At 40.9% G+C, this 72,089-nt stretch overlaps 1 protein-coding gene across 1 annotated transcript; it reads left to right on the plus strand.

Annotated features, from left to right (window-relative positions):
- The first annotated feature begins 25,355 nt into the window (after nt 1–25,355).
- Nucleotides 25,356–28,251, plus strand: BTG1 (BTG anti-proliferation factor 1). Its single transcript, XM_058023117.1, has 2 exons — nt 25,356–25,761; nt 26,971–28,251. Exons 1-2 carry the CDS (start codon nt 25,614–25,616, stop codon nt 27,333–27,335), a joined length of 513 nt encoding a protein of 170 aa, XP_057879100.1. The 5' UTR covers nt 25,356–25,613; the 3' UTR covers nt 27,336–28,251.
- Nucleotides 28,252–72,089: the final 43,838 nt, after the last annotated feature.

A 72,089-nucleotide genomic window follows, 5' to 3' on the forward strand; every position in this document is an offset into this window, starting at 1 on the left:
GAAGGGTCAAAAAATTAATTAATGTTATGCTGAAACAACATTGTTTTGGTACTGTTGAGCATGCAGTCGTTCTTGCCTGCTCCTGCTCTAAAGTAATATACTCAGACAAGTTACAGGAATTGTGTCTCTCTGCTGATGCTTAATAAAACATAGGAATATTTAAAAAATATATTAAATCAGTGCTGGTACTACTTTAAGTATTTTTACCTTTCTTTTTCTTTTTCTTTTTCTTTTTCTTTTTCTTTTTCTTTTTCTTTTTCTTTTTCTTTTTCTTTTTCTTTTTCTTTTTCTTTTTCTTTTTCTTTTTCTTTTTTCCTTTTTTTTATCAAAAGAGATAAAATAGATATCATCTCTCCAGCTCTTGAAAATTATACATACGTCTAAAAAATTCATGTTTTGGATATACGTTTTCAACTGTGGTATTGTTACTAATTATTAAATGTCTCCATGACTAAATAAAATCTGTTGGATGATGTTCTCCTAGGTTTGTGTGGAATGATTTCACAGGGATGCGTGAAGTTTAAAGACAGAAGGATTATCTAAATACAAGCACAGGAGTGAGCCCAGCTACCTCTGCCCTCTTCCTCCTCCCCCCTGCCATCACCTAGAGCAGTTGTAAAGTAAAAAAATCCTAACCCTTTTGATTGGGTTTTATCCATCAGCCTTGTAGTGTCAGTCTGCTTACTGTCAAGCTTGCAAGTGCAAAGGAACTGGTATTGCTCCTTGTCTGGATGACTGGTGTCTCTCAGGATGACAAAGGCCATTGGAGTGGCTGTTCTGGAAGTGTGATAGCAGCAGCATATTTGAGCACAACTCTCCCATAGGATGAATCACTTTATCAGCCTGTTTAGACATGAGTCATGGAGGCTCATGAAAGGGTTCCAATGGCTTATTGTTGTTTTAATAAATTGTCTGTTGTAAATTAATTTATGTTCCTGGTTTGTATCTTTTTTTCTCAGGAAAAATCTTATCTAGGAAATACCCTGCACCAGTGGAAGATTGCAAAGTACCTCTTAGACATTTTTTGCTTGAGGATCTTCAGTGATCATTGATTTACAATAGAAGAAATAAATCTGGGAGACTGCATTGATCTTAGAAGAAATTCACATTTCTTTTTTTGCTACGGATTGATCCATGAAATGTTAAGTGGTCCACAATAGAAAGGAAAAAAAGCAATGCTGATGGGACTGAGATGAGACGAGGAAAAAGGCTCAGGGTGTAGGTGGTGATTTCATGGAGCATGTGTACCATGCTGCCTCTGAACAATGAACAGTATGGGGAAAATTGAACAGAAATATCCCTTTGTTCTCTGATTTGGCCCTTGGGAATTTCTTGAGGCATTGCTCTGTCTGTGGCCCACAACTCTACCCCAAAGGAGTCAGGGAGCTGGGGGCATGGGTGGCTTCAGGACCAGCCCTTCCGCAGGTCTGCTCAGCAGGGAGGGCTTGGCAGTGGCAGCCAGTGCCACCCTGGAAGACCAAAGGGAGCTTGGCAGCTGTCCTGCAGTCCCTCCTCTCCCGTGGTAAATGAATCTTCCTGCTGGGATGCATTCCCTGGAGACCAAGGGCAGGGTTTTTATGCATTTGTTGACTTTTATGCTGCTTATGTGAACACATGCTAGCCCAGGGCACGCTGTGACTAACGCCCAGGGAATGTGGTGTTGGTAAGTGGGTGTTTGCACTGGGCTACTGCCCTTGAAGTGGCAGCTGCCAGCTCTGTTGCCTGGCAGACTATGCAGAAAGGAGCCCCTTGTTTGGGGACCTCAGCTGGTGCTTCCACAGCTCGCTGCCCCCACCCTGAGCTGGTTTGTGATGATAAACCAAACAAGGGCCGAACAGCGCGGCGCATGCGGGCAGGTGTGCACCTGCCCAAGTGCAGCTAGTGTTTATGCAGAAATATGGGCTCACAGGAGGTTTGGGGTGCTTTCAGCCCTTTGAGCCAGCTGTTGTGGGAAACAGACTCTGTGAACACCTGTAGGAACAGAAAGATCTCACACGTGCTGCTGGCTGATAGACATCCTCCAGTGCTCAACAGAGTAAAGATTTCTTTCTGTGAATCTCTCAGTTTTAGCTGGGATGCTCTAATACAGCTTGTCATCTCTTTAATCTGATAGTTTTAAACTGAAGAAACACTTGAAGCTCAAAAAAAGAGTTTAGCTTATATGTTTTTAATTACTTGTTGGCAAACACTTTTTTATTTCCAGGGCCCTGTTACTTAATGAACAATAAATTGAACTGCTGCTTCCTCCTTGTTATTTCAAGAAATACTTTTAAATATGCTACCCATTTGTAGCCATATGTCAGAAATATTTTATTTAAAGGCTTGAACCCAAGAAGTACATTTTTTAGGTTTCCTTTACAAACGGAAGCAAACGCTTTAAATGCGCTTGCATTCTTACTTGCCATCATACAAGTTGCTCTCTATCAACTGCATAAAATGCTGTTTCAGCACACTTGAATCTTACTGCAGTTTGGGGGCTGAAACTTTCTGTCAAATTCGGGAGCTTTCTATTTTTCTTTTTTTTTTTTTTTTTCTTTTTTACTTTTTTTTCAATACTAGGTTCACAGTTAAAGTGCTGGAGTCATCTGCAACTCTGGCAATAGCTGTGTTTCCCTGCTGGCCAGGTCAAAGTGTAAGGTGATAAGAGACCACCAACTTAATATCTAGAGGAGAGAGATTTATTTTGTGCATGGGTCAGGTAAAACATTATTTGCTTAGATGACAGCTACCCCAAGTAGACATACTGCAGTTGGCTGTGCTTTGCCTGGAATAAAACCAGTTGGATCCATAGCTGTGACAGTAAATGAGGATTAAAATGACATCCTGTGGTTTCAGCATCTGCTCTGAAAAGAGATACAGGAGTATATATTCTAAATGTATAATCAAGGAATGGGAAAGATTAACAAGCAATATCTGTCCTCTGTAATCAGCTTTGAAAACAACAGCAACAATTTTTACTTGCTTGATTATTTGATGGGTTCTAGTAAATATTTGAACCAAATAGTAATATGCATCTATAAACAACTGAAAATTCATTACTCCAGATAATCTTAACCTCAAGAAGCAGGCGTGACTAAACACTTCCTCTTGTATCTCCTCAACTTTGATTCACCCACTTTCCACCTGTGTGCCACCTTTCTTCTCTCTGTGTCCTGACATAAATAATATCTTGCTGATGAGGCAAAATTAGGATTTTGTGAAGCTTTGTCTGGCTGACCCGAGCAGGGCTATGCTGGTGTTATCAGCTTTGTCAGATGGTGAGCCACTTAGCACTGTTGCCCTGGTCCAGACACCTGTTTCCTGAGCACTAGTTCTTCCTTAAAAATCCAATTATACTGGGTAAACAAATTCTCATCTAATTTACTGTTTCCATAATGTTACCAAGGTTTTGAGCCTCAGAGCTCTGATACTGCAATTGCCACATGGTTGTGTTTGCAGAAAGAGGCAAAGTCTCCATGCTCACTTAACAAGAGGAAGACTTTCAATTTTTAGGACCATACTTGGGCCAATATAATTACATCAAAGTTATATGCTAGTTCATCAAAGGTGAATCTGCGAGGAAAACATCTATTTTCCCTGGATTTACTGGCCTCATCCATTCTGGATTTGTAGTGCCTTTCAGCAGTTTTCCAACAGTCCTTAGAAATCCCATTCAAAGTCTTGCATACACAACACAGAATTGCATACATTAGGACAATTTAATATATCTTTTGGACTTTATGTAACCTAAATAAAAGTTTCATTTTTTTGTTTTTGTAGATGAATATGCTAAAAAATTATTCTTTACAGTTTTAAAGAATATCAATGTGCAAAAGTAGAGAGTGATGTGCATATCAAAACTTGTTCATGTTCTTTGGGGTTAGCTCATTGTCCATGCTCCAGAAGTGACACAAAAATAGAGGATTATTGTGGGAATTAGAACAGCATTACCACCAGAACAAAATGGTTGGAAAAAAAGATTACTGTGACAAACATAATATTTAATGGCTTCAACTTGGATTCCAAAATCACTATCTGTCATTCAGCAGGAATAGGAAGGGAGGGAAATTTGTATTCAACAAAAGGCAGTATGCTGGTCTTTAATACTCTGCACTTGGAGACCGACCCTGGGCCAATTTTTGGAGTCTTGGTCTCCTACTTTTTCAAAGTCCCTAGATTTTGCATAAACTGTAAACCACAGTTTTCCCATCATTTTTTTATGCAATGCCTGACAAGAAACACAGCAAAAATCCAGCGTGGAATCTTTGAAAGCAGCATACAGACCTTACAGCATGCCCAGTCAAAAAAAATTATTATAGAAGAAAAGTGGGCATGGTTTTGGTTATGTTATGAAACCCTTTGAACTGTTTGGGTAATTTTTGTCCATGTTGAATATTTTCAGGGCTAGTTTCTTCCTGAAGACAGTAATCTTACTGTGTTAAAACACTGACACAGTACCAGATGTATTTAAAGCATGTTCCATTATTAGTACACAAACTGAAACTGAAGTCCTTTACTAAAACCTCAACTAAGTATTTGACATTAAGCATTTTAATCTCCCTTCTGTTGTGTATTGCCATTGACATAAAATACAACAAATGCACTGGACATAGACTACAGAAGTTGAAATTACCTCCCTCTTAAGCAACATTCATGATTTTGCCATAGTATATGGGGTTTCTGCGTGGCTATACATATTTTTAACAAGCTCAATATAAAAATCTTTATTTAAACAGGAACTTACGTTCTGATTCAAAACCAAAAATTAAATCTGATGCCTTCACAAATATGTTTACATTTAAATAAACTTGTGTACTTCACAAGAAGAAAAAACCAACCTGCAAAGCAACATGCAAATTATTACTAAAAAAAATAGCCAACAAATAAATTCCCTTTGGTTTGCAACTTGATTTTGAAATAATTTACAAGTCCTACTAGACAAGCTATAGAGCTCTACACTATTAAATACATTTATTATAAACTGGGTTAGTCTGTCCTTCAGGGCAATGCCACAATAGTTAAGGCAATGCCAAAAAATCACACGCTTGCAGAATATTTACTTGGAAATAAGGAGTGTACTGAAAGCCAATGTCAGTGGCTTCAAGATCCTGTCTCACCAACCCAGGGACTCCAGGTAGTGGGAGGCACAATGTGAGCAGCATTATGCAAGGGATGGGAAAGGCTTAACCTCATATGGCTGCATAGCTCAAAAAGTGTTTAATTTTTTTTTTTTTAAGAGTTTAACTTTTTTGTGTGATCAGGCAATCGGATGCATTACGGGAACAGCTCACTTCCTTTAAATGGAATGACATGGCACAGCAGTTCCCAGGCTGTAATATGTTGATTAGGGTTGTGTGTAAACTGCAATCAGGTGATAGCTGAACTGGTTTGAAAGTATAAAATCAGAGGAGGAATACATTTAAAATGCATGATTAAGAAAGCTGGTATAACCAGGTGTCTAAGCCTCAAGTGCAGTGTGACTTGGAACGATCTAAGAGCTACTGATAAATGTCAGAGTGGAGAAAAGGAGCTGAGTTGGTGCTTCTCTCCTTGGTTGTACAGTGCTGAGCACTGCACATTATAAATAATAGATCTTTCTACAGAGTTAACTTATTCCTTAATCACCATGAGGGTTGTGGTTGATGTGTTTGAATCCCAGTTCAAGCATTTGCAGCTGCTCTGACATGTATTCCTTTATGCCCTTGGAAGACAGCCACTCCTTCCCAAAGAGCAGTCCTTATTTTTTCTCTTTCTATGCTTTCCCTGTGCTTGGCCTCTGAGGGAAGGATTTCAGTGTAGTTTAAAAAAAAATCATTACATTTGTCTTGAAATATTCCTTCTGTCTTGGAAAACAGTCTTTGTAGCAACAGCATTTGAGCACTAAGTAAATCTGCTAGTATTTAGAAAGTTTACCTCTGCATGTGAGAGCAGATATGTGATCATGTGTTATGTCAAGATAGCAAACTGTGACCTAGAAAAAACAAAGGGTCACTTGAAGCTTGTCTTCATGTTATCAGCAGTTGTTTTATTTTGTTTTAAGCTGAGCAATACAAAACTGTTATGAACACATATGCTCGAAAGCAAATATTACTCAATATAAGCTTTTCTTCCTAAAACAGTGTTACATCTTCTCCATGAGACATGTCTGTGCTAGTGTGCAGCTGGCTGACATTTGTGCTTATCTGTGCTGTTGTCATCTTTGATTGTTGGATTAAACTTTGTAAAAGGCAGGAAAGAATATTTTTGTATGCCATTTATATAGGTCAAAAATTATTTATGTACTGGATGTAAGAGAGAGAAAACAATATGAAAATCATTTTGGCAAATACTGTATGAATGCCTAAATTCTTACACAATCATTCAGTAACTTGAAGATCAAAAGATCAAAATAATAGCATGTCATGAAAGTAGTCACGCTTTGTTTCTGAATTAAGTTTTACTGTGGACACAGCTCTTACTTTGGTACCTCTTGACTTCAGGTGAAAGAGAATTTAAAAAAAGTCCATGTAAATAGAGATAGAACTTGTTCTAAGTTCTTTCATTTTGGGCACAGGCATGTTGGTGTCTGCAAATATACCAATGACCTGGGCATATATTTGTTGCATGCAGTATCACTCACTCACCTCAAGTCACACTGTGAAACACCTCCACAAAGCTCAGACAGGAAATAAGCAACTCAAATTTCCAAAGAAATGCTCTGACATTCATGAAGCAAGAGCTGGTATTGTTTTGCATGTGAATGTACGTGTACACATTTTATCTCAGACCATCAAGCCAGAGCTCTGACAACACTGAGGGTAAGAGGAAAGTACAGATGTATTGTTACTGAGAATGCAGCTGAAAAAAAGGCTTAGATTAAAGCTGGTATGGCTGGGAGAATACCTAAAGACACACTTCTGAAGATCTCATTAGCATGACCCAGTTGAGTAGCAATGCATGCAAGGAGTTTGACATTTAGATGTGCAGGCAAGCATGTACAACCTTATTATGATACAAAACTGGCAGTTCAATCCACAATGGTGAGGCTTACTAACACCTACAATTTCCTTTAGGCCATTGATAGCAACTGTCTGTTGTGAGCAGAGTGAAAATAATGTCTTCCTAAAGCTTCAGTGAATACAGTATTGTTCTTTTCTTCCTACTATGAGCAACTGCATTATGTGAATGAGGTGTAAATTCTTAATTTACTTTGTGCAGTGTTTGCAGTTATACAGGTTTTCCTGTGTTTCATCACAGAGTTGGTTTCTCTACATCCTATCTGGAGCTGTTGTTGTTACTTGTTGCCCTAATAAGGTGCTTTCAGCTTGTTTGGAAGCAGGAATAAGACATAATTTTGCTGGAATAAGAAGTAATTTTATTCATGATGTGTCCTCTCAGCAGAAGTGTATGGCAATTATTCCTACTTGCAAACAGCAGTTTTTCACATGATCAGTCTGCTCATGTAATTTCTGGACATCAGTTTCTGAATAAATAACATTCCTCTGTTACAAGAATGCACTTGTACACTTATAGTCAGGGACTTAAGGCTGATCTGTTCCTATCAGTGGGACAAGTGACTGCATTTGGATTCTCTGATGATTCAGAATCTTTCTCAGACTGGAAGTACAGAAGGCATGATGGAATGGCTGATTTGCTCTGGAGACCAGGTCATTCATGTTAGGGGAGCTACAGCAGTTTTTAAATGTCCTTTCTCTGTGCATTACACAAGACTAGTTTTTATATTCTTTCTGGAGTTTCTTCCCAAGAAGATGTGCTCTCTCTCAACCTGAATCAGTGGAAAGGATGAGTTCTCCAGCAAAACTATGTCCATATGATCCTGTGACGTAGGTGCCTCACAGCACAGTGTTGTGCACCCAGGTTTTACAGCCATGAGAAGATGAACTCAGTTCCCTCAGGACAACCGTGGTGTAAACACTACTTTCTGTCTTTCAACACTTTCTCAGTATTTCCTCATCTCCAGAAGTTCCACCTAGAACTGAAGTCAGAATCACGTGGGAGGATGAAGTTATGTGTGATACTGTAGATGAAAATGCATCTGGGGAGGAAAGTAAATACTTCTACACCCCCCTCTCATATTTCCATAGCGTTCCCTTTCCCTTGCAGCCTGTGCTCAGCACCAGGCTGAGCAGCACTTGTAACTAAATAAGTCTTGAAGACTGAGGGCTCTCCTCTCCTCTCCTCTCCTCTCCCCAGCAAATATCTGATCTTTGTGTTGCCTAAGATGCCATGAAGGCAACATGCTAGTAAGCAACTCCCTCCTCCATCTGGCTCCAGCCCTTCTCTCCCTGTTCAGAAATCCCCCATGGCTCAGAAACAATAACTGGTTTTACAATAAACCTTCACTCTTTGTAATGCAAATGGTTCCAAAGGCTACTTTGTTACCATAAAACAATTTGAACAAGCTTTTGAGCCTTTCAGGGTATTCTTACCCTTCTAGCAGTATGAAGCCCTGTTTTCACAATTGCCCTGTCTCATGTCATTAATGAGGGACAAATGGTCAAGGCAGGGCTGTGAGGGGGTAGCTGCTCCCTTGTTTGAAATCGTGTCCTCTCTGTGCCTGCAGCAACTGAACATGTAATGACAGCAACAAAGAGGTGACAGGTCCAGCTTAGAGCAAGCCTGGCCTGGATTTTCATTGTTTTGAGCAGTGCTGTCCTGGCTTACTTTGGAGATGAGTGGGTGTTTTAATGCTTAAGCAAAAGGCACTGCCTGATCTTTACTTTTCCTAGGCTCAGAGCGAGGGATCTTAGTGTTACTGTCCTGCTGATTCTTTAGTGCATAAACTCTACTCACAGTAACAATGGGAAGAGCTGTTAAAGAAAGGGTCTTGAATTTGGCACCCAGAGACACCAGCCTTTTTCAAAAATTGTCATCAAAAGTCCATAATATTTTTCTTCAAAAAGGAAAAACAACTCAGAATGTACTACAGGTACTGTTTGATGATTATCTATTAAATATGGAATATAATTTAAACACTGATGATGAGAGATTGAAACAGTAACACATCAGATTTTCTCTCCCCTTTTGTTCAACTAAGTACAGTTAATAATAGAACTAAGATGCTGTTAAGGACTGGATATGAAACAATTAAATATCAAAAATATTTTTAATAATAGATTATGATTATGTACCCTTGCAAATCAAAATCATTTACATGTGATTCTCAACTTTCTCCAACATGTATTAAACCTAAGTGTAGTTTAGAAAGAGCTGTCTTGTTTTTTAAGTTGTCAGTTGACATCTTGAGCTTTTTTGTGTTCCTAAAGAAAGAGACCACGTATATTTATTCCGCAAAAAAGGATAAAAGAATTAGGACCTTTACTTCCAAGGAAGGAAATGTATGCATATACGTAAAATACAGAAGAATACAGAAGAGATGATCTCATGGAAAAAGTCTGTTAGCACCTTTATCTTGTTTGCTGAATCTGTCCAGTTCTATTGTTCCCCGTAAAAATAATAGAAACCAGAATGTATAGTGATTGAATTGTGCATGGCTCCATGCATTACATAACATGATCTGCTTCTGAGCTCTGCAACATCTACTCCTTGAGTTGGATCCCAAATTTGTTGGGAGTTTAAATACCTATTATAGGCTGTAAGCACCTTCTCTCTTCCCTTCCTTCAGCACAGGATATGCATAGGCCTAAATGCATATAAAGGGCTCCCCATTTGGAAAATCGTTGATTCTTTTTTTTTTTTTTTAATTGAGGTGATGTGTTGAATTTCTGTGCTGAAGCATCCATGCCCTTTTACCGGGCTTCCCATGAATACAGTCAATAACTCGCTGTTCCATGCCATATGCTTTCCTCATTTGCCCATGGAAAGGGAAACCCTACAGTGGTCAATGCACTACAAATGCCTAAATAAATTAGGGAAATATAAAATAGAACATACATTAAAGAAGCCTCAGGCAGCACTACAATATGTTAATGGAATAACTGCACAGTACAGTGATCATGAAAAACAAGATTAATGAGGTCAGGCAACATAGACACACTAAGGAGGTGCAGTAAAATCCAGGAGCCAGAGTTTTCACTAGAAGTGAATAACTTTTCATACAATGCTCCTGCAGAAGAAACTTGTATGAGCTATAGGACCCTCACTGCTGTCCTAAGAAGGAGGTTGGACATTTGCATGAGAAGGTTCTTCCCACTTCACACTTTGAGATATTCTGTGACTCAGCGGTTTCTGGGAGAAGATGATGAACAAACCAGCTTGCCAATGTATCATTGCTTTCAAGTCCACTCAGAGATCTTCCCTGGGAGTGTTCTGTATTTGATCCTAATCAATGTTGGAGAGTAAAAAGTGGGAGAAGATAAAGCTATCTGCTTTTTAAAATCCCTGTTGAGAGAGAGGATCTGTAGGTAGATACATGAGTGACAGCTGCTACCTGACTTCCCCTGATAAAGGTGAGAATTTGCACCTTTTTTAGTCCAATAATCTAAAATGTGTCCAGACAATATTATCAAGGTTTCCTTTTTTTTTTTTTTATGGTTATTATTTAACTAAACAACAAGCCTGAGAAAAATAGGGGTCTTTCAATACACTGTGTCAAATATTTCAACATCTTTCTTGATCATGAAATCTACCTCTTCACATATTTTCAGCAGATTTAGGTATTTTCATGGGTTTCAGGGGATAGGATTTGTTAGACATTTTTCTCAGTATTTTTTCATCTTAAGTGAGTTTTTCCTCCTCTGGGTTAGAACAGGTATTGCAGAGTTCTTTATTCAATAGTACATGAATGTGTATCAGTATAAAAGTAACATGCATGTCTTTTATTTGTCAATAAAATATTGTTTTAGTTTCCTATTGTCTATTTTTTATTTACTCCTTAAGTCTTGGGATGAGGATGATAATTCTTCCTTTTGAACACACTAATGATTTTAAGCCAAAATCCCATTTTATCTGAAGTTCCACATTTGGCCGCCAATACTTCAACCATACAAGAAACCCTGCATATCGCTGGATGTTTACATGACCTCTCACACATCCTCCAAACATGTCTGAAATCCTCAGACTATAATCCCAAATTCCATCTAAATCAATCCATTATTTCTGCTTTTGTTTTCCCCCTAGGCTCCAAATGCAGGCAATACAAGTAAAATGTATGCCATTGATCTCTTCAGACTACAGAAGGCCATCTAGAAAATACAAGTACTCCTCTGCACCTCAAGTGCCTAAATCCAGTGGCCTATTTTAAATCAAGGACTGAAGAAAGTCAGTCAGGAATTCATAAATAATTTTGTCATCTCCTAGGCAAACTAACCTGCTTCAGAAGGGGAATCTCATAACAAAAGGGCTCCTTAAATTGTTTATATGCCATTAATTTTTGGCAGTTATATTATCAGTAGCAATAGTATCTGATTCTTGCTAGCTCTTTGCTTTAGCTTAGGGCCTTAATTGAATTAAAGGGTATGAACATGGAAGAAGTTTCAAGGCTCCCCTGTGTGCAACTTCATGCTAAAATAGCGAACAATTAAAGGAATAAGGTCTTTTTTTTTCTTGTTTCCCAATTCCCAGTTGCATTTATTTGGAAAAGATAAGGCAACTTTGCTATCCTCTGGATGAAAAAATTGCAGTTGATTTTGACATACTAGCAAAGCAGGTCATTGCCTAGGGAAAAATGAATGAAGAATTGAATCTTCCATAATTATATTGGGGATTTCTGAGGGAGAGCAAAGGGATTCCTGTTTATCAAGGCAGCAGTGCCTTAAATTCAGCTCTGAACAGACAAGCAATTAGAATGGCTTGTTCAGGATCACAGATCAATTTCTGTCCCCTGAAACATGTAAGACAGATAAAAGAGGGCCTTGTATAAGAGGAGAGGAATTATAGACAGGGTATCTTATGCATCATTACTGTAGTGGTGATAAAAATGAAATGCTTGAATGTGAGCTTTTGCTTAAAGCTTTTGATGATACTTTATGCAAAAATGTAGGGTTTTTTTTTTTTTTTTGGTGGGTTTTATTGTATTTTTTGTTTTGGTTTTGTTTTTTTATTTTGTTTTTTCTGTTAAAAATACAAGGTGGTACACTTAAAGACATCTGAAACATTAAAGAGATGACCTCCTAATCATGTTGCCTGCTCCACACCAATTCAATTTACAGAATTATAAGAAGCCATCCTTGGAGAAGGGATTACATTTGTTGCGATCCACTCTTACAGACAGTGACCCAGTATATTTAAAGCATGCTCTAAAAAACAGTTTGAGAAAAACAGGTCATAAAGTTCATGTTTGTGCTGTCATCAGGCCAACTGTTGTGCCTCAGCTGGGAGATACAGAGCTGTGACTTTAATCTGTGCAGGGTAGCCCTAATCATGGATATATTTAGACAGCCACATTATCAGCTGCAAGGGGGACCTGATTGCTGCTGGGGGCCCAGATCCTCTGTAGCAGCAGTGCCCTGGCAGGTGTAGCTGCCACAAGAAGCAGCAAAAACATTCTGAGGGGGCTGACATCCCTGTGTGGGGTCAGCCACAGGGCTCTGCAGAGTGCTCCCCATGCTTGGCCTCACTGGAGCACTGCAGGGATGCCTTTGTGCTCACACAGGCACAGGGCAGCCCCATGAACCTATCCAAGGGAGCACCACGCACACAGTGTGCTCATCCACTGCTGCACAGGCAGCCCAAGGGTCACAATAAAGGGATCACAATAAAGGGGTCACACAGGCACAGGGCAGCCCCATGCACCCATCCAAGGGAGCACCACGCACACAGTGTGCTCATCCACTGCTGCACAGGCAGCCCAAGGGACACAATACAGGGGTCACACACACACAGGGCAGCCCCATGCACTGTCCAAGTGTGCTCCATCCACTGCTGCACAGAGAGCCCAAGGGTCACACACAGCCCACAGCACCAGGCACCAGAAACTGTATCTTGTGGGTTTTGGGCCCTCAGCAGCAGAAATTATGCTCTGCAGATTTTATTCTCTGGGGTCACAGCACACAGACACAGTAACCCTGTGGACAGAGCCACGGGTTGTCATTCAGGGTGAGGAGATGCACAACAGGCTAAAGGAGCGTTAGTTACCCAGCAGTAAAACAGGCATCATACAGGAACAAAAACACTCTCCTGGCCCGTTTTTTTCTCTGTACATGTCTTGGATGATGTTTGCATTATCTAAACCCTCTGCAGCTCTCCCAGAGGGGGTCAGGGGATGTGGTTATCAGCCCAATGTCCCCTCATGTCTGGAGGGGAGACAGAACTGGGGCCAAGCAGAAGGTTCAGGGGAGAGCATGCATGAATCTGAAAGGAGGCTGACTTCTATTTTCTTTTCTTTTTGGAAAGGGCTTCGATTAGTGCATGTGAAAACAATTACCCATGTTTTATGAGCTCTGGGATGTACAAATGACATATGTAAATAAATTTGAAATGGCTCATTATCTGCAGTTATACATTGTCCTCGCTTTTGGTCTTGGCAGGTTAATAATTTTTTTCATATCAGGGAATATACTTGATTCTCTTGAAAGTAGTGCTTGTGTGTATAAAATGAAAAGTAGGAATGTATTTAGTGCTCTTAAGGAGTGGGATTATTTGTGTTAATAGAATTGTTCCAATTTAACAGAAAAACTTCACATTCTGATAACTGAAAACATTTCCAAACTTCTTTAGCACATAATACTCTGTTTGCATCTAAATTGCAAATGAACTGTTGAAAAAAGTGTTTGTTGTAGTGTGTTTTATAAGTGCTGTAATCCATATGGTAATCTGCAGGTTTTTAAAAATTAAAATTTATTAGATTTTGTGACAAAATAGACCATCAAAAACTTTAACTATTCTGTGATCAATTTTTAAAAGTGGATCTTACTTCTTTTAGTATTAGTAGAGAGGTTCAAATAATTCCAGTCAGCACAGGGATGATATTCATTGCTGTTTGTGTTACTTGATCTCCAAGGTAAAAATAGGTCATTCAGCCATCCTAGAAACAAAAATAATTTCATTTTCAATAATGTATGTGTCTAAGTACCTTTGAAGTGACCCTTCAGTATTCCAATATATCTGATAGCCTTTAAACCCATTCATCATGTGCAAAGGGTAATAAGTGTTCTCAATTCACAGGCCTTAGAGCTACTGGTTAAAGGAACACTGAGAAGATACAGTTCCAAACAAGCATCCTCTGGACTCTGTCTCTCCACATGTCCTGATCTCATACTCTGCTATTGGCAAGAGGGAACTCATCTGTCTCCCAGGATTTGAATGTTTTGTTAGTTAAAACCGAGGGGGAAAAAGCCAAACAAACCAAAAACAAGCATGAAAGTCAGTCAACAGGTTAAAAACAACAAAGAGAAAGAAAGGAAAATAGACTCAGTAAATTTTAAAGGCAAGATTCCTACATCATTGAACACAGTGAAAAGTCTTTCTACAGAATTTCATGGCAAAGCTCCTCTGACGCCAGAACACATGTTGGATTTGGGATGTGTATGTACCAGTGAACAGCTGATATTTGTGCACACCAACATGGTGACCTTATGCTTCCAGAAGAGGAAGGTGTGGATAAATAGGCTGGTCAGCTTCTTTTCAGGGACTTAGCGTGACTGATACATAATCAATGAAGAAGCCAGTAACCATACTATAAAAATACTTGGAGAGAACTCACAGCAGTTATAAAACAAAAATATGCCACTACATTTGCTTCATTTGCTTCAGAAATGAGTGCACATAAAATTCTCCTCCACCCTCCATTAAACAACTGTTTGGTCTCCAATCTTTGGAGTTAATGAGCAACATTACTTCATTTTTATGTGACCATTCATAACTTTATTTACTACAGGTAATCTTTTATTTATCTGTCTTCACAAAGAAGGGTGTTAACCTTCATCAGGAGTAGTAAAACTGCTGTTGCCTTTGTTCTAAACCCTCCACTGATGAAATTGGCATTTCTGTGGTCATTATAACTGCTTTATGGCTGGAGTGAGGAATCTAAAGCAAGTTTTGGGTATTTATAAACACAGGGTCAAAAATACTCGAGATTATTAAATCAATAATGAAATGAGATTCACAGTTATCTATTGGAATGAAATACCAATATAGCCGAATGGAACGTGCCTGGGCTCGTCTGGCCTTGCTGCTTGACCAGAGGCAGCAGCTGTGGTGGTTTCACCTCAGAGACACCTTTGGCTGGCTGGATGCTGCAGCTGGCACTTGGGACAAGTCCAGGCATGCAGGAGCTCAGGTTTACCTCTGGCAGAGGAGCTTTAAGGTGAGGTGAAGGAAAGGAGTCGGGTTCTGCTGGAGGGTTTCGATCCAGAGCTTTATTCCTGACCCACAGGCCTCTGAATGCAGCAACAGCTCCCACAGAACCACAAACCGCGTGGCTGCCGTGTCCTTTAACCCCGGGGAGAGGGGAGGGAAGGGGTAGGGACCCCACCGACCAGGTAAGGGGGGGGAGTCTGAGGGGACAAATGGCACCTGGATGGCCCAATGTCCCCAGGGCTGAGAGGCATCTTTTGAACTCTGCCAATCATACGATGGCTTTGCTGGCATACCGAGACTGACGGACAGCAGTCAGCAGGAGGCAAGGGAGGGGAAGGGAGAGGGTATTGGCACACCCGGGAAAAGAACTGGGATAGCTGAAACAGGCTATTACAACACACTGCAACAGTTATATAATGTAACCCATCTTGGAAAAAAGATGAAATTTCCACCTGTACCCAAAGAAAGTGGGATTCTTCATATCATCGAAACTTCTCAATGCATTGACCCCTCATTGGTGTTGTGTTAGGCTGAGGGTTGTAACTACTGTTCCCTTCAAATCCTGAGCAACTGAAATTCATCCTTGTTGTACTTTTGCCCATTGGGTGAAATGTTGAGCTTAGATCAACAAAGCAGTGAAGTATGGCTCAGTTCATCCTTCTAAGGCTGTTTTGTTTAGAAATCACTGCATTAGTCCAGCAATTGAAAACAGGCACATGAAAAACTCAGGTTTCAATCTCTGTTTCTTACTGTACATTCTACTACCTTAAGAACAAAAAAATATGAGCAGTCGTCAGGAAATATCTGCTATTACTAAGCTTTCCTTATAGAAACTATTGAATCTACTTTTGATGCAAAGTAGAAAATTGCATAACTCATGGACAGGTAATTTTCTCTAGGACTGTATCAATTGAAGGAGTTTTCTTACGATCACTCCAGGACAACCCTAATAATTCTCTTTATACTGTCATAAAAAATCCAGGGGCCTGCACCCACATTTGGAGGTAGCTTTGAACAGATCCGAAAATTTCAGCACAAGTGGGACAATTGGGAAATTTTGCTGTTTTGGTTTGGTTTGGTTTTTTGAATCTTATGCGAAACAGAAGTGTTTGGGTGGTGGCATCATCAGCCCTGGCACGGCTCTACTGAAACCATGCTGCCTGGTAGATGAGACTGAAGCTCTGAGTTGGTGGGAGGAGATGACTCTGCAAGAAACATCCTACAGCTCCAGGGTAACAAAACTGAGTGGAAACAATAAAGACATGTCTACACGGAGGAAAGGAATGTGCGGCACAAATTCCCCACCTTGGCTTTGCACATGTTGGTTTCTTGGTATGAAGTAGCACCATTTTGGGGCCTGAGCTGGCTGCAGTGACTTGGCACCAGAGAGGACTGGGACAGCTGCTGGGACTCCCCCTGCTTCTGCTGCAGCTCAGCCCTGTGTTCTTGTTCCATAGTGTAGATGTACATGACTTTAGGTCTCCCTTCTCCCCTGTTATCTCAAATGAATTTCTACTTGTTCTCTCTCCACTGGCTGCTAGCTGAGTTGTGGGGCACAAAAACCCAAAGGGAGGAAAATCTGGCTGTAAAGACATTTTATGAACTTCCTCAAGGGATGTGTTATGCAACTGCTATGTCTCTTATGCAATTTTTTATAAGCAAGCTTTCATAAAGCAGTAAATTTTTAAAAAATCATGTTTCAAAAAAACCCCGAAAACAACAACCCAGAGAGTCCTCTTAAATAATTTAGAAGGGAATTAAGATGTGAAAAAGAAAAGAAAGAAAAAGTTCTGAAACAGTAGGTTCATCCCTTGCAAGCTTGGGATCATGTATTAATGCAGGGCATAGTTGTGAAGAAAATGGCTTTCTATCTTTGCCTGTATGTTAGATCCTGCTGGAACACTCTGTTCCGTGCTCCCAGGAACACTTAATGCTGCTGGAAGCATGTGTACCCAGCCATACACGGAAGAATTGAGCGGCTCCTCCCACACAGCCAGGCACATCTCCTTGCTATTGTAAGAGGGGTATCCAGCAGCTTTTGTTCCTCTGTCTCTGAAAATGCATCAGAGACAAACATGGGGGGGGGAAATGGTCACTGAAGGTGCTGTAGAAAGCAGAAAATGAAAAGACATAGATCAAAAGGCTGGAATTTTTTTTGATTCACAGATGTATGGATCTCTATTTTTTTCCTTTTTTTTAAATTAAAAATCTGTGATTTTCTTGTTTTTCATCACATGCCTGTTTAAGACATCTGGTTAATCTAAGTCAGAACTGATGGGCTAATTTTATAGAGGTGTATGTTTCTGCTGTCAAGATTTCAGTTTCTATTTTAGTTAATCTTTTCTGATTTCCTTTAACAAAGAGGAAAAAAACCCTTTCTTTTTTTGGTGAAATACCTATAGATTACTGCCTCTGCTTATATTCAGGCCCCTCTCTCTGCTTTCCTAGTGTTATCAAGCATGCTCATAAAAGATACTTTATTATATCTGATATAAATGATCAGATAGCTTTGTTTCCTGTAAAATAGTACCATTAAAAAACAAGAACTTTTTCTTTTTTTTTTTTTTTTTGGTTGGTTGGTTGGTTTTTTAGGGGGCGTGGCTCTTTTTGTTTTTGTGTTTTTTCTTGTTAGGAATAGGTAATTTATAGGCAGTGTAGGACCAAGTAAGTTTCCCAGTTTATGGCACATGTCTAAGAAAGAAGCAAAACCAGTGGGAGCTCTGATATTCTGTCTCTTGTGCTACGGGCCCTAAAACCACAACCCTGTTCATTTGCAATTATAAGGATAATCTCATTGTTGTCAGGGACATTACTCACATGACTGAATACAGGAAAGTAAGTTAGTGAGGATTCTTCATCACATCTGGGGAAAGAATTCCAGTCTCATGAGGAGCGCCCGAGTAGCTTAATTTTGGGCATGCGACATGCACCACAATCCCGTTAAAGGGATGAGTGACTACACGTTCACACCAGCAAGACTGAAGTGTTCACCCCTAAATGCAGTTGAGCAGCACTGTATATAAAGCTACACAATCAAGAAAGAACCATGTAGCTGTGATTTTAATTTTTGTCCCCACCTGCTAATATCCAGAAAATCTCTCAGTTCTCAAAGGAAGGTAATAACACAGACTGTCTATGTGATGTTCCTTCACCCTGCCAAATCTGTCCTAGAGAACTAATTATATTAATTTTGTCTTGAGAATTCTGTCTGAGACTGATTAAAATGCCTGAGTTAATACCATTGCAAGGAGAAAAAAAGCTGTAACAGGAGAAGTGCCATGACTACAAATGACAGTGGTAAAAAGAATAAGTTGTGGCAAGTATTGGCTAGAAAAAAATAAGGGGAAAAAGATAAGTGCCTCTTCTTGCAGCAAAGTATTCACTGCATTGATACGATGGATTTAGATAGACAGACCACAATAAAAGGACAAAAAAAACCAGCTAAAATGAAATAATTTGACCTCCAAAGCCAAACCCTGCACAAAATGAAACACATGCAGACACATAATTCACAAGCCAAAAAATCCACATGTTCAGCTTTGGTGGAGAGATGTTTGGAGTATAGTGAGGCAGGTGCTTATGTCTAGCTAAACATTGCAATCACTGTTTACCTGGTTTTTTCTGTTTTAGTAAGGGCATAGTAGGTAATATCCTTTGTAGTCTGTGCAGACCTGCCCTAAAATATCCAGTGTTACCACTACAATGTCTCCATGTTTTCTGTTTTGATGCATTTTTGAGACAGGAAGATTTGGTCGAGGTTTGGTGGCTACTACTTAATAGCAGCTCCAAAGGCGCCATCTATTTAAAAGTGTATTTCATTTCCAAATCACGAATTTTAATAAAGCTGCTTAAGAATTTTTTATGACATAATCAGAAAATAAATGAAAGGGGTTTTTCTCAGATGTTTACTAAAAGATTTTAAACATGATGTCTTGATTCTAAACTGCGCCATAAATCAAAGTATGTAAAGTGCAAATACTAAGAAAAAAATACTTGCAGGACCAACATATTGGTTTATTAAAATCTTTAAGTATTTTAATGGAATTTGCACTCAAAATCTGCAGATAGCCACAGTTTTAATTCTAAAAGTCAGGGAATACTGTTATAAAAGTATCATAAAAAAATCCTGGTTTTTCCTTTGCCTGATCACTGAGAGCCCCGTGCTGACCAACACAGGCTGCTCTGGCAGCCACCAGGCAGTGCAAGAGCCCATAATGCAGCCACTACAGGCAAGGGTGTTTGAAAGTATTTCAGGTCTTCCTAAAATTATATGGCAGGCCAGAAAAAAGAAAACCCTGAAAAGCAGAATCTTTATGATCCCTTTCATCCCAGCTTTACTATGAAAAACTACAGGAAAGGTAAAATTTTGGAATTTGAGATGACATCATCTGATTGCAGAGCACAGCAACAAACAGTTGAATCATTCTTTTCACTTACAAGCTACTTGCACTTTAATATCACTGTTAACAACTTCCATTCACGATGGCAATGAATGACTGTTTATGTCATGTACATTCTTCTACCATGTTTAATTCCTAAATTCATAAAAATGAAAACCTGACTATGTAATAATAGTTATGTATGGCTATGTTGTGAGTTCTTTCAATTGACAAGCTTTCAAATTATGTGTTTCTATTGTTTTCTTAAATTTTTGTTTTTACTGGATGCAAACTATGATTGCTTTATTAAAAACAAGGGTTGCAAGTGCTGCCATACTGCAACTATCCCATATAGGAAAAAAAATCAACTTTATAAGCAAAACAGAATACTATGTTCTGGATTTGCTTTTTATTTGCTACATGTGCATGTTGTTTGCCGAAGTAAAAGAAATAGAATAGGAAAAGCCTTCTGTTGAATCTGTCCTGGCCAGACCTGATGCTCATGCCACAAGGAATATCTTCTCAGTGAGTGGCCCCTTTGAAATCAAGCTTAAATCAAGCAAAGTGGCCCCTTTGAAACCTTGCCCCATAGAGCAAACCTTTTTCTGTATGGAGTAAGCGCAGCAAAGTTTCAGGAAATCCATCTCATGACATTTTAGGATGTCATGAGATGGACTTCCTAAAATGAACATGCCATAGTTATGACCAATGCTGACAGCCTGCCCTTGCCCCTCTGAGTCTTTCCATCCCCTCCTGGTCTTCCTGCAGTGGCAGAAATGTTTGTTAAACAACTGCCAGACTACAGAATGGGACTCTGGCTTATGGGACTAGTCCCGCTTGCTTAAGCAGGACTCTGCTTCTGTGAGAAGTGGTTGGAGGAATTCATTGTCTGATAGGCTAATTCAGAAATGCAGACTGCAGGCGAGTGGGTTTGCGTGTAAGCATGAGCACGTTGAACAGAAAGGGAAGTTCCCAGTGGGGTCACAAATCAGACTTTTGCCCTTTCTCTGACTCCTACCAGTCTATCTTCTCAGAGGCGAGACTTGTCCACTTTGGAAGAATATGTGACTGACTTCTTCACCCCCACACTTTCAGGATGAAACACTCACTGCTCCAATGCTGCAGTTAGGTGCAGGGTTGCAATGCTGGGTTGAGAGGCAGGCTTACATTTGGAGCTGAAAAGCCCCTACCCCCTACTCATTGCAGAGTGCTGCTTTGGCAGTGGGCTGGGTCCATACCACGATTCTGAGCCCAGGTCTGTGCCTGAGCTCAAGTCCACACATTTCTAGCAGCATCAGAACAGGAATGACAGCCTGCTCTCAAGGCTCCAGGAGAAAAAAGCCTTAGTGTCAACATCCCCCTTGGAAGGCAGGTAAGGGCCCTCACCTGCAGTGAGAGGGGCTGGCTACTGCTATCTCTGTCTACAACCAAGCCGTGGAGCCAAAGTTTTTCCAGGGAGGAGTCCCATATTGCCACTGTAGCTTGAGGAGTGTCTGCTTGAAAACTTTACAAAACAAGGTGGGAATTCACAGCCAGGCCATGGGGTCTCCTGAGGAGCAGCATGGCATGCAGGGCTGGTTATAGACTCTGGGTTATGTCTGCCTCCTGGAGCAGCAACTTAATATCACTAGAGCTGCCACTGCATATTCAAAGAATGAAACGGGCTAAAACATTGAAAAATGTTTTAAGCATCCCATGGAAAGCTTTCTGCTGCATAAAGATAAAAGAGGAAACCTCTTCCTATATATTTTCAAATACTTGGTAAATGACAAAAATACTGAGGCATTTTAGTAACATCAACCTACACTAAAACTGAACTCTACACAGAATGGATTGTTGTTGTATTTTATGTATTGCAACCAGCACCCTTCAGCTTACAGGTGAGAGAAAACTTATGCCAATCTAAGGCATACATAATCCTTTTTGGAAACAAATACCAATTATTTCTCAACTGTTATTTCTCCATTAGGTCAATGCCAAACAATGCAAAAAATTATCTAGACTTGACAGTGAAACAGGAAGAGACCTAACACTTTTCTACACTGAAAGGCTTTAATAAGATACCACACAAAAAGCCTGTAGCTCTCTCAAACAGGAAAAAATATCCATGCTGAATATGTAGTGTATTTATTTTCATAAGCAAATGTATACTAATTCAGACCCTAAGACTAGAACAAATTTTTTAAAAATCAAGCAACTCTAATTCTCCTCCTTTGAACTCTTGAATCTTTCTACCTACCATAAAGAACACTCAGCAGCTTCAGAAAAGCTGTGAAAAGAGCATGTTGCAATAGTTGCAGGGTGTGTATGTGTGTGTGTGGCACAGATAAAAGTGTATTTCTATTGCTTATTTCCATTATGACAGAACTCAACAAAGGGCCAGGCTCTCTCCAAACCAGTGTCAAAAAACAGATTCTGCCAAAACAACACGAAAGAAATGTTGTAAAGGTTGCATTGTATTCCTTAAAAGTTAGGAAATATCAGAAGCTGGGATACCAGTAGAACCTTAATTCAACCCTTCTGTGCATATCCCTGATGACCCAGTCTTTAATTACATGATCACATACCCTTTTTCTTTATTTTTCCTCCCTAGGGCCTCTGCTTCATTTCAAGTATCAGATGGGCTGAATAAAGCAGTTCTTAAGTGTTTACATTTATCTTCTTCAGCACCCTGCCATTAATGTATCAGTGAGCATCTTGCACTATTAAGCAGGGAAACTGCCTCCTCTGGGTCTGGAGCTGCAGAGACAGGAGTAGACAGCTGGGAGCTGGCCAGAGAAAAAAGAACCACTTAGTACATCCCAAAATGTGGAAGCACTGGAAAAGTTCAGAGTGGCATGATAGATCAGTGAAATGTGCTGGCAGCTGGCAGACAGCTAAGCTACAAAGCAGCAACAGGCTGTGGTGTGCTAGCCTGCTTGATGCTCTCCATCACAGTCCAGTCAAGAAAAGCTGACTTTGCTTCATGCCACGAGCTGCAGGCCAAAGTCTTCCCATCAATTAAGGGCCTGCAGGCTGTAAAGATGAGGATCTTTGGGAGAATTTCACAGGCCAGAAATGGCAGCAGCTCCTTTGCTGTCCTGCCTAGCACCGAGATGGAAATAGACTTGCCTGGACTGGGAAAACAGCATCAGCAGCTCCAGTCACCTTGTTCACACCCATGGATAGGGATGAGATCCTCCTGGCAGGCAGCTCAAGCCTTGGCCTCAAAGTTACACTTGAGCAGCTTGCTGGCTGCAAGCAATGAACACCAAGGCAGTTAATTCCTTACCAGTGGACTGGATCTGTATGCACAGCATTTTACCCTTCCCACAGAGAAAACTTTGACACATGCTGCTACTATTTGGAATCAATAGGAGCTATGAAAACTGATTGCTGAAGAGTCCTGAATGTATTGACTTTACAAGAGATTTGAGAGGAACTCCTTGATGGTACAGAAATTTTTTTTTCTTTTTTTTTTAAGATAGAAAAAAGTTTAAAAAGGACATTTTAAATTTCTCCCCCTCTCAGTGTGACATGAAGTACATGTTGCCACATGATGTTCTTAGAAGCATCAGTCAAAGGGGATGATTCAAATTGGAACAGGCTTGCTGTCTGTGGCAGTTATGGTGGGAACAGCTTTTTAAACCTTTTTAAAATGTTGTGGGGTGCTACTATATGTGACCACTTACTTACTTGAGAGTTTCTAAAACTCCTTCTGAGCATTTGATTCTGGATGGAATTATGTAGAAGAGATGAGAAAGTGGCCCAAATAAAAAAAGCTCAGGTCCAGGCAAAGGTGGCACACATTGTATTATTTTTTGCTGTTTTTTGAAGTATTTTGTTGTATTTTGAAGTAATTATTTTATTGTAATTGTGATGCTCAAACATCACTTTTGCCCAAGGTAAGTGGCAGTTTCCAGTAGGATGGTGGCCCTTGCTGTGAAGGGGGAGAGAAGCATCTGCTGTTCAAGGTTTAAAGAACACAGCACTTTCCAACCTATGAACAGAGCAGAAATGGCAGCTCTGGACATACCTCACATGTACCACAGAAGCACTGAGAAGAAAGGATGGCTGGCATCTGAGGAGCACAGGCCAGGATGGCAGCTCTTCCCTTCCCAGAGAATGGAGGGTCAGCTCATGATTATTAATGTAAATACTCAGAAGTTAGTAGGGGGAAAATGGATGGGACTGTGCTCGAAAACCCACACCAACATTTTTAGTATGCAGTAAAGCTGTGAGTTTGAGCTCTCCCGATTATCTTTTTAAGGTGTTTTGCACATTTCCCTTGTGTATAGAGTCAATGAGAGTCCCCTGAGACTGGGGACTAACATAGAATAGATCCCGTGTGCAGAGAAAAGAATAAAAAGCACTATAAAGTTACATTTCTCACACCAGATAAGCAAAAAAAAACCCCGTTTGCTTTCATCTTTTATTCAAATTATTTCACACACGTATTTTTTATAGATTTCATTACTGAATTATTTTCACTGAAAAAGGAATCGTATGTTGTGTGTGCCTTTGTTGGGCTAATTTTTGATCGCTGACTGTAAGAACTGTACATGCAAATGTCAGGCATCAGGCTGTATCTCACTTGAAGCTTTGCAAGGGGGCAGGGCACAAACCCTTGGGAAGGAATAAGACTTCCTATCAAAGAAGCTTGACTTTTGTGTTTTTTAACAAAACCAAAACAAACGAACCAAACAGAAATCTTCTGCCGTTTTTTTCTCTCCCCTTTTTTTTTAGCAAAAAGGGAGACAGAGCACTGGAAGGCCTGAGACAGACGCTCTTCTTGGCAGTCACTGGCTGATACATCACTCACCGCAAAGGTTTTGTGACGGGACACCCGGGACAGCGCGATGGGGAAGGCGCGGGGCGCACGGGGAGCGTGCAGGGCCAGACGCTGGGTTTGTCATGTCCGCAGAGAGCCAGAGCCGAGGCCCGGCTGCCGGCCTGTGCGAGGCTTCGCTGTGCTCCGGCACACGGGCCCGGGGCCGCCGGCTGCCCGGCCAAGGCTTCGCCCTGCGCGGAGGCCCCCGGCCGGAGACCCCAGTGGGGACGCGGTCCGAAGGGCACGGCTCACAAACGTGAGGGAGCGCCGCGCTCGGCTCCCGGGCCGCCGGGCACTGCCTGGTGCCACCGGCGCATCCCCGCGCTCCGGGAAAAGGCGAGGACGCGCAGACACGTCGGGAAAGGGCGAGGATGCGCAGACACGTCGGGAAAGGGCGAGGACGCACAGACACGTCGGGAAAGGGCGAGGACGCGCAGACACGTCGCCTCCCCGGCCGCCTGCGCGCACAGACGCTCACGGGGCGCTGTGGGAGCGCCCCCGCCGCAGCCGTGCTGCGGCCGCCCTTGCGCGGGGAGGCGCCGCTCGGGCCGCCCCCGCCGCTGACGTGGCTCCGCGCTCCCCGGAGACAGCGCGCGGCCGCGCTCGCGCGGGTTCCCGCCGCGCGCCGCGCCCTGCCCGCGCCGAGGCGCACGGAGCCCCGCGCGGGGACGCCCCGCACTGGCGCGCGCCCCGCCCCCCGCGCACACGGCCCCCCCGCGCACACGGCCCCCCCGCGCACACGGCCCCCCCGCGCAGCGCAGGCGCGCGCCCCGGCACGCGGAGGCCCTCGCGCGGGCACGCGAACCCTGGCGCCGACCCCCGCGCGCGCCCCCGGCTCTATTTGTTTACAGCCGATTACGTCATCCGCCCAAGCAAGCCCCGCCCCGCTGCCTGTCGTCACGATGGTGCGATCGCCGGATTGGCGGCGGCGCGGCCCCGGCGCCGTGACGCCACTTCCGGTCGGTAGCGGCTATAACAAGCGGCGGACGGCGGGTAGCTCCCTTCGCCCCTCGCCGCAGGAAATGCGGGGAGCGCTGCCGCGGCCGCCGCTGCTGCCGCCGCCCCCCTGCCGTAGGAAGAGGAGGCGGAGGCTGCCGCCCCCGGGATGTGATCTGGGTTCTGCCGCCTGCTCCGCGCCCAGTTAGAGCCGTGCTGCCCCCGTCCCGTCCCGCGCCGCTCGCCCCGCGCCCCGTCCCGCCCCAGCGCCGGCCGCCCCGGAGACCTGGCTGCCGCCCGCCGCCGCCTCCATGCATCCCGCCCTGTACACCCGGGCCAGCATGATACGTGAGATCGCCGCGGCCGTGGGCTTCATCTCCAAGTTCCTGCGGACCAAGGGGCTGATGAACGAGCGGCAGCTGCAGACCTTCAGCCAGTGCCTGCAGGAGCTGCTGGCAGGTGAGGGCGGCGAGGGCGCGGCGGGAGCCGCTCTCCCCCGTCCGCCGCGGGCCGCCCGCCCGGGCACGGCTGCCGGCGGTGCGGGCGGCACCGCGCTCCGCGGGCGCCCGGAGAGGGGGAAAGGAAAGGAAAGGAAAGGAAAGGAAAGGAAAGGAAAGGAAAGGAAAGGAAAGGAAAGGAAAGGTCGGCTCCTCCGAGGGACTGGAGCCCCCGGCGGGGCTACCGGGGCTCCGCGGCCGTGGCTCGCCCCTTGCGGGCACCCTCCGTGCCGAGCCGGCCCCGGCGGGTGCGGGAGGCAGGAGCGGGGTGTAAACAAAGGGGGCTCGGGCGTCGCGCAGGCAGCTCCCCCCTCCCGTCCGTAGACAAAGCTTTCGAGCAGCCCGCACTTGAGCTCCGCGCCGAGGGCTCAAACCGCCCCGCTTCCAGAAAGAAAAACGTTCCGAAACTGGGGTTCTTTGTCAAGTAAAATTCATCGGTAACGATGAGTCTCGGTTCCCCTTTCTTCTGGAAGCGTCTTAGCTGCCCACAGCCCCGGCTAGGAGCGAATACCGTGGGTTCTTTCGCTGCCCAGTGGGTTTTGTAATCCTAAGCCCCAGTAGGCTCGGTAGTGGCTACGAGTACCCTCAGATCGATAGGGTTTTGGGTGGGATAAAACTCCTGAGGTAAGTGAAGTCCTTGGTTTCTCGCCATGGAAAATAGGTTGGGAAGAGCAGTGGTGAAATACAGCTTGAGTCAGTCGGTAAACGCTGCCCAGCTTCCTCCCTAGTTATTTTTGGGTGTTCTTAGAATGTGACGAGCTAAGCTTGGGTGTGATCTCAATAGGATGTTGGAAAGGGTCTTTTTTTCCTATCTGGTTTATGGTGCTTTGAAGCTCTTGAGTTTTTCTGTTATGTATGTAATAATTTCTGTATTTTTGTGTTTGTTTTTCTGAATGCCAGGAAGTGGCTTTTCACTCCTTTCTGGCGGTGGATGTTGTTCTCTATACAGTAGCACAAAACAGTAACTTTGTACGAGTGCTTCCCAAGGGACGTTGCACTTGCGTAAATCATCATCAGAAATAAAACCTATAATGATTTTTCAAGTCATTTTATGCTAAAATAATAAGCTTGTTAAGATCTTGAGGTACGAAATTTGCAAGAGACCAGCAATTGCTGCGTGTATCTTTCAGCGAGGAATTAAGGAGGATAACGTTTGTTTTTTATTTTATAGAACATTATAAACACCACTGGTTCCCAGAAAAGCCATGCAAGGGATCAGGTTACCGATGTATCCGGATCAACCATAAAATGGATCCTCTCATTGGACAGGCAGCACAGCGGATTGGATTGAGCAGTCAGGAACTGTTTCAGCTTCTTCCGAGCGAACTCACTCTCTGGGTTGACCCGTACGAAGTGTCCTATCGCATTGGAGAGGATGGCTCCATCTGTGTGCTGTACGAAGCTGCACCAGCAGGAGGTAGCCAAAGTAACACCAACATGCAAATGGTAGACAGCAGAATAAGCTGTAAGGAGGAACTTCTCTTGGGCAGAACTAGCCCTTCCAAAAGCTACAATATGATGACTGTATCAGGTTAAGATATAGTCTGTGGATGGATCACCTTAAAATGGATGGATAAATTTGGTTTTTACTTTGGGTGGGCACCTCTGGGGATGGATTATGGAATTTAAACCATGTCACAGCTGTGAAGATCTGGCACACGTTAGAGTGGTATACTTAAAGTGACAGTGCCATAGTTTGGACAGTACCTTTCAGTGATTTAATAGCCTGTGAGTCAAAATGATTGCAGCTTGCTAGGGAGTAAGAAGATCTAGGAAGTGTCAGTTTCTCCAAGACACCTGACTTAATTTCTACACCAATTTTCAACCCCAATCTGTATTTATAAAGTGATTCTCTGCAGTAAGTCTTGCAGAGTAAATTTGCACTATTACATTTATTAATTGTTAGCATTTTTGGCAGCTCAGTAACAAGACTTATGAACACCATCGTACTGGAAATTTTAATTTTCAGACTTTTACCTAGCACTTACAAATATGTATAAATGTACATAAGATAAAAATAGTAAGAATGACCTGGGGAAATGGTCAGATCTTTACATTGGCCTCAAAAGTAGCAAGTGATCAGAATCTGCCATGGCAACAGGCTTTAAAAAGACCATATAAAGACACTGTCTGAACTGTGGTGTTAGCACCAGCCAGCTATCTGTACATTTGCTAGCTTGTAGTTTTCTAAGACTGAGTAAACTTCTTATTTTTAGAAAGTGGAGGTCTGGTTTGTAATTTCCTTGTTCTTAATTGGGTAAAAGTCTTTTCCACAAACCACCATCTATTTTGTGAACTTTGTTAGTCATCTTTTATTTGGTAAATTATGAACTGGTGTAAATTTGTACAGTTCATGTATATTGATTGTGGCAAAGTTGTACAGATTTCTATATTTTGGATGAGAAATTTTTCTTCTCTCTATAATAAATTGTTTCCTATCTTGGCATTTTAATTAATCTCTTGTCGTGATTACATAGGATCAGTTAAATTATTTTTGTCTCACAGTAGAAATAAAATAGGTACTACAAAGGCCTAAGAACATCAGTGGCACCCTGATGCTAGGGAACACTTGGTACAGACCTGGATTAATGAAGACCTCACATATAAATGGTTGGGAAGTTGAGGGGAACATGATGTATGTCACTTTAAACCTTGTAAAAGCAGTCAATGTGGAAATAACTCCAGGGCCAATAATTCCAGGATATGAGGAAAAGGTACAGAAATAACATCCACCAAAGATGACTTGAATAAATCCAGAGGATTAAAGTTTACTTGGCTTCCTGATGAAGGATAATAGCAAACCTAAATGTCCATTGTGACCTACTTGCTCACGAGTTCACAGTTCTTACCTGATGGATTCCCTGCACAATAAGAGTTGGGACAAGTGTCCCTTAGCCTTAAGAGCAGATTCCTGCCTTTTGCTTTCTTCAGATGCAAGACTTTCACTTTAGAAATCATTAAGATTGGATTCAACAAAAGGTATGTTGATCTTTTTTCCCAAACTTTAAAGATTGGCTGAGGTGAAGTGAGAAGCCCATACTTATATGTGTATTCATAGTTAATGGATGATGTAGAGATGTGATTCACTTAAGCACCACACTAACGTCATTTGTGTGCAGCACAGCAGATACACTTGAGAGAAATTCTTTACCACTCTACACTTGTCAGAGTGCTGGAGTAAAACTCAAGACTTCTGTTCCTTATCTCCTGTGTACTTTGTTCTGTGAGTGCTTAATAAAAGGCCTACCCACCTTGGTCACTTGAGTCACAAGAACTGCTGTTGGTGCTCTGAGCGAAAGGACAGCCATCATTGCTTGCCAGCCAAGCTTGCAAGCTGTGGGAGAACTAAGCATCGGACTTGCCAGGAGTTGTTGCATCTCCTGCTCAACTATGAATGAGCCTTTACAATTAGGCAGTAGTAATGTGTTGTATCTCCAGTTCATGTCTTTATAATGATCTGTAATATAGCTGGTTATATATAAGCAAAACATAAGACTGAACTGTCCAGCTTTTTTTAACAATTTCTTTTCCTTTGTTTTTTCGAAAGTTCAAATTTACAAATACGAGTTTTACAATGATCTGCATATGTATGGCAATATTCAGCACTTCAAAGTATTGCTAGGGCTTCTCTGGCCCTTTGCTTTCTGGCATGGAGTGGTGGAAACATAAGTGCTCCTGAAGCAGTGAACTTTAAAGACCTTGCTCTGTAGGCATCTGACAAAAGATGTATGACCAAAGCTTCAGAGTGAGCCTGTGTTATAGTAAAGTACAGGTGTAACTCATGCACAGAGTCAAGGTTTAGGCTCATGTTTTGATACCTTTAAAATTCTCTTACTTTTAAGATGACACTTTAAATTGTTAAATCTGTAAGCAAGAAATTTATTCTAGTGGTAGGAATATTCAAACCACAATTTCTGTTGTGTTATTTGTCTGCAGACAGCAGAAGTGTATCTGAGTAGAAAGAAAACATTGAGCTTGGCTTTAAAGCTGTATTAAACTTTCATGAAGCTCACTGCTGGCTGAACCATGCTTGGTGTATTGTGGTGCTGCCTGCAGCCTTTTCTGCTGCACAGCAAGAGCAGCATCAGAAGGGGTAGCTGTATAGTTGGTCTTTGACGTGAGCTGTGCACATTATGAAAGCATCAGCTGTCAGTACTTTCTTTTTGGTAAATTAAGCATAGCTTTGTGAGGCAGCAAGTGTTCCATCTGTGAGACTGGCATGTGACACTGAACCAAGAGTGAGCCTGCTCCTTTAGATCGTTAACATTTCAGTCCTTTTATGGTAAGGTGCTTTCATTCATGGCATAATTTTTAACTGCAGCTGTAAGTAGTAATTGGTACAACCTATGTCCTCAGAGTTGCTGGGATTTATTCCAGCTAGAATTTAAATATATCCCAATGTGCACACAATGTGCCCTTGTCTGATTTTGAAAGTACTTAGCATACTGTGACAGCAGGGCATAAGGACTCCTGAGAGAAGTGGAGTATGTCTGTAGATGTAGGCTGTTGCCAATCCTGTGTTTTGTTGCAGGTAGAACAAGCAGCACACTAAGCTAAATGCTTGTCACTTCTGAATTTCATTTAAGGTGCCATTACAAAACAGGCAAGGCTGTTATTTTAATGCAAATGTTAGTGATGAGAACACATTCAAGACCTGCTTGATCAGTGCACGTTAGTTAAATTAGCTGACTTTCCTTGAGGAACCCTGAATAGTCCTGTAGTTGTTCTGAGGGCAGTCTCAGCTGTAGGAGGCTCTGATGCTGCAGCTCTTCTCAGAGTGATGGATCAGTCTGCTCAGACTTGTTGACCATTCAGTGAATGTCTTTTTATAAAGTGTACAGTTGCTTTCTAGTTTATGCCAGGTGAGCAATTTTATTTTTTTTTTCTTACAGTGTATTCCCCCACTGTGCTACTGTGTGGTATCAGATCCTACTACTCAATGCTACTTTTGTTTGGTATAGTTTGGTACCAAACTATTTATGTTTGGTAATGATGCTCCTCCTACAGAGAGTTGCATTACATGTATCCTGTAAGAAGCTCTGTTGTTTTGTTCTCTCTGCAGTTGCGTTTTGCTCCTGCTTATTCTGGAGATGTACATTTGGCTTAAGCGGCCATTTGGACCATAATTTTCTTCTTCCTGTAGACCTTAGTGTCATTTTTTGGTTTGAATAGAGATGTGAGGATTCTCATTTGATTGCTAATAATGCTGATTTTAGTTTTCCACTTTTCTGCTGACTATGCAAAGATTTTCAAGTAGGTCTGTATATGACAGGCCACTATGCCACAGGATATTATTGGTTTGTTCTATCAATCTACACAGGAATTTGGAAATAACATGAGGCACTTTTCTGATGTGAAAATACCATCACTGGCTTATAATTTTGTTGTATCTCATATTGGATCATAGGATATGAAAGTCTTCATTCCTTATTCATAGGATAAGAATGTCTTCTATATTTATCACAAAATAAGTCTTCTTGGATCATACCAAGTTGTATGTCTCATGCCACGGCTTAGAGATGGCAATTTTGAAGGCTAAATATTGTTAAGCCTGTATATTTTTGACGGTTTCCAATTTAAATGGGTAAAGGAAAAGCTTGAGAGATTATTTAGAGGCAGGGGGAACTGTACTGCAGCAGTAGAACCTTACAAAACAGTTTACTGATGTGCAAACCATAAAGACCCAGTTAGTGCTTCTGGAGTGCTCAGTTTGTGCTGATGCTTGTAAACATTTCTGTCACCAAATTAAGCAGATGTCATGGAACATGAACACTGAATACGCATAAGGTGTCCTTCTAATTAACCTTGTTTATGCTGGGAGAATATGATCTCTTGTTATTGTGCAGGTTAGCAATGAATACAGCAAAGAACATTGCTGCTTTTCTTTTTCGCATGTCTAGGTAAAGCTCATTTCTGAATTTCCATAAATCAAGTAGTACTCTACCTTTTACAGTGATTCTTCTACTTAATGCCATAATTTTAAGAGAAAATAGTTTATATTGGCAAAAAGCTGCCACTTGACTGAAGAACATTAAAGCTGTTTTTAGTTTAAAGAGTGAAACATGTATAGACTGGAGATAAATAGTTCTCCCAAAAAAGGAATGTGTATTTACACATTCTTGGTGTAATAGCAGAGGTTATTTTTACACGTTTCAGATTTACATTCCAATGTGAACACTGAGAAGCAGGATGTTAATTCAGTGGCTTTCAGGGGTTGGTAGAGCAAGCTGGGCTTAGACAATAAATGCTGTATTAATAGTTAGCAGTGACAATTTCATCAACATAGGAATTGCGGGGTATAATTAACATCAGTTGCTTTGACACTCTGCTCTTAATGTATGGTTTCAACCTTTCTTTCAGTAGCAGTTGGAGAATGCACTGTGACAAATTATTGCTGATACAAAGTAGGTCAACAGTAAAATGGCTGACTTACCAGAAATGAACAGATCTAAATTATTGTTAACTTCACGTCTAATGGAATTTTCTTAGTGGCTAAGGCTGAGCTCTTGTGTTTCTCAAGCGTGAACCTTGTATACATCTTTTCCTAACTCCTTATTTCCTAACCATTTGATATTTTTGTCTAAACAAGAAGGAGCGTTTCCTCCCAGCTGCTGGGAAGAAATCCACACAAGCAGTAGTGCTGCATGCCTGACAGCAGATGTTTGCCCTTGTAGTATTGCAATGCCGTGACTGCAGAGCTGGCAAGGAAAATTGACTCACAACCAAGGAAAACAAGTGAAATGCTGCATGTTCAGGTTTCCAGGTTTTCTTTACTGAAAGTGACGGGTGACAGCATATGAGGAGGAGAAACAGGATCGTACAGGATGAGAAAAATCCCAGGCTGAGGGAATGTCGATTATGTTTTTGCAGAGCGAAGTGATTCCTGTGGTCAGCTGCTCAGTGTCTCATCATGGCTTGCAACAGTCTTCTAATGTTTTCTTAAGAGGTGTAGCTTTTACCTTTTAGATATCAGGAAACTCAAGCTTTCACATTCTCTGGGGCACTGTGAAATCCAGTGTGATTGTTCTATGTGCCGATTATGTAACTGAATGAAATGATAAACATGAACCTGTAAGCATGGTAAGGATGCAAGGGAGAAGAACTTCAGCCTTCTTGGAGCAGCCTTGAATGCAGGCAAAGAGCAGCAGTGTCTGGAATGCCCAGGGACGGTGTCAGGGCTGGGGATGCTGCCCAGCAGTCACAGTTGGGTTCCAGGCAGCAGCACTTACCTAAGGAGCTCTAGCATGGAGCTAAGGCTTGGCTACATCTTCTAACTCACAGATCGGCTTAAAGACAGATCTCTAGTACCAGTGAGTCATCTGATGACATTGGCTGCAATTAAGACTTTCCAACAATGTGCCCTTGCTTTCCTATGTTTGATAAAGTTCATTTTTTGCTTTTTGTAATGTAAGAACACTTAATAATCGTTGGGTTTATAGTTTTGCTGGGCACAAGTTACTGAGTTTCTTGTATGTTAAAAAGAATATCGAAAGACAGTATTTCTTCTCTGCACTGAAGTTAAAACAAAGTTTTATTTGTATGTATATATGGGTACATATATAAATTTATTGTATAAATGTATATATATGCACACATTTAATTATTAGACTATTTTTCAGTGCGTCATCCTGAAGTCCCTGCTGGCTGTGATTTAATTCAAGTCACTGCAGGTGTTCTGAAGATTGTAATTTTGCATAGGTGGGGGGCAATTATCCACCTTATTCACTTTTTATGCCTTAAGACCTTGGTATTAACAAGAACATGTATTCCTATTTTTCTCTTTAATTTTTCGGTATGTGAATTTGCAGCTTGACTCAATTTGCTATTCAGTTGAGTAGATTTTCAGGATTTTTTGTGTTCTGGAGCAAATGTAGCTGTCTAAGGGAATGTTTGCAACATTTTAATCAATGTGGTACTGGCATGACAGGAAATAAAGCAAAGGTGTTTTTTACATTGTATATTCTTGCCAATAGTTTGTAACATAGGAGGCAGATTTCTCTGGTTTCTAGTAAGCCGATGGGTGAAGAATCAACAAAAGGTCTGTTTTGGTTGAGCCTAGCACACTTCCCTAGATGGATGCAACAGAGCAGTTGCTTCTATATGGTAACATACACATTCTATAGTGTGTAAGTTAGGTATTTGTTTACAGGTGTGAAAAACTCTATATCCTCACTACAAAATAAAATCAAGGTGCTCGTGTGGCACATCTAATGCTATAAAGTTATTCTAGTGATATTAACCAACTTTGCGGTTCCACCTCTAGATGTAGCCTTTTTTATAATAATTTAGTTTTTAACTCCTGTCTTCCTGCATCCTTTGTCATTTGCAGCCTATTGTCTAACTCCTTTGCTTGCAGGCAGCATGAGGTCATTCTGTTTGTGGATCAGTAGGGAAAAAAAGAAGGCAGTACAAGGGGCAGTATCAGCCTGAATCATGATGACATTAAGGAAAATGATAAATTTAGTTCAGTGTTTGTAAAGGACCTGTGTCTGTGTGATGAAGGTACCAGATTGTAAATTTTGATGGTATTTATCATACTTTCTTTGTTGTCTAGATACATTTAACATAGGTGAGGCTTTTGTAATATAATTGAGGAAAACATGTTGCAGATATGTAAGTACTTTTTAGAAGGGACAGCTGAACAAATATATCTTCTTGATTGTTTATCCAAATGTTCCTCTGACTATCTTCAAAGCTTGTTGCTTGCAGAATTGACAAGCCTTGCATCGTGAGCAGCAGAACCCTGGCTCTGAATACTGAAAGTGATAGTTTCTGCAATTATTCACTAGAAAAATACGTGCATGTCATTCAAATTTGAAATCACTATTCATAGAATTTACTGAAGTTTAAGTTAATTCCTAGCCAACCTGATATGTGTACAAAATGTCTCCTGAATTATTAAACTGATGTAACCCCATGACTAATTCTGCAGTACAGATATGTAATTTCTTTTTCTTGCCCCTTTTGTTATACCCTCCTTTCTACAGGAACATCCCTTTGCAAGCAGTTTATAAACAATAAAATGAAGATTGGTGCTCCAATGTTTTAAAATATAAGAGCTCAGCCCCTGCACATTACTAATTTTACTGGTATGAGTACCGTGGAGCCTTTTGACTTATTCATGTGAATACGTCATATGCCCTTCAGTATTTTATGAGATCAAGTATGTATCAAAAGCTTTCTTAGTGAAGCAGAAATGTACTTTTTATTATTTCCATGGGCCCTGGAAGGCACATTAAGGTCTTTATTATTGACTGAAAAGAAACTTTCTTCTTTATTACTGTAGAATAGAGATAGTGAATAGGCTGAAAAGAGAATGCTGCACACCTACTGCATCATGATCTCATCCTCAACATGATTGCCTTGGTGCTTGCCAGTTCCAACGTTCATGAGTCACACTCCAGTATGTGATTTGCTTAAAAGCAATAAATGTCAGCACTTTTATTTACGATCTGCCTTTGAAGATTTGGAAGTCATAACTTCAACACATTTTTTTTCTACGACTGTGAAGGCTAGGAACAGGCTTTACCTTTCTCTTTTAAAGGAAAGATGAAAGCTTTGATTGATGTATTGCTCAGTCCGACCTAGCTGCAGTGGGTTAAGATGTGTAACTACCCAAACACATTTCTTCCCCCACTTTGTGCAAAATTACCATTCTGGTAGGTGGGGTGGCAGAAATGGCTTTTCTGACTTGCTCAAAATGAGCTGAAGTTGTGGGGGTCTCTGGACTTGTGTCCCATGGGACTGGAGCACCTGAGCCGCGGCGGGAGCTGGGCAGCCAGCCAGGGGTGAGCTCAGCACCTGCGCTGAGAGCCGCGCCTCTCACCTGCCTGCCAGAGCCAGCATGGGCCCAGCAAACCTCCCCCCTGCTGGAATTTCGGGAAGGGCTCATGTGTGATCTCTGGGGGAGGGAGAGAAGTGGGGAAGGTGAAAGACCAGACAAATGATCCATATGGTGAGTCATTGGGAAAGAACTGAATGCAATTCCAGCCTAGTAATGATTCATAGCTACGCTGTTTATAGTTCTTGAGAGTGTCTGATCACATGGGCTGCAATGTACATGTTTATATGCAGTCCTTGAGGACAAATGAGGGAATTTACAAGGGAGAAAAACCCAACAAGCTTTCAATTCCAGCTTACCTCTTTCTTGTGTGCATTTGAAAATTTCCATTTGTTCTAACTCTCACCGCCCCAGGCTCCTGCACTAATAAGCCTGGCAAATTTTGGCTGTGAACTAGTAAGTGTGCTTGCTAGAAACCTCACAAGCATCGTAGAGCAGATTTTAGGACACCTGTGGGAACATGGGGTGCTGCTCAGTGTTGGTGTTACCTGCTCACCAAGAAGCACAGCAGCCCTGCTCTGGGGAGCTGGCTGTGCACATTCACTACTCTGTGGATAAACCCATCCTTCATCCTCATGGTCCCTGAGTTTGGTGTGTGTTTGACTGCCTCCACTGTTACTGGAGTCCAAGATAAATGGCAGTGCTGATTTGCTGGAGCTAGATTCTCAAGTGATTGTTTCTCTGCAGCTGCTTTCCAGACAGAGCTGTGGGCAGAGTGCATCCTGCCTGTGTTGCAGATACAGCCAGCAGCCAGGGCAGCTGCAGTGGGGCACAAGGCAGTTATTCTGCTGCTGGTGGTGGTGGGGTATGATATAAACTGCAAAAAGATCTTTTTGACTAATGATTCCTAGAGAAAGAACCCTTTAAAGTGGAAGTTATTTGGAGGGAGGTAATTGTGGTTGAGTGGCTGTTCCTGTGGTGGGTATGCACACCACCTTCTGTTTTCAGGAATGGTCACATTACTTAAAATATTTAACAATTCAGTCATTTACAAACTGCTGTATGTAGAAGTACACCATGCAAGTATACAGGAACCTAAATTGTTACTATGAGAGAAGGTGCTGGAATGGCATAAAATGTGTGAGAAGTTTCTGTAAATACTATGATATGGTCAAGCAATTATTGTTGCAAAATTTTATGGAAAAAAGTGGTGGGCATAACCATGAGCAAGAAAGCCTCCTGTGTCTTTCTCCTTGGAAATGTGGTGAGAATTCTTATAGATACTTTTTTTTATCTGATGTTCTTCCTTTTGGAGAAATGGCAGTGAGAGGAGGGAAGAGGAGAAACTGGAGGGTGAAAAGTCAAATGAAAGTCTAAAGTTAGGTCATGTTAAATGTAATTGCAAAATGGTTGAGCCATGAATCAATGCCCCTTTATGAACTGTCTGTGACATAGGTGTCATTTGAATTGATGTAATTTCATTGGTTTTTATCAGGAGTTGGAGAGAGTGATCCACAGGGGAAGAAAATTATTTCAGTGAGGCTTTTCCCCTCTCTTATTGGTCCTCAGCATCCAGCTGAGAATGCCTCTCCCTCCCTGGCCTGTTGTCTCCTCTCTCACAATATTAATCTCTCTGGCAATTTCCATGCCTGAGTCTGAGACCTGTTCCCAGACTCTCCTGATGGTCAATGAAGAGAAGACACAGACCCTTCCTGGGAAAACCCTCCAATGGATTTCAGGGTCTCAGGCTAGAAGGGATGCACTCTAGAGTGAGCACTGGGTTTTGCTCAGATGAAGTGAGTGGGAGCTTGCTCAGATGTCACTGACTCTATCTCACCCTCTCCTTCTGCATGGTCCCACGTTTAATGTACCTAAACTTCTTAACTTGCAGTGCATTGATGAAGTATCTCTACCTATTTTACTAACTCCTAGTGCCTCAAGTGAAGAACAGCTAACTCTGCTCACATGTTCATTTTGAAATGCACTGGAACTGCAGTAGCTTAGAGGAAATAATTAGCAGTGTGTTTCCTGAATTTCGGGAACATGTTCCTGAGTAGTTGGAATGGTGGAAATTTATTTCTGAGAAATTGCAGGTTTTGGCTCACTCCATGGCATCTTCCTGTGCTCTGTGCCTGTGGGCATGCACACTTTTTGCCAGGCAATAGTGTACTATGCTCTAACATATAAGTATTATTTTCTTGATGTAAGGAAGAAATAAGTATTTATTTTAGTCCTCATCTCATGCTTCTTTTGGTTTTAGAAAGTCAGTTACCAAACACAAGAGGCCAAATTCGGCTGTTTTGCTTCAAAGTAAACTGGAAATTATTGGATTCACTTTGGACTGATGTTAATCAAGTTAAGCTCACTGGACATTTTATGTACAGCTTCCTTGAAAAAAGAGAATTCCAATAGGACTTAAACACACTCCTGGTTGATTTGTTGGTTTTTTATATAAGCTACACTGACTTTACATGTAAAATACACTGGACCAGCTTGTTTTTTTCCAGCTGCCAGGCAGCAGTCCTGTGTTGTGTGGAGGGAATTTAGCTTGTCTCCTGCTCATGGGTGGTGGCCTGTTGGAGCTGTAACCCTCCCTGTCAGATAAATTGAACCCTCAGTTCAGTTGTGTGGGGTTGTGACAGGAGTAGCAGGCTCCTGTATATAAACAGTTTGGAGATTGACAGGATAGGACATGGGCATTGCAAGCCCAGAGGAACAGAAAAGCAGTGATGGTGGCTACCAAAGTGCAGGGGATGTGTGCTCATGCATCCTGGAAAGTGCCTGGTGAAGGGGCTCCCCTGACAGTTTAACATGATTGTTTTTTAAAGTCAAACCCCACTGGGGGATGGATGCTGCCTGTAGTACTGTGCAGTCTCACAAAAATTGTGTCTGCCCTTCCCAGTACTGCTGCTGGTTTCTTGGGGGACCTTAAGGCACTTAAATAGTACTAATTTTCTGTAATACCTAGAGATCACATAATTGTTCACCCTTTTTGTTCTAACCCACTGATGGAGGAATCAGCAGTTAACCATAAAGAGTCAGAATAAGATTAAAACTGATTTTTCTTACATAGGTCCAGATTATTGCTATCTTTGTATTCTCTCACACCCATTTTGCACAAGAGGGGTGTGCTGCTGCCAAGCTTTGAAGCTCTAAAGTCTCCAGAAGGGCAGCTACGGAGCCAAGGCAACTCTAACATCATCCTTATGAAATATGAAATAAATTTTGGAAGCAACAGTGGCTGCCCTCTTCTCCTACTTTAGCAGACTGCTAGCACAGTGTTTGGGGTTTTTTTTGCTCCATGAAACTAGGGTGAGGTTCATGTCAAATTGGCATGTGAAATAGGGCTTTCTCATGGCTTGGACATCACAGGCAAAGGTAGCCAGGGTCACTAGAGGAGCAGAGAGCAGTAGACAGCCTGTTAGACCTTCCTTGGTTTGGGTGGTGCACTGAGCTCCACCTTATCTCTCATTGAATGTGGTGTAAATAAAGCTGCCTCCCAGTCCTGTTTGCCTGCTCAGCTAAAGCTCCGAGCTGAGTGAGGGTGAGAAGGGCCAGGCAGTGGGCTCATCCTCCCAGCAGCACAGGAGCCCTTTCACTTTCATGGTTTCTCATTAGATTTTCATTTGTGTTTCCTTTGAAAGGTATGAGGCAGTCTCTTTCTTTTTATCTTGTGCTGTGTGTTTTATTGCACAAGGATATTTATACATCCCCTGTCAGTTGAATATCACAGGTTTTGCATGATGGTGTGTTGATAGGGTCATGGAATGAATTTATCCCACCTGTAAAGTAATAGGCTTAGAAATAAATAATTGCAGCTCAATTTCTTTTGCTTAGTTTGATTTTTCAAAGTAAGTTGCTATTGAGTATTGGCTATTTGTCTATACTTGTGAATACTAATGGTTGGTTTAGTTAAATCCACTAAAAACTTTCTCAGCTGACTAATGTCATTCATCTTATGTAGATTTTTGTTCAAATTATATAGATTCAGCCAATATTTCGATTTATTTTTATGTATTTGATAAATATTCAGATTGCAAATATTTTACATAGATTACACTGATTATTGTTACCTTGGATTAGAGGGAAAGATGTTGATTGCTGCAATTTAATTTCCTCTGCGAATGTGGCAATATAGGAGTGTGTTGTGGTTTAATTTTTTTAGATTGTGTCTGGTCTTACTCTCAGCAAAAAACATTCCCAGGCTCTACTTGATTTCAGAGAGAAGAGGATTTGTCCCTTGCTGCTCTAACATACAGAGTTTTCATTTCTTTGGATATTTTTTCCAGTCTTAATAGCTTTGTTAAGAGCTGTGTAATGTATCATAGGACACCATAAATGGAGCAGAACTGCCTGTTCTCAGAAAGACTGTCAATGGAGACTCATCACTGAATGGAAATGCTTCCAGTCAGGCTCTACAGGGACCAGCACTGGAAAAGTGCTGTTAAGGATTTTCAATAGTGTTTTGAAAGTTCTGCTCTTAAAATGCCTGTGTGCCACCATTCGGAGGAACACAAACAAGGGCAATAAAGTGCTGGTACTGAGTGCCCTATATTGCTTATAAGCAGCCTGTTTATGTTACATTTGACTTTATTGAAACTTATTCAAAGTCACTGAGGTGTAAGAAATACAGGTCCTCTGTCCATGCAATGGGAGACTGTGCAGTGGCTGGGATGAATTTGCAGCTCGGCAGATGAGCAGGAGTAGCAGCTGACAACACAATGTTAAGGCAGAAAGTGAGAGACCCTTGGGTGTATAACAACTGGGCAGAGGAAAGGTGTGATTTTACTTTGAAATGTGACATGACAGATGCTGGGAAACTGCTTCTCACCTTGGTGTCAATGTTGGTGTAAGGACTTCAGGACCTGGGGAGAGGGCTGAGCAGTGCCACCAGGGTGACACGGTGGTGAAAGAGCTCTCTATCCTGGTTAGCATATCAAAAGGACAGCTCTGAGGAGCCACTCACAACCTGAGAGAACCTTCCTGGCAGCAAGGACTGCGTGAGGAGGAAGAATCCTACAGCCTCATGGAGAGGAGATGAAGAAAAGTCTGGGAAATGCCTGAATCGAGGCATTTTGGGGAAGTAGAAGAGACATTTTTCACAATGAGTTTAATCCTTTGAGCAGCCCACCAAAGGACTCAAGACCCCCATTTCCTGATGGCTGCATATCAAGGCCATGTGACTTTCTGGAAAATATATCTAACTTATTTATAAGTTAGTAAATTTGTTATTTGAAAATGTATGAAACGTGGAGACTTGGATATCCTGAGATATAGAAAAATAGAAAAATTAGGAACATATTAAATTATCCTTTTGTTTTTTGTCCTTAGACTGAGTTTACAAATATCTAAGCTTTTATATTTTTGCCATTTTCTCATTTTCCCTGCATTCCTTGAACAGTAAGTGGGCATACCATGCTGTGTAGTTAGTCATTCTTTGCATGTGGGTATAAGGTTCATTAAAGGTATGCAGGTTTTTTTGTACTTTCTTCCCAAGCTCTGCCTTTTGCAGCTGTCCTGACAACATAAAAAAAGAAAAACTCCTGATAAATATTTCATGTAAGTATTTAGAGATCAGCTTTTTCTTAGAGAGGAAGGACCCTCCTTCCAATACTATCAGTTATACATACACTTTTAGAGACACTTCTTTTGTTTTCAAGGCTCACTAAATTGGTTTAAGCTCTGATTCTTCCATGATTAAACAATCTGTATGTACCAATAAACAATGCCTTTTCAAATACTTGGTCTTAGTCTTCTTTTCTGAATGTACTCAACTCCTCTGTCACTATGAAAGTGAAGAAAGGTAAGAAAACTTGCTCTGGGAGACAAAAAGAAGTATGCAGAAGCCCTGAAAATGAAGCCTTGTATGTTCACCTGAACTGGTGAAACCTGGAGTAAGGGGAGAGTTTGACAAAGAATCTTGAAAGGCAAAGGTGTTTTTACTGCTCTTTTTATGCTGTTGAAATTGTGACCTTTCAAAAGTAATATTTTCATTGCTTTGATGCTTGTTTTTGACTCAGGTTATGTTATCATTTTGAGCTCACAGTTTAGTGGGTAGCAGATAAGATAAACAGAAAAGGGAAACAAAAACATACCCAGAGTTTCTGGATGTTTCAATGCATGTTTAAACATGTATTAGAGCCCCACCTACATCTCAGGAGTGCAGTGCATCAGCTGCCATTTCATATGGCAAATCAGTTACCTGCATCAGATTCCTCATGGCTTTGAGCTGACTCTGTGTTAGGTACAATATTTCAGGATGGACCACAGTGTTGAAAGACAGAAGTTTGATTGATATTGTGTTTTATTTTCATAAGTACACTAGTGACTAGAAACTAAAACACAGATTGTACTCTGTCTTCTAGCAGGAGAGAGTCCCCCAAGTAAGGAGCATAAAAGCTCAGTAAATGTGGTTGAAAAGCGGCAGCATTCTGGGCACATTGACCAGAACATGGTAGAACATGATTGTATACATCATGTGATGTGCTCTAGGGGACATGAGGACACAGGTTATCCAGCTGTCTGACTGTGGGGTGTGTTTCTTATTTAAGCAGTTACAGAACTCGTCTTTAATTTCTTTTTGCCTAAACAAACACAAGTTCAGACAAGAAGCCTAAATGAACAAGGAACTTTTGTCTTTTGCTGTATACTCTGTCAATCATTATTAAACAAACTTAATTTCTTGTAACCTCTGCGTTTTTGTGAGTCAGTCAGATCCATGGAAGTGATCCCTGTGGTCAGACATGCAGGTACTGCACTAATAAACACAGGTTGGTTTTCCCTGTGTTTTAGTGTTGTGATTGGGAAGCCATTAATTTTAGAAGCTTACAGCTGCATTTTGGCTTAACATTGACATTATGTTTAAGACTTTGGGTGGCTCAGAATTACCTTGTTTTGCTTTGCAGGAATATTGCTTTTTGTTGTTTTTTCTTAAATAAAAGACCCATAGAGATTTCCACCACTTTTTTGTGAATATGAAATAGTTCCTCCAAGACAATGAGGGAAAAGGGGCTGGAGCTAAAAGTCCTGGACATCCTGTCCTGTCTGTGCTCCTTGATACAAAATATCTTTGCCTATGCTGTCCTGCTGCTGTAACACTGAAAGTAGCCATTTACAAATAAAAATTGCATTATAACTGTAATACTGAAAGAATTTGACATGCTTGGCTGAAGGGACTTTGGAGACCTGAAACCCTGTGCACTGTGGCATTGGTGGTGAAAGAATCAGCTTTGTCCTCTCAGCAGCCATGATCCTGTGCCATTTTCTGGCTCTTTCCAGAGAAATGCGCCTTGGGAGCGGCCCTGGGGAGCAGCAGCGTGAGTCTTGCAGCAGATTTGCATCACCAGAGAGCCCAGGCTCATGAGAGTGCTCCTTCTGTGCACATTTAGTGTTTTGCACAGCTTTTGGGCAGTGGTGAGGAACCTCTGAAAGAGGTGTGAGTGCCAGAGAGGGCAACCAGCTTGTACATCCTGCTCCTGCATGAGGCTCACAGTAAAGATGGATTTGCTGGCTACTCAGGGCTACATACACGTTATGGCCTAATGAATAATCTAAAGAATCAAAGTTATGGGAATTACATATTTAGAGAGCAAACCACACAATGAAAGAAAACTGTTCAAACTGCTCAAAAGCAAAATCCATTACAATTCTGGATGGTTGTACAAAGCTTCAGCAGCATTTTGAATGAAAACATCCTACAATCAGAAACCTACATGGTTTGATGAACAAATATAGAAAGCAAAGTTTTCAATGTTTCTCATTTATAACCCTCATTTCCACCTGTCAAATTCATTCACTCAATTTAATCCAAATATGCAAAAGTCTTTTTTTTTTATCTCTGGAAGATGTTTCTAAATGGTTTATATTTTCTTTTGCAAACAAAGCAGGGAAAAGGAATCCCAACAACTAAACATTAGCTGTATTTTACCTATCTTCTCATTATTTTTCCAAGTCCCTTAAGAAAATGAAAAGCTATTTCTAGTACTTCATAATTCTTATAACCTGAAGATCAGCTCAGTAAAACTTATAATAGTTTATTTTCTGGCCTTAAGAGACTTTATTTTCACACCATAGAGCTTAATGTTAAAAACTAATGGGAAATTTCACTTATTCATAAGTGATTTGTTTCTGTCAGTACTCAAAGAGCAAATCTAAGGTTAATATACCTGCACAGCTTGTATGTGGTAAATAAAGGAGCTGCCTGCTGTATCTGCATATGTTGTCACAAATCTTAAGCCAAGGTCAAAACCTTAATTTCGAGCCTTAACACACTTCCATTTGCCTTGTTCAAACACTGTACCTAGGCTTACATCCTGCAGATGGTGATTGAGGCTGGTCCAAGGGTCAGTCTTGGTGAGTTAGGATTCAGGTCTACACATGGTATAACCCTTCCTCAAACTGACTCAGGGCAAAGGAGCAGAAATCTGCAATTCTGTCAAAGTTTCTTTCCTTTGCTTCATGTTTACTCCTGATGCCTGGCCAGGGCACCACTGATCAACTGTTCCCACTTAGAAATTGGGAAAAAAAGAGACTGTGGGCAGGACAGGCACTGGGGAATGCCAGGATTTCTTTGTGGCTGTGGTGTGAGCTTAAACGTGTCTCAACCCAAGCCCAGTGCCTGAGCTGTGACCCAGTGCTGGCTGTTGGGAGTGTCTTGCAGATAATATTGACAAGAGGTAGGTCTCAGCATGAGAGCAGTAATTATTTGACATCACAGGTAAATATTGCTCAATCTTTTCTAATATTTTAAATTCCTGAGGGTGTAGTTAACCTGTAGGTACTGCCATTTCCCATGGAATTTTAGAAATGTCAGTGTACAAAGTCTGAAAAAATATATTGACAATACAGCATGCTACGTGTAGTGCTAAATGGAGATAATCTCTTAACAAGGCTCAGTTTTTGTGGCCATATGTACAAGATATGAGAAGCAGAATGTGTGTTGTGTAGGGGCAGCTATGTTCCCACAGCTGTGGGTGGATCTGTATGTGTGCAGCAGCCTGATTGCCATCCTGCACAACACAGGGCAGAGTATCTGGCTGCAGATCAGCAGCTCTGCTTGCTCCCTGGGCTGCATCCTCCTGCAGTCTGCCCAGTAAGGCCTTGTGCCTTCTGTTGGTGCTTATTTTACTTTTTATTATTGGAGCAAGGATTTTGTTCACCTCTTATTACCATGCAGTGAATAAGATCACCTGGAATTAACACTTGGAAGAATATTTGACAAACATCACTGCAGAAATTCAGTCCTCCTGACACTGTGGGCCACAAGCACGCCAGATATAAATATGCTAAAACAGTTCTTCCATTTACCTCACATAACCAGTCTGTCTTTTTGGGCTGTCTGAGTATGAAATATTAATTGGGAAATACACGGTACCTGGGGATTGGAACTCCAACAGTATTTCAGGCAGCTCGCTTATTCCTTTTGACTAAAAAATTTATTTTTATTTACTTTTGACTAAAAATTTTATTCTGACCCTATTTTTTCCTCAATATTTTAGCAAAAGTAAAACCATTTCCATCAAAGTTTCAATTACTATAAATTAACTTTTTTTTTTCCATTGTGGAATGAACTTCCATTCACATTTATTTACAGAATTATGCAACTCTTGGCCACAGTGAGGTCTTTGTCATCTGGTTCCCCAGTATGGTACTGAGGAAGACAGCACAATCCTGTAGATTTGATTTGTGGACTCAGAAATTTTTGGTCTAGAAAGCATTTCGTTCATTTTCAGGTAACTGACTGGGGCTAGTTAACTTTTTGTTATATCCTGATTTCCATTTGAAATTGGGAATATTGTTACTGGTCTCATTCATAACACTTCAGAATGTACAGATGGAAATGCTACAGATTTATTCTATTTATATGAAAGGTCTATTACAAGGCAAGATTGTCTATTAAAGAGATTCAAAGATTGAACTTTTCTAAATATTTAATTTGATTTTCATTCTTAAATAATTGATCCATGTAGAAGAGGTACACCTAGCGTTCTAGCTGGAAACAAGAACTTGATCCACAGCACTGCATCGTTTACAGGTCCTTTGGGTTTTGCTTGGACAGTGGCATAGTTTATCTGAAGCCAGTCCTGTGTTACAGAGTAGACATCTGATTTGAGACAACTCTGCTGACACACCAGGTTCATGGAAGAGTTGTTTGTCTGTGTGTCTGTATGTCTGTATGTCTGACCTGTGATGGGATTGCTCTGATTTCACTCATAGCTTTGTGGTTGTATTTGTTTGCTGCTGTGAAGTGCAGCTGTGGCTGCTGTGGAGGTGAGGGGTTGTCCCATCAGTTTCCATTAATTGATGATTTTTCCCAGCAGTTTCCCTGTGCCTGCCCTTGTCTCTTGGGGTGACACCCTCATGGTGGTGTTGACTGCAGGGCAGGAGCCCCATGCTCACGTGCTGGGCTTTTTGCAGGCACTGGGCATTGAAGGATGCTATTACTGAACACTCTCAGTACATGAAGATTTTTTACCTATTTATGTCTCTACCTGAATTTGTGAGCATGTCCATCCAGCTAATAAAACCCCCAAAGAACAGCTCTTTATATCCTGACAAAAAGGATTTTTGATTAATCTATATTAAGTAATAAAGTTTTGTTTGTTGTAAACATGTAAAAATCACTGCTTGGGTAAGTTGTTGTTTTTTGAGCGTTTTGTTTCTTTTATTTTTTTTTTTTTTGTCAATATCTAAATTTCTCATTACAATTTTTGACTATGTGTCCATTCTTTCCAGACACAGGTGCTGTAGCTATAGGCATTGATCTTTCTTTTTCTCTGATTAAAAAAAATCATATTAATATGACAACTTGCAGCTCTCTGATGTTTACATAGTATCAGCACAGGGAAATACTACTTTCAGTTTGATACATAAAGCCCTCCTTGTCTCTTGTGTCTTTTGTCTGTAGGCTATTATGCATGTGACTAAAGCCATGCATGACTTAAGCAAATGTTTGAATAGGGTTCTTGTGTAGTAGGACTGTATAAGCCATTAGGCATACTCTCTTTAACTTGGTGATGAAAACATTATGGTACATTTGGTCACACAAAGTAGAGTAAAATTGCTTTTGTGGCAGCAGAATAAACAGCATTCTAATCTGTGGGGGTTTTTTCTTGTGCACGTGTGTGTGTGCTGCATACTTTTGGCAAAATTATCAAGCAGGACTGAACATGAAAAGTGTTAAAGTTATTGGAGTTGTGAAGTGAAAGCTGGGCTGAAGAGAGGAAAAAAAGTACTGTTTTTTTCATTCTGAAATTTGAAATCAACATTATTCTGTCATATTTGTGATCTGAGCTTGAAATCTGTTAATTGACATGTGAGGCTGTTGCTAACCATCTCTGTCATTTATAAAGCCTTTTGTAAGGGCACTGTTTTTCTTTCTTCTGTATATGTGGTGAATACTGGAGTAGAGACTTGAATTTTTGCTGTGGGAATGTGAAAAACACTGGAAGCTGCTCTCTGCCAAGTTATTTCCCCAAGGATCTGCTTTACATTCTGACAATCAATGACCTGTCAGGTGTAGTTATGCACCATAGCAATGATATGAGGTCAATCAGATGAAAGCAAGGTATGTATTCCCAGCAGATCCCAGCTATCTGTTTAACACTGTCAAACCAAGTTTTCTTTGCTGAAGAGCATCCTCTTTCAGTTTCGTTTCTTTTTAGATTTGATTAACTCTGGATTTGCATCTAATCTGTGACATTCTAACAATGGTAAAAATATTCATTTGTTTTGTTTTGTCTTGAAAAATACTAAACTACATGTTTTGCTATTTTGTCTTTTAACATAAACCCATGCTTGTTGTATACTGTACAACACTTCCTCATATAAAGAGTGTGTATTTGATGTAAAAAACCCCAAAACCCAAATATGTTCTTTGCTGGAATGGTCATTAGATACTTAAGTAAATCTGTTTTATAGTAATATAAATTTACTGTCTCCTAAACACATAAATATTTCCTTGGAAAAAGCCACCTTACAAATATAACACATTTATTTAGCTTGCAATTCCATAATTGTGAAGTAAAAGATATATAAATTGGATCTGTAAAAATCAGTATTTTTACATGGAATCACTTCTCATTGTTTTATGGAAATCCTGCATCTCGCCAATGTTTCCAACCTCTAGATACCAGAGGAGAGAATACTTAAAATAGATACAGTATTTTCCACATTTTTCCCTTAAAAACCAAAGAAGCAAACAAGAAAAAAAACCCCAAAACAAAAAACAACAACAACAACAACAAAAAACCAAAACAAAAAAAGGAGCTTTGTCTTGTTATTTCATGACTGAGAACTGCTAAGGATTAAGAATAAACATGCACTTGGTACACAGTGTACTGCATACAGTGTAACAGTACAACAGCATTTTTAGCTACTGTGTGTATCATATTGAAAGCAGAAGCCAGCAATGATAACACAGAAACTAAACAACTGGATTAAAATGTATTTGTTAAATTACAAAAAAAAAAAAAAAAAAAAAAAAAAAAAAAAAAAAAAAAGAAAGAAAATAAAAAGAAAAAAAAAGTGTTGCTTTTTGAGGGGAAACAAGAGACAATGAAATAACAAGAAACTAAACCCAGAGCTTTAAAAAATATATGTTAAAAATATCTCCTTTAGAAATGCAGATTAATCCTGTCTGAAAGCTGCTGCAAGATTTTGTATGAAAAATCTGTTTTGTTTTCATGATGTTGTAATCCGTCCTTTATTTATTGTCTTGCTAAATATAGCTGAAGCACAATCATTTGAGTATAAGTTAGTGTACGTCTGCACTGTGATTCTTTTCTTTTTGCAGATATTTTGAAATCATCTGTTGATTTTCTGTGCTGCAAGACCAGCATGTGAATCATGTCAGCAGCTATACTCCAAGTTTCCAAAACATGTAAAAATGTTACAGTTCTTCAAACAGAAGAAGCAGAGATCAGATCCAGAGTGGAGTGTTGGACAAAGAACACAAAGGTGGGATGTAAGATGATACCCTCATCCTTTAATGGGGGAAAATTTGTAGCTAACTTATGAAGTTGGTACACAATTTGAGGAAATGAGCATCCCACCCATTTTCTCTTTGTGTGCTCTGTAGAATTCATATCCTTCCATTTTTGTTTTTTGTTTCCTTGAATTGTGCCTCCTAACTTATTGTCATTGCTCATTAGCTGTTGGTGTGTTGGGAGGGCTGTCCAGACAGTGACCCTGCATGGTAACAGCTGAGCAGTTCAGAATAGAATCATAATTCACTGTGACCTTTAATGAAATATAAATCTGAAGAAAGCTGCTTGTACTTTACCATATCTGAAACAAAGTAAGAACTATTATTATCTTTGGACTTTGCTGTCATAGTATTTAAAGAGACTCTGAAGCAGAGGAAATACATTTTCTCATGGGACCCTTCTACTATCATTGTTTTGGTGAATGGGATACATCATTTAAACTCCCATTTTCCTCTGGCCATCAGATTTAGGAGCTGGTTGACCATTTCTCATCCATTGCTGCTGCATGTTTTACAGGGAATTCTAAGAGCTGCAGCATGTTTGCACATTCCCTTTTCTCCTGGAAGGGAAGGTCCGTGGGTCACCTGTGAATGCAGTGCCATTTGCATTATCTCTGTCTAATTTTTCCCGATAGCAGCAAGGAAGTACCATATCCAGCTGCCTTTCTCCTTCCTGCTGCCCCCGAGCCTTTCTGTTCTGGCAGTTTGGTTGCTCCCAACCAGCTGGCAGGGAAAAGCATCCATGTGCCAGCCGGGCAGAGTGGCAGAGGGGAGGTGGAGGCTGGAGCCAGCCCCTCTCCAGGGGAGCAGTTTCTGGGCAAGCTGCAGGCTGCCCTTAGTGCGCCTGCCCGCAGTGAGGGTCGCAAGGCTGCGCTGCTGGGGAGACCCTCCCTGCAGGAGGGCACAAAGCGCTGGGGGCCACGTCCTCAGCTGCTGCTCTGCTCCAGTGGGATAGCGAAACATGGTCCTGCTTTCATCAGGTGAGAAACTGAGCCTGAAGGATAATTAAGTGATTTTATCCCTGATCCAATTTATCAGAGGGTGAAATGAGCCTCTCCCCGCAGACGAACATAATGCCAAGACCAACTACTCACCTCTCCAGAGATCAAGCCCCTCCTGGAGCCTTTCCCTCTCCTCCCTGAACTGCTCAGTGCCCTGTGCCCTGCAGCTTCATGCTGCTCCATCTTTTCCCTCCCCCAAACCCCGGTAGAGTGGGGTTGTGCTGGCTGCCCACCTCCCTGCAGAAGACACTGCACGCTGCCTCCCTGAGCGGTGTCTTGTCCAGGTGCCATAGCCCAAACGACAGCTTGTGGGGCCACTGGGGTAAAATGCTGCCCATCCGGCCTATCAAGGGGCCTTATTTTACCCATTTGGTTCCTGAATGGGGAATAAATGTTCATTGAAATGACAAAAGAAGTGCCATCCTATTGCCTGAAACAGATGGGAAACCTACTTGCATTGGCCATATTGCTTTTGAGCGGTTCCTAGTTCATCCGCATAAAAATGTCTGTCCCGTGAGCCTTAGACCTCCTGTGGGCAGCTCATTTGGGCTGCCACACAAATCTGTCTGGTGAAGACCTACTGAATACATCTGGCTCGCTCATATTTCTAAAACTGAGCAAAGGACTTATTTATTTGTGGCTGTTCTCCCCATTTGTGTGGTGCAGGGTTGGTTACCCAAGAAGGCATTCCTGCCACGCTCTAAAATGGGGACGATTATCTGTGTGCAGCTTGAAAATAAAGCTCTGTCACAGCACCTGTTCAATCCCATTACAATGAAAGCCAGGATGGCAGAAGTAGAGCTGGAGCAGACTATATAAGATGCAGTTTTATTTTAAGTGAAATTCAAAACGTACCACTAGGAATAAACTCTTTTTTCATAAAGCAGTTGCAGGGAAGGGAGAAACATTTTCCAAGCAAATTGCGAAAGTTCAGGAAATTCTTGGCTCACTATTTGTTCTAAGTGATCTAGAGGAGAAGGAAGAGACTCTATCCAGCACAAATCATATTTTTAAGGATTTCCCAATATTGCTTCCTGTCTTTGTGCTTGTGAAGCAGATTGTATATAGAAATAAAACAGATTTATTTTATCTTTTCAGAGGAAAGTGTCTGCTATATAATTTGCTGGCTCTCGTTTGTTCATTCATTGAAAAACAGCAGGAAAAGGGCTTTTGTGTTAAGAACAGTCAAGGTCGGGCATTTTTGTTTTTGATGTTGGCTGCCAGTAGCTTGCTTTCTCTGACTACTGTTTCCAAGTCAGTTTGGATAGCAATCTAGTTGCTAGCTTACAGGGAGATATTTCACAGCTACAGGTCATCTGCAATGAGTGCAAACTAGAAAGAGATTTGAGGATCAAATTAAATGTCTTGTACTCAGCTCCTATTCATGCCAATATCAAATTAAGTTAATTTAGCCTACTAAAGGACACGCAAATTTCTGACCCTGATGCTGCAAACTCTTCTTTATGCACACTCACCTTTAGAAACTGTGTGAGCAAAAGTTTTATCCGTGTGCCTTGGTTTACAGAATCAGAGCCTTTCACATGAGAATTCACTATAGCAAATACTTATTTTCATGGTAAGCAAATAAGAAAGGAAAACAATGTTGTGATTTTATAAAGAAAAGAACTAATGTTCTGCAAGTGGACATTTCTTAAGACATTGTAACTTGACATTGCACAATTGCCCTTACTCATTCACAGTCAAACTACTGTATTTCTAAAGTCTCAAGTTAATGGTTAAAGGAAAGCAAAATAAATCATTAGACAAAATATCTATGTCATAAAACGTCAGTATGAAAATCTGAGCATTTCTTATTGAGCTTATTTTTCTGGCAGCAGGACATTTGGGTGGCAGGTAGGCACAAAGTAGAAATCTCCTGTAGTTTATTCTGTGGCCTGTGAAACCAAGCCACCATGTAAAAGTGCAACTTATATGTCCACTGGCAACTCTTGTTTAAGCCCCTCACAAGCAGTCTGTGACACATAGAGAGATTTCACTTTTTCTCACCTTTTAATGTAATTCTAAAGATTTTGTGAATATATCAATTAGAGATTTCCAGCAATGGAAAACAGGTTTCAAATGGTGGAGAAGCACAATAAATCACCAGCCATATGGGCTTTTGTCATTAAAAGAAAGTCATAATAAGACAAAAGCTGAAGTAAGTTAAAACAGCTGAACAGTGATTTTAGGCACTCTTATGCAAAACTCACTACCTCGGTTTATTCACAGCAAACTTCTTTAGAAGACTGAAAGAAAATCTTTTTCAACTCTTTATTTCTTGGCTACATCAGAAAGAAAGCAAAGTAAAAGCCATCTCAGTGACGCTTTTCATGCTCTGCTTACTTTGTTTTCACATGAGATCCTGTCTGCTACCTTTGTATTTTCCCCCAGCTTTTTAGAGGGCTCCTTGTGCAAAACAATGAGGAGTCCTGATAACAACAGGCAGTTGCTCCGAGGCCTAGTTGTTCAGCAGGATTCACTCCAAGAAACTGAGAGGGGTGTGTTGAGTCTTTTTTCCATCAGCAGCCTTTACAGTTAGCGGGCCAGATGGCATGAGACGGGCGCAAAAAATAACGACAATAAATAATACTGCAACTTACAACGTGGACCAAGCTCAGTTACTTCCACTTCATCTCACTGTTTGGAAGTGCCTTTGATGTACAAAAGCACCCCCTAAGATAATGAAATGCGGTGGCAGCTGGCTAATGGCTGGGAAAGTGCAAACCCTGCATTGAACTCTTCCCACCAGGCTATTCAGTGCCCAGGCAATGTCAGTCTCAAGGAGACAAGGAGACGGGAAGAAACAGAGGCTTGTTGCTGTGCAGCGTTGGGGCTTCTGGGCAGGCTGCTGTAGGTGGGGTGTTATTTGCCTTGCTGAATAGAAGTGATGTGCCCAAGGCAAAGGGAAAGTTTTTACTGTCTTAACACATTAACCTTGCAAACTCTGTCCTAGAAATGTTAAATGAAGCCATAGGGTCACACTACTTGAAGAGATACCGCTCTTGGGTAAACTTTAAAATGGACTTTTTTTTTTTTTTACACTACAATCCCATCAGTCATGCAATCAGGGCTAGTTTCCTTTCAGGCAGGACTATCTCGTGGCTCTGTTCCATGGGCAATAAAAAAATAAACATGTCCAGACTTTTCTCTCAGCTGCTCCAGGCCAAAATGTGGGCCAGGGTAAATGACAAAGATCCAAAATAGACAGCAGACACAGACAAATATGAAAACCCTATTTGTTCAGGAGCTTTAAAACAGTGGGGGATTTATTCCTCTGACACAAAGAAAAGTTTCTGGTCTCTCCGTTAAATGATCCTGTGTTAATAATATTATAATGGGGTCTGACCCTGCAAATACTTGATTAGATGTGCACTCATCTTCATGCATGTCATTAGTTCGGCTAACCTCAGTGCCGAGGTTTGTCACCAGAAAGTTCAGAATATGCACAGACTTTGCAAGTTTGGGCTTGCCCCTGCCAAATGTGGCAACAGCCTGTCTCAGCAGGGGGAGTGCAACAGGAGATTTGCAGCAGGGTCTCACTGTAAAAAGAGGCAGCGGTGAAAGTCACATTTACCAGAATAAATATTTAGGCAAAAAAAGAGATCAGTTTTGGTTTTTTTTTAATATGTGGCAGGAAATTGTTATTTTTTTATAGTTAAATTTTGGAACATTCATGCACAATTATAAAATTCAACTTGCCAACAGTCTAGATGCAAGGGCTGGAAATATTCTGAAATATTTCTATTGTTGTGTTATGATCTTGCCGGCAAGGGTCTTGCATGACCAAATGATCACATTGTGGCACTCTAATCCTCAATATATAAGCCCACAATTGTCTGAGAGCTGCAGTAGCCTGCAAATCTCATTGGTTTAGGAGGATGCAGAAGATTAAGAAGGGGATATTTTGCATATTTTGTCTAAGATAAGTATCCAGATCCACAGTCAGGGCAAGGCTGCTCAGTGTGTATTTTGATTGACTGTACATCAAAAGCGTATTAATTATTGTCACTCGAGCTAATGTATACTGCATCCTGCAGTCCAGCTTCAATACATTTCCTAACAGTAAACCTAAGTCAATGTCACCAATATTTTTCAGTGCCAAGAGGGAATAATTCTGTTTAATGCTAAGATTATGGCAGCAAACTTTTGATCTGTTCCTTATGATCCCTTTTCCTCACAAAGTGTACTTGCTTTTTAGGAAAAGTCTTTTTATTTCATTAGGTTGTCACTCACCAAGAAATCCCAGCTGGGGTGGAAATATTGGCTCTATCAGTCAGCCTTTGACCGTTCCCTTCACTGAGCTTGTTTTCTAAATCTGGTTTGGAGAGCTGTTTGCTTGACAGACTGCTTCGCAGACTTATGATTGTTTGTTTCTGGCTCATTTTGATTGCTCTGCTAATCTCTAGACTTTGGCCTTGAGGCTATTATTTATTTTCTGCTTTTATTGATGTTTGTTATTTGAAACTTTGTTTTCAGTAGATTTGCACCCCCTTTCTAAACCACTTTTCTGATTAAATTTTGTTGAAGAAGTTGGTGGATTTCTTTACCCATTTTCCCCTCTCGTTTTTCCCCCTTCTAATCGTTCAGTTGAGAACTCACCTGCCTTTTGTTTGTGCTTGCCTTTGTGATTTATGTTCAGATTAGAAGGAGCAGCTGCACAGCTTTTACTTTTATTAGTTCTTCTCAGTGAGTCAGGCAAAATATTAACCACCCATGAACTGCTCTCCCAAAACCTCAAGTGAATTACAATAGAACTTTTGCCTTCACAGATCAGAAAAAAATATTTTTATTCTCTGACTGTCACCTCACAGAGGCCTTTTATGTGTGTGTGTGTGTGTGTGTGTGTGTGTGTGTGTGTGTGTGTATATATCTGCTATAGGGGAAAAATAAGTTAAAGTATCAGAACTTATGAAACTAGCTCAACCTTTCTGACAATTTGTCTTTCATTATTTTTGCAAGAGTTAGAGCATGAAATTTAAGTGCATATTTAGAACCCATCCCTTCTGTGCTGGGAGCCCAGCGGCATGAATACAATACATGCAGTTCTTCCTGAGCACACTGCCTTCCAAGGCATTTTGGTTCTTAGCTCTCTGATTCTTTACATTTTATCTACCACAAAATGTAGTTCGGTCCTTTTCATATCTTTTGATAAAGCAGTTTCTGTCTTCATTTGGGTGATTTACAAAGTTTTACTCTTTCTCAGTGATTGAGCATTCTGCCTGTTTACATTTACTAGCTTTGTCAGTGCCTTAACCTTAATGGAGAGCTAGCTTTCCTACAGTTTATACATAATCATCTTTGATATGGGCCTTTCTTTCTATTAATACATTTCAAAGATATGTTTTACTTCTCTTCAGGGCTCAGGGGTCAGTGGGAAGGAGGGAGAAGGGTGTAATATGCCACAGATTGAGCTATGTTCCCCAAAGACCAATTATTCATAGCAAATTTCAGTTATTTTACAAAGTTTAGGTTATTGCATTTCAATTTCTCATACCTGAGGCTTCAAGACCTTGGCCACACAAGAAGCTGAATGGTCACAGGGACAGCTAAAGCCAATGGTCTCTGCAAGCATTTTATTTTTTTTGGAATAGGACAGGATGTTCAAAACAGAAGCTTCAGTGGGCATGGGTTTAAGTGCAGAACACTGCTGACATAAAAGCTTAAGTACTTAAAATATGAGATCCCAAATTAACTGATGCATAGTTAGTGGGTTATTTTAAAATGTATTTCTTGGCAAAGATTGGTGATGGTACAATATGCTAGCCAATACTGAATTTACCCAAGTCTGTGTCCACATAATGTGTGCTGAGGCTGATAAAGAAGACAAATAAACTGGTTTTCTTGTTAACCATTGCTCTTTCTTTGTATAACATTTTGAATGGTTGAGTACACCCTGGTGGGACCCTGGTTATTGAATTTTGTTTTTCTAATTATGACATGTTTCATAACAGACAGCAAATGTGTGTGGTGATTGTGTTCATCTCCTGAGTGATCCCTAATAAACTAATCCAAGTCAGAATTTCTGTTGCTTCTTCACATTCCAGCTACCTGCAGGGGATTAACCTTGCTCCTTTTTTTCCTTGCAGTGAGAGCTTAGGTTGTTCCCCCAGTTATATATGGGCTCATTTAGCTTCATTTCTGTCCAGTTATGTATAAAAGTATTTGCCTCACATTTTTCAATGGCATGTTAGCATTTGTAATTCTCCTGACTCATGCTTTCTAACCTTCTGACTGCATGACTTTCTGGATTCATTTCCGTTGCTCATGTTTTGTGAATTTTTTGCCATTTCCATTTGCACTTTTATTGACATCTCAACCACTTTTACCTTTTATAATGTTTTAAGTGATTCTTTTGACATTTGGGTTTGCTGCAGTGATGCACAGGGTGGGTCCAGCTCTCTTTTTGGGGTGACGTAGTGATGGTTTCTTGAGGTCTGAACTGCAGCCTGAGCTCATTCCAACCTCCACTTCATTCTGCTGCAGGTTTCTTTGAACCACTGAAGCTGTTATATTAATAACTGGATTGTAAGCATAGCTGGTTTTTGGTCCTTCATGTGCCTTTGATGATAATTCTACTTTAGGATTTTGTGTTACTTTAACGTGAACACCTTAAATAGTTTCCTAAGATGTGCATGAACTTGCCAAGAAACTTGGCAGTTTCTTTTCTGGAATTATCAAAAAAACCTTGTGATTTTTAGTTTCTGACTTCAATGGATCAAGCCCTATTCTCTACATGCATTTTGAGTTTTGTCTCCCAGCCTGTGTCTGTCAGAGGTGCATGGCATCATGACATTTGATATGTAATTTCTTTCTCTAGGAGTGAGACTCAACATCCACTGTAGGACTGACTTCAAAGTGCAGCCTCTATGGAAATTTAGCCTACTTACACCAGGAGATCTATGAGTCATTATATTACAGTATTAGCTGCTGGAGTCCACAAAGAATTTCATAGTCTTCACAAACAACACATTTAAGTGGTTCATTTCCAAAGGGGAAAAATCTGAAAAGCATAACTTCTAGTGTCCAGTAAAAAAAAATCCAATCTAAACACAAACCAACAACACAGAATGGTTTATTTTTGTTTTCTGAATGCCTTTTCACACCAGTGTGGTAGTGTACCTTTGTGTCACCAAGTCAGAGTTTCTTCTGCAAATTTATGTGCTAATTGCCTTTGAGCTATAAGTGCTCCAGAGTAGACCTGCCCTCTCCAAAAGAAGTCTTCAAGGGTATTTCTGTATTCTAATTCACTCAAAATGAGCTTCTTAAAATCTCTGGACTCTGACAGATGAAATGGGATTCATTGGAAGACACTCTGTTCATCCATAGTTCTTTCAAAGGACTTATTGCCAGTAGAATGTAGGCACTCTCAAAGCAAGAACAAAGTAAAACTACCAGCTGTCAGCTAGAAAGAATAACTGAGAAAAGGAATGAAAAGCTGAGCGTGCACTTGATAATTAATCTGTAAGGTGCTGCAGTCTCCACTTAGCTTTTATAGTGTCTAGAGAGAAAGAGATGTAATCCGCCATCACGTATATTCCTCTGTTTTTCTAACAAGAGGTTGCTAGGCCTCACCTCTTCAAAGATTTGTGCACATATTTAATCTTCTGACTTTACAAATGGTGAAATTAGGCATTTAGGTCAATCTCTGCATGAAAAAGATGTGGGCTTTTTTTTTTTTTTTTTTTTTTTTTTTTCCACATCAGCCAAAGTAAGCTGCAGGAGGAATCAGGGAAGATTTCCAAACCATTGTGCTTAGACTTGCTTGGAGGGGTTCCTGAAGTGCATCTTCCTCAGATTTCTCTGTTGCTCCTGAGTATCAGGATTGTGGTGGATACACATGATTCTATTTGAGTTAACTAAAGTGCTTTCTAGTGAATTCTTCTTTTCCAGTAACTAAATATTCAAGAGAAAAAAGAAGTTCTCACTTGTGAGAAAAACACAGAAAACCCACTCATTTTGGAGCAAAAATGAATAATCTGCTTTGATTAAAAAACCAAAGCATTCTATTGCTCAGATAATAATTTTCTACAGATATAGCTCCTGCTTAGGGAGGCTCTGCAGTACACCTTTCCCTTTCAACCTTTGTTATTGCTATGTTCATTTAATTTAACAACAAGGAACTGAAACATTACAATGTGGAGTGAGGAAAGACAGCCTTTTAATACCATTTGGTTGTTTGCCAGACATTTTGCAAGCGTTCCTGTTAGGGCATATTACGTGAGCATATATACTACATTATATATATACAGGACATTTATATTCTTACAACATGTTTAAACTTCTCAGTTATAAATGTCTAGATTCTCCTGGGAAAGCAAACCTGCACAACCTGACCCTGTCCTTCTGCCTTGGCAAGGTTAATGTAGCTTTTGTCATGTAGGGGGATCTTGAAGACAAGGTCAGCACTGCACAGCAGCTTGCAAATGGGTGTGTTCCAAGGGGAGGGGGAGAAAATCAGAGAGGAAAGCTGAATGGCTTATGTGTGATGAAAAGATAGAAAAGTGGTAGTTAGAGATCAAAGTGTGTTGATTCAGTTGTATAATTTGGCCTCAATATCAAACACAGGTTACAGTTCACCAGGGAAAATTTTTCTGTTTGCCTGTTTTCCTCCCAAAAAAAAAAAGAAGAGGGAAGAGGAATGGAAAAAGGAAGCAATTCTCAGCTCTAACAATTGTTTTAATTGTAGCAGAGCTCAAGTTGGGAGTATTTGGAACATTGCTGAGTGACATGTTCCCTGCCTGTTTGTTTTGCTTTGGGTTTTTTTGTAAGGAGATTTGTTCGGTTTTGGTTTAGTTTTGGTTTAGTTTTTGGTCTTGTTTTGGTTTGGGATTTTTATTAGTTTTTTTTCTCTTCCTTTTGAAAGGGTTGTAGTAAACTCTATTAAATATGAATGTTTATCACATAATGAATTTTGCATTTTTTTTCATCAAACATGAGACAAGTTCTTCAAGATGCTTTTCTTGGTAAGAAATGAAAAGAGTGCCAACGGGAATGCTTATATGATCCTTTATGTTTTCATACTTGAAGTGTGTGAACAGTGAAATTGCAGCTGAGAAATGCTGCAATATTCCAGTAGGAATGCACTTTATTTCTTCTTCCTCAACAAGATCCTACATGCTCCTATTACTACAGAAGAGAGACTTCCTTCTCATGTCTTTGCCCAAGACAATAAAAAAAGACTAAAAAAAAGGCAAGCAAAAAAATCTTCCCACATTAGGTTCAAGACAAAAGGAAATAAGTTGTCTATAGGGAGACTGGTGCATACACTCTTAAAATCCTGTTCCTACTGAAGTCTCTCTGAACTTTTTGATGCTATAAAAGCATGGCCACATTTTCTGCACTGACAAGGGAAACTTGGCCTTCTATTTCTTTGGAAAGTCACTTTTAGTCTTTGCTTTATCTCATCAAGGGCCTTCTAGAACAGCTGTGCGCTGCAATATTATGGAACATTTTCCTGTGCTGTGGACCCATGTGGCCTGATGATGTTTTGTCCTGCAGTATTTTCAGCAGCTGCAAATGCCAAGGAACATTGCCCTGGGAAAGAGAGGAGGTGTGCTGCAGGCATTGACCCTGCATGGACCGTTCACAGCAAGCACAAGGAACAGGGAACTCAGCAGTGCTGTTCTCATGAGCAGAGCTCTTCCTTTGCCAAGAGATTTCCTGCTCTCTTGCAGTGCCACCACATTGCAGACTCACCCTATGCCATTGTTCAAACAACATGCCTGAGCAACAGATAATTTTGTTCATCGGCCCAAATCTGAAAATCTAGAGGGAGGTGAGAAGTGAGTCCGGTAGAAGGGATTTTAAATTTTAAGCTAAATTCAAAACACAGAGTTAAGTTTGTGGAATCTTCAACATCTTTTCCTTGTCAGCTGGATTGTTTTGAAGCACAAAAATGTTATTTTTAAAGAAACAGTAAAAATTTCATTCAGGAAAATATTGAAATAAACACCTTGTCCAAACAAGCCTTTCAATTTTAAAAAGATCTTAATGTTGATAGTCACTATTTAAATGTTTTCCTGTTGATTTTTGATCTCTTCCCCTGTCAGATTGGTAAAATATCGATTTCTTTGCTTCTCTTAAATTGCCTGGAACTTGTGGGGAGAGAACCTTTTTAAAAAGTTCTGTTTGCAAAAGATGGGCCAAATAATATATTTTTAAGCCTAATGATTTTCATCCTTTCTAGGTAAGCTGAAAAAATATCTGCTTTTTTTTCCCAAAAATTCCTATTTTGTGAGAAGTATTCCAATCTCCTTTATCCAAAATACTATTGCTTTATCTAAAAACGTTAATTTAATTTCTGTGAATCTTTCTTCCTGCTCTAATGGAAAGCCCCTCAAGTATATTACCATGCCTGCTACTGTTTGCTGTGTCAGTTCCACATGCTAATGTGATTTCCTGTAAGAGGAGATGAGTATATTTGTTCTTGGGTGAAATCAGGGAAAAAAAGAAAGAGAAAAGCCTGACCAGCGCTTTAAAGAGAGTAATCTCAGTGGAAAATATCAAACTGGTTCTATAGTATGAGTGTTAGATATAAACTCTTGGTCTAGCACAGACTCCAGACTTTCTCTGCAGTCTTTTCTGGCCAGTGAGGGATGTTGTTTCTGCCACCTGTTTGGAGACAATTGTGCAACTGGGACCGTGGAATGACGTCCAGTTGCCTTTTTTAGAATATGAATAGGACTTTTGAAATTGGCTGTGCTGAGCAGTTTGGGGCTGAATCACTCTGTAGACTTGCCAGGAAAAGCGTTTAGCTGATGGACATGAGCCAAGCCCACTGAATCTCACAGCAAGGCTGTTTTTGGCCTTGGTAGGCTGGGGCTTAAGCTCTGTATGAATGGCAGTTTCTTTTCTGGAATTATCAAAAAAACCTTGTGATTTTTAGTTTCTGACTTCATTTTGCCAAAGTGTTTCACCTCCGTTTTTTTCAGTTTGAGCCAGCACTGCCTGGTTCTGCTCTTCCCTGCTCTGAAAGGGGTGTTAGGTCTGATGGTAACGTGGATGCTTCATCCTGAAAATGTCAGGGGTAAGGAGCAGTCTCAGAGCTCATCTGGCTGAACTGCTCGGTACCCGCTGTCCACTTTTAGTCACTTTTCATTTCTGAGTGTGTGCTATTTTGAAGTGCCTCAAATACTCTCATACTCCAAGTTATTTTGGACGTGAGCATGTCATTTCCCTTCCTTCTGCTGCAATCACAATTGGATCCTGCAGGCACTTCCCATAGCAGGCCTCAGTTATCAACAGCAGGAGTTTCAGTGTATTTCGCTTTGCTAAGACTTCTGCTGCCAGATGGGAGTTGTTACTTGTTTATGTCAGGCTGTGAGTAATGCCCTTTTGCTAGCATTGTACACAATGTTTTTAGGTTTTTTGACATTTATCCCTCCTGTTGTTAGACAATGTTAGCTTTGCAAGTTGCAAAGAGCAATCTTTTCCCCTCAGGTGTCATTTTTTTCTGCATTTTGCTCTTTTTTTTTTTTTTTTTGAGATTCTTTTCCAGTTTTAAATGTAAAAAGAATAGACAAAAATAGAAAAATTAACAAGCTTAGAGGCCTTTCCCAGCCTGCTACTCACTGCTATGAATAGATGTTAAACATAGATTTGTGTGCCCACTTCCAATCTTCTCAGATGCCATTTCTTTTGAGTCTCCTTTAGATCTGTTACAGCAGTGTTACAGCATGCTTTCAAGATATTTTCCTTGGTTTTATGGGATGCAACCTAAATGGTACCAGCCCCAGAATTTCTGTTAAATGGTAGCATGAGCCCTTTCTCTGCAGACCTCATTCCATCATAATTCATACAATTAGACCTTATCTTGTGGGCCACTGAGCATGTCCTATGAGAAGAGCACTTAAACCATGCTTATTTTGAATATTGGCTTTCAGTATTTGGTCCATCACTCTGAAGTCATAACTTGATAATGACGACTGATAACTTCAGCATCTCTTTCATTCTTTTTCATTTCCCACATAAAATAAATTTTTATCCTTCCATTTGATTGCTTCCTAATGTTTTTCTGTGCTTTTATTCCAACAAAGTTGGCTTTAACATGGCTACATAGACTGTAAGGCACTATACATTGCTGCAATGGTGTAAGAACTGTGGAGACACCTTCAGAGTCAAATTATTATAATTGTGCTACATTTCTACATAGCAGATGGACAGCCCATGCCTACCAGACTGTTTCCTTGAGTTGCTTCTTGTACATAGATATATGAAAATCTGGTCCAATAGCCCACTGTGAAGAAATGTCCCAATTTCACATGGTCCCTATGGATCAAGCTCCCTGTAGATGTGCTATGAAGAGGGGTGATTTTGATCTTCCACACTGGCCAGCTCAAAACTGTCTATTTTGTGAATTGATGGTCCTGTACACCTTTTACACCAGAACTACATGCCCTGTTGCATTGAATTAGAACCTCCCTGGAATGCTCTTTCTCGCTTCTGTTATTTTTCACAAACCTCTTTAAAATAACCCTTAACCCTGAATATGTAGGTAGCATCTGCACTGTGCATTCTACAATGACAGCTATTTTAGGTGAAACTTGTCAGAACTTCTGATCACATTCTAATTTTATGGTTTTTCTTTTGTCTTTAGCCACTTTGAAGTTTCCTCCCACTTAGGACTGTGGAAGGGTTTTTGAAGAAAAGAAAGAAATTCAAAGAAACAGATGACTGTTGTTAAGACTGTGCCTTCTCTCTAGAACTAATCCAGCCATAGAGAAAAAGAAAGGAAAAATATGCCCTCAGGCATGCTTTCCCTCATGCATATACTCATGTCCCATGAAAATATTTATCTGTAAATTAGCAGCTTGGTTTAGTGTTGTCTCTCAAGGTTATCTGGTTGCAGGGTATAGCATGCACTTCATAATAAGTGAAAAACAAGTTTAATCACTGGAATTCTGGTTTTTTTCCGCTGCAAAAAGACGCAAGATCAAGGTAACAAATTTTATTTCCAGCTGGAGCTGCAGGGTAACTGGCTGCTGCTGGTTCTCCCTGTAGACAACAGCAAAGAACACATTTTGTGTCAAAGTAATTGCACTAGCAGGTGCCGTTGAGCAACTGTGTTTTGGTTGCGACACTATTGTGGCTCATTGCTTACCACAAATGTTTACGTATAAAAAAATTCAGTTCTGCTTTTAAATTCCTATTCAACTGACAAGGAAGAATAGGGCAGATGATGGTGAAGCAATAACTACAGTTTAAAAGGGAGCAAGCCTCCTTCCCATTTCTGGTGGGTGAATACCACTGTTCCATCACAAGTCCTTCCGCAGGTGTTTATCACAGCAGCCGTAAACCAGCATTCAGTGCTGGCAGCATGAAGAGCTGTGAGGACCAGAAGGGATTTTTGCAATGGGATACATGCTGAAATGTGGAGAATAATGTAATTTCATGCACCATACTGTCCTGGCTGAGGTCTCCATGTCCAGTGGGCTCTCTTTGCCTTCCTCGTGTGCTGCACCACAGGGCTTGGCAGCTCCTGCTGCAGGAAGAGCAGCTGGGGAGAGGTGCAGCAAAGGGAGGGCTGGCAGCACAGCACCTGGGAGCCTATAGCTTTTAGGGTGCACAGAAACACTGATAAGCTTGGTGTAGGTTCCTCCTAGTCTTGTGAATCCATGTAAGTTTACTTGCTGAAACCATCACCTGCTTGTGCCAGGCCCAAGACTATGTTTAATTTGAGCTTTTCAAGGCTGTGGACAGCTGCAGAGGAGGGCACTCAAAGAAATGCATTGATGCCTCAGGCTTTAGCTTTTATATTTTTCAGATTCTGTACTGCTTTGTGTGTAATTCTGAGCTTCATATTAGGGGATAGTAATCTCTCTTCACAGAGTAGGTAGAGAAAACAATTCCTTCTCTGGTTGAGGACCAAGGACAAATGATCCAAATTTCAGGCCAAGAGCATAAACAACGGTGGACTGAAGAGAGAAAATCCAGAAGGATGGGACTAGTTATAATTGGACAATTGGACAATTAACTGCAAATATGCAAATGGACCAGAACTTATAAAAGTGTGAGACCCCATGACCAGTCATCCCTTTTGTGAACATATTGGGTTCATCTTGGGTGTAGTCCTGGCTGGGCTCTTGTGCTGCCCAAGGTGTATCCATTGAGGTATTCTAATGAATACCTACTTTATTCTTTAGCTCCATCTAGTCTCTGTTCTAGGTCAGCCTTCACAAGGCATCAGCATGAGCTGGAATACCCCATGTCTGAGCTGAAAACCTTGTGTGAGATGCCCGAGGGTGTGTTAACATGTTGCAAGTATGTACACACAAGGACAGATATAAGATCTCCTAAAGATGGATTCACCAAATTTAAATTTAACAATCTAAAAATGGGACCATTGGCTTTAGCACTGTCCTTAGTGTCCCCATAAAACCAATACCCACCTCATACTGTTTAACCTAGATGTCTATATCAAAATTAGTGCGTAACTATTTTTGGAAGCCAAACATTTATGCTTGCATCCTGCCAAATGCATGCAGTATAAAGACATCAGCTCCCCACAACACACTGAGTGCAGTCTGGGAGCAGAGCAGAAATCCAACTGTGTTGGGCTTTTTTTGTCCATACCTCACCTCTCTCCAGCCCTTCCTCTATCACAGGGCTGTGAAGCATCACCACATCCTTGGCTGTCCCATTCCCAGCCCCTTTGTTGTCATGCTAGTAAGAATGAAAAATGCACTCATGGTATGGGATGATGCTTTCATTTTGGGCGATACTTGTAAATTGTTTTTCCAAGGAAACATCCCTGCACTTTTGCTAACAGCTCTTTATATGCATGGCTGTGGAGGAGTTCCCTTGTTCTTGTCTGCTTGGCACCTTTGCTGCCCTTAGAGCACTTTAGTTTGTTGTGATTGCCATTGCTTTGTGCTCTTCAGAGCACAGTGTTTTACAGTGTTTTACATAGAATCGTTTTCTTACACAATGTCCGTGCTACAGGTTATCAAAAGCATTTCTATTTTTATTTCTTTTTCTTCCTTTTCCCCCTCCCTTTAACAGCTAAATGAAACTGCCAAAGCTGTCACGTGTTTCAACCGAATAGCCACAATTCTGTAACGCTGTGCAATACTTTCCCTTTCCTCTCTCCCCACCTTAGATGTCACATTTCCTTACTGACACGTGGTTGGAGTGTGGTTGGAATGTGGTTGGAGACTCCTGGCATAGACATTGGTCCACTGAAGGGAAACAGCTGAGAACCACCTTCCACCAGGACAAAGCTGCTGTATCCAGAGGGACACCAAAGGCATTACCTATCTGCTCATGCCAGTTTCTTTCTGACAGAAGACATGGCTGACCAGCAAACCTTGGTGCTTTTGAAAGGGATTTCCTCTTTTGGGCTCTCTGAATGATTTTGAGGCAACATCAGGCTAAGAAGACCTCTGCTATCTGACATAATTTTACTTTGTCATTTTTGGGGCACTTGATTGATCTTAAGATATTAATTTTTGTATATAATAAGGCTAAAATGTACAAAACATGGTACTGGTTCTTTTTCTAGTTCTTATGACTGCTCTTGCTTTCAGTCTTGTAGAGGAAATCTAATGCTTCAGACTGGGCTATTCTATTGAACTTCTAAAAATTGCCTTCTCCCACTGTCAACAAGTATGAGCTTGGGACCTGCCCTTGGGTACCGTTCTCAGGGCTGCAAATTTGCCCTGGGCACAGCAGTGAGGAAATCTCAGCTTGCAGTGTGTGCATCTCCCCTCATCAAACTGAAAGCCAGGCCAGTTCACTAGACATTAAAAAATCTAGATTTTCTCAAATCTTGCAAGACATTTGGATAAAACTGGCGGCATGGAGTGACTAATAAAACTGGATGAGAAGAAAGTGTATAAATTTTATCATCTAACAGCAAATTTCATTAAAAGGACCTGAGGGATTATGTGAATGTAAATCTTAAGCTTAAACTTGTGTATTGAGATGCTATGAAATTAAAATAAAACCAAACAAACACACACAAAAAAAGTGGGATTGTACACTTGGGGTGGATTAAGCTGCTTCAGTCCCTTATGGCATTTCATACCAAGAGGGTTTGTTCTCTGTGGCAGTGGGGCAGCAGCTGCCATCTCACTGCAGAACATAGCAGATGATGAAGAGGAAAACTCTGCTCTGCTTTTGGTGAGTTTCTGGGCTTTCTTCTTTTAGCTACTTTCATGGCATGGGAGATAAAACAGCCCAATGAAAGGGCAGCATCTCTATCTACTATTTTGTTAAGCAAAATACCCACAAGACTGTAACTCATCTATTTGGTTGAAAACACAGGTGAAGGACAAGAGGTGATTTATTTTGGTGGAGTCAAAGGGGAACTGTAACTTCCTGCAGCGAAACCACCATCTACAGAAAGAAGGTTGCAGGGCAACATCTCAGCTGGAGCTGGGACTGTGGATGCTCAGAAGAAGCAGGAGGCTGAGGAGGGAGGGAGCAAGGCCTATCTAAGATTTCCCTGTTCTCATTCCTTTCCCCTTTAATTCCTTCTCTCTGTGACCAGTAATTTTCTCCTCTTTTGGATTGGTGTAATACCCACGCTGCCATGCAGGTATCTTTCTGAATTAATTATTTTAGCTCAGTTTTGAAGATGGAACTGAATTAACCCAGGATCCATGATTACAGATCACTTAGGAACAAACAAAAGAGGGATCTCCATGGTGTGTGGCTTGGCTGTGCTGCCCCCGGGGCATGCCCTGTGTGCTGTGAGTGTCCCCATCTGCGGGGCTGTGCAGCATGGCTGGAGTGGCAGCTGTGCTCTGCCTCTCCCTGCATGGACGCTCTGCCTCTCCCTGGCAACAGCTGGGCTTGCTGAGTGAGTGCTGCTCTTTGCTCTCAAATCCTCTCAAGGCAGGTGCTGCTGGTAGAAGGGAAAAGAAGGGGAGGAGGGATGCTTTGCCGAAAAGAAGATAGTTAATGTTTAGCTACACAAAATCATCCGCCTCGCACCTTCATGTAAGAAGTCCACAGTTTTCCTGGAAAGGCTGGTGCTGAGAAGGGGAGAGGCTACTTAAAGCCTGTTTTTCTTTTTGGCTGCAGAATGAACATTCACCATTGCCTCTTGGAAGTACTCCTTACCTGACTCTGAGGAGAAATATTTCTCTTTGCCCTGGACCAACACATGTAGCAGTTACTTTTGCAGCCCCTTCCAAAGTTTCCTTGGCTGAAGCAAGACTTGACCCATACTCAGGAGTGGGTCAGCACTTTTCAGACCTGTTCTTTGACTCAAAGACTTTTTCCTATCAGAAGATATTTTCTGGCCAACATTTCTTCTTGCAGACTGGAACATAATAAATGGATAGCTCCCACATTTTGCTTGTGTCTCCCCACATCCATAAGATTTTTAAAAATCAACTTCCAGTCAGGAACTATTGAGATACTTAATGTTTAAACAGCTATTTTTCTAACAGTGCCCTTCCCACTGGTTTATTCCCACAAACTGTCTGCTTTCATTGTTGTGCAGGGTAGAAACACAAGCTGACAGTCAGCAGTCTGACATCCAGTAACGCATCAACTGGAGCAGTAACAATCAGGTAACCTGGCATGATGCAATCCATAGAAATCACTCTCAGATGTTAGCTTGGGGCTGGGCAGAGAGGGGAATAACATATGTACCTTCATGATATTTAAAATACATATGACATTTAAGATTTTAACTGTTTTCTTAAACTGATCTGATATTATGTTTTCTAAATTTTAAATTCAGGACAAAGACACCTCTGAGATCAGAAGAGACAAATAAGATTCCCATCATAGTCTAGGAGGGGTGCATATTTCAGGGTTTTTTTATTGGTACAGTCTGCTGAGCCCTCCTCCTTCCTCCCCTCCTGCCGAGTGTGCAGCTACAGAGAGCCATGCCAGGTCTGTGCTCATGGGCAGTGAGGATGTGTTAGAAGGAATGCTGTGAGGATCTGAAGGTCTGCGCTGCTCTGGAAATTAAAAGTTGATGGGCTATGACTGTACCGGGATTATGGTTCTTCCTGAAAACCGAGAAGCGGAAACCAATGAACAGAGATGCTAATTTCCTGGGGAAGAGGAAAGAGCTTTACTTTTCCATACATGTAGATGTGGGGAAAAAAAGCTCATTTGAAGCATGTGAATATCCAGCAAAGTCTTTTCCCCCTTCACTCATGCAAGTTCTCCTGCTAGCACTGGGGCAACTCTTTGTTCCAGGTTCAGAGTGGAAGAGAGTGCACACAGTGTTTGTTGTTTCAGGCTATTCGTGCTCAGAGCTGCTCCCAGCAGAATCGATGGGATTGATGTTGTTATGAAAGCAGCAGTGAGGCTGGCTGCTTCTCATCAGGTGATGATACAGAAATCAGGAAGAAGTCACATTTTCTCTTCTTACACAAGAGAGAATGGCAATTACATTTTGTTCTTTGCCTTTCTTTTAGCACAGCTTTTCTTTGACTCTTCAATTTTACTCAGCTCTTTGACAGCTAGTTGATTTTCAATAAATAAAACATGATTTTTATCTCAATCAAGTCAACTTTCTATACTGAATGCTGGGCTTAAAATGCTACAGGTCTCTGCATGAATCACAAGGAGACAAAAGACAGCTCAGATTTCATGGCTGTTTACAGTAGGGCTAATATCAAATCCTTTATCCAGCAAAACACGTTAGCTCAAAACTCAGAGGAGTAGAAAAAATTACTTTGCTTGATTAGCTTTAAGCTGACATGTCTGAAAACATCAAACAAGAATCAGTCTGCTTTTGAAATTTGTTTCCAGTTATAGAACATGACCTTCTGGATTCCCAGCAGCATCACATCCTAACTTAAAAAGAGCTGCACTTTCCTCTCACCACAAAGGTGCCCCCACAGACTCTCTGGTCGGAGAAAACCATGGGAGACCCCTGCTGAAATCCTCCATCCATGTTGAGAGATATGGGGAATCAGAATGATTACATGAAGATGTAGAGCAGAATTCCTGTGAGGAGTGGGTGAGGGAGCTGGGGGTGTTTATCCTGGGGAAGGGGGGAATCAGGAGAGACCTTATCACTCTCTACAATTACCTGAAAGGAGGTCGTAGCCAGGTGGGTGTCAGTCTCTTCTTGCAGGGAACAAGCAACAGAGCAAGAGGAAATGGGCTCAAATTGCACCAGAGGAGGTTTGGATTGGAGATTAGGAAAAACCCCTTCACCAAAAGGGCTGTCAAGTGCTGGAACAGGCTCCCAGGGAAGTGGTTGAGTTACTATCCCTGGAGGTGCTTAGACTACGTGGTAGATTGGTGCTTAGGGCATGGTTTATTGGTGTACTTGGCAGTGTGAGTTTAACAGTTGTCCTTGGTAGTTTTAAGGTCTTTTCCAACATAAGAAATTCTATTATTTTCTGATTTTATAATTCTATCTCCTTGTCACCCTCACATCCAACCCTTTCAGAAGCACTAACCCAACAGAGAGACTTGTACAACTTTTTACTTGAGGTGAAGGATATTCCTTCAGCAGGCATTATCTTGGCAATGGAATTGTCTGCATTGCTCCCAAATATGGGATTTTTCAAGTGGGTTTTCAGGATATTCTAGCAGAGTTTATCTTCACACAGCACAAGCCAAAGCCTGTACAGTTTACACAGTAGACAGGTAACGAGTGGCCTTATCTAAGCCACAAGAAGGGGCAAAGCACAGACCTGCTGGCCCAGACAGACTTGTAAATCAAACTGGGAGACTCTATCTCCCCATGTTTTGTTTCTTTTTCTCAATGCTGTCTTCATGTGAAAAGAATGACACAGTCCTCTAGCATGAGAGCTGGCAAGAGTTCTCTGCCAGATGTAGAGCATTGAGTGAGGAAACAACAAAGGTCCAAGGTCCCAGCACAGAAGAGGGAAAATGATTTCCCTGCAAGATTTCATTTATATATCCTGGGCTTGTTCAGGGTCTCAGTAGGGACGGTAACAGGCAAGCTGTTACGTGACAAGGAGGTAGGAAAGGAAATAACAAACCTAAAATGATTAGATGTTTCTTTTTGGGGCTATGAAACAGAACTGTGCTGATTTAAAGTGGGTAATCTTCTCTCCACCCTAAATAGCACTTTCAAACAGGTGACTTTAGCTCATACAGGTTTTAATAGACTGAAGTCATATAAAGAGGCAAGGACCAAGAATGTTGCAGCAGTTTACACACTGTAGAACAAGCATCCAGTATTTTGGGTTTTGGTATTTTTTTGAGTTTTTTCCAGTAATTATTCTGTGTGTTTATTTTTCATTCCCTTTAGCAAAAGTATCAATGAACAGAATTTTTAGAGCCAGGCATGAATACACTTCTCTCAGACCCTTACAAGTGATATACTGGTATTTACCCAGTCAGAATAACCAGGTCAATTGTTTTTGGCACAAATCCATAAGCATCAGTTCCTCTGTCTGGCAAATGCTGTTTTTATAGCAATCATTGGGACTGCTGTCTAGTCCACTTCCAAAACATCCTGATAGAAAACAAGGAACGGATTTAGCAAAACAGTCAAGTCCACCTAGAGCAAAAGCAGCCCTCTGAGGCAGGTGATGATACACATATGAAGTAGACCAGGGAACTGCTAAAAATATCTGCAAAACAAATATATAACTCTAGTTTACAATAGGTACAATTTTCTCCAAGGCCAGAGTTTAAAAGAGGGACCTATTTTACATTGAAAGCAATCTTCAGCACATAAGGAAATTTCATCCTATGACCTGCTTTGGTTTTGTCCTTATCCTTTAAAATTATCTGCCAGACTTAGCTATAACATCCAATATTTGGATGGAATATCTTTGGAAATTGTTATATGGTATATAACTTATTTATATGTTGTGTGGAGTGACAGCTCATGAGTAACAAGAAGTGCAATGCCTAATGCAATCAATTCTCAACAAATCAATAAGTTTAATTTTCTAATCAATGTATAGTCTTTATACAAATAGACATAAAAACACAAGACTAAGTGTTCACCAACATAGAAGGATATCTGCTCTAAATTTTAGTCTTGAAAAGTGAACAGATGTTTTTTATAGTAATGTGCTGTGCTTCAGACAACCAAGAATATGCTACAAAATCAAGTTTTCTAAGACACTTTGTAAACTTCTTTCTTGAAAATTGTTGCCAGGTTTTAGTCTGTAAAAGTTGTCAATGAATTAAATAAATCCATATTCCAAGGACCAGAAAAAGGGCTGGTTTGCATTTTAATTTTAGGCAAGGTACCAAAATATGCTTGAGTTCTGTATTTGCACTAGTAATTTAATAATCTAAATCATGCTTACATGATGCTAACTTAGAAAATCGTCATTACAACTGAGAAAAAAGATATTGGAGTTGCTGTTGCCAAAATAAACTCAGTGTGCAGCACGGACAAATAAGCCCAAAACACCTTGGGCATCATCAGGAAGGATGTTGAGAACAGGAGATAGTTTATTTTCTGCTATTTGAAATCCAATGTGTCTTCATCTTGAGTGTTGTCTGAAATCCTGTTCTCACATCTCAAGAAGGATTTACTGAAGATGAAAAAGGGCCTTTACAACGTTCAAGAGGTTAGAGCAGCTGCCTTTCGAGAAGAGATTAAATATCTGGGATTGCTTAAACAAAACAGAAGGGTTTTGTGATTAAATGAAGATACATTGAGTGAAGAAGTGTGGGCGATGTTACTTGATCAAATTAGTAGAAGATCAACTTGAAGTTAGTAAAAGGAAAGATTTCTTTTTCCATTGGGCATCAAACTTCTGGAACTTGTTGCAGATGTTTCCAGCAGATCAGGAAGGTGTAAGACACATCTGTGAATACTAGAGGTAATAGGAGATGCCCTGTATCCCCCCAGCAAGGGTAAGAGAGTGAAGAATGTGTCTTCGCTCACATGCACTTCCCAAATTGCATCTGTTTTCCCACTGTTGAAAAAGAACCATGCAGCATGGGCCAGTGGTTTGACTCAGTAGGCACTAGTTGCAGTTTTATGCTGTACAGCTACTCCCTGTGCTGGAGAGGATTTTAGTGCTTGTTGTACAATGCTTTTCTAAAAATGAGAGCAAAGAAGCTGACAGTGTGACAGGATGGGTTACTGAAATAGGAGCTGGAACTTTTCCCTCCAGGAAAGGCGAGCATTCCTGGAAACGCTTAGAAATTTTTACTAGCAACATATTTTCCCCCATTTTCTCACCATTGTTTTGAAACAATGAGTGACACACAAACCGTGCAAATGTAAGGAAAGAAGTGTCACAAAAATACCATACATGTCCATAAAATGCAGATACAAGTGTAACCTGTATGAGTAGACAAGTCCTTGTGGGGTATTTTCCTTCCTGTTCTAGCATTTCATGTCTCCGTCCTAGTTTTAGTAGGTTAACAGTACTCTCTAAATCCTTAGTTTTTCATTTGCCATCTTTTGTAAAAGCCATCCAGTCTCATCTCCCTGAGTCTCAAAGCAGCCTGCTGGAAGGTTGTTGCCTACCCTTGATATGAAATGAAGAGTGGAGCTTGAAGAGTGAAGAAGCCTAGCGCACAAGCACCTGTTAAAATCCTCATTGCTCAAATATGTCTCCTGGTAGCATTTCCAGACCTTTATCCTTGAATTTAATATTGAA

This window comes from Melospiza georgiana, chromosome 4 (genome assembly GCF_028018845.1).
Source record: "Melospiza georgiana isolate bMelGeo1 chromosome 4, bMelGeo1.pri, whole genome shotgun sequence".
Lineage (NCBI taxonomy): Eukaryota > Metazoa > Chordata > Aves > Passeriformes > Passerellidae > Melospiza > Melospiza georgiana.

Excerpts from the sequence above, each read along its gene's own strand:
- BTG1 (XM_058023117.1), top strand. The coding sequence starts at position 25,614 with ATGCATCCCGCCCTGTACACCCGGGCCAGCATGATACGTGAGATCGCC. Across the intron at positions 25,762-26,970 it reads CCTGCAGGAGCTGCTGGCAG|AACATTATAAACACCACTGG; the intron begins GTGAGGGCGGCG and ends TTTATTTTATAG.